Genomic DNA, 71,382 nt, shown 5'->3' with positions numbered 1-71,382 from the left:
TAGGGGGCACATGAGCGTAGAGAGCAGAATCGTGAGAGGAAGGGTGTGGCGGTGAGAGCCCTCGAAAGTTGGGCCTTTTGACGTTTATGCCTCTGGCGGGGATAGGGTGTGGGTGACTGGTGTGGGATTGGACTGGAGGGCATCCCAGGCCCCGCCGGACCTGTGGGTGTGATAGCGGGTAAATCGGCGGAGGTGACCAAAATGGCCCAAAATCCAAAAAATCTGCAAGGGGGTCCCCCATGGATTTTGGGGGGAAATCCGAAGGTCAGTGATTTGGTCCAAAGTTGCGCCAGGCGTAGAGTGTAGGATAGGGTGCACATGAGCGTAGAGAGCAGAATCGTGAGAGGAAGGGTGTGGCGGTGAGAGCCCTCGAAAGTTGGGCCTTTTGACGTTTATGCCTCTGGCGGGGATAGGGTGTGGGTGACTGGTGTGGGATTGGACTGGAGGGCATCCCAGGCCCCGCCGGACCTGTGGGTGTGATAGCGGGTAAATCGGCGGAGGTGACCAAAATGGCCCAAAATCCAAAAAATCTGCAAGGGGGTCCCCCATGGATTTTGGGGGGAAATCCGAAGGTCAGTGATTTGGTCCAAAGTTGCGCCAGGCGTAGAGTGGGTTATAGGGTGCACATGAGCGTAGAGAGCAGAATCGTGAGAGGAAGGGTGTGGCGGTGAGAGCCCTCGAAAGTTGGGCCTTTTGACGTTTATGCCTCTGGCGGGGATAGGGTGTGGGTGACTGGTGTGGGATTGGACTGGAGGGCATCCCAGGCCCCGCCGGACCTGTGGGTGTGATAGCGGGTAAATCGGCGGAGGTGACCAAAATGGCCCAAAATCCAAAAAATCTGCAAGGGGGTCCCCCATGGATTTTGGGGGGAAATCCGAAGGTCAGTGATTTGGTCCAAAGTTGCGCCAGGCGTAGAGTGTGGGATAGGGTGCACATGAGCGTAGAGAGCAGAATCGTGAGAGGAAGGGTGTGGCGGTGAGAGCCCTCGAAAGTTGGGCCTTTTGACGTTTATGCCTCTGGCGGGGATAGGGTGTGGGTGACTGGTGTGGGATTGGACTGGAGGGCATCCCAGGCCCCGCCGGACCTGTGGGTGTGATAGCGGGTAAATCGGCGGAGGTGACCAAAATGGCCCAAAATCCAAAAAATCTGCAAGGGGGTCCCCCATGGATTTTGGGGGGAAATCCGAAGGTCAGTGATTTGGTCCAAAGTTGCGCCAGGCGTAGAGTGTGGGATAGGGTGCACATGAGCGTAGAGAGCAGAATCGTGAGAGGAAGGGTGTGGCGGTGAGAGCCCTCGAAAGTTGGGCCTTTTGACGTTTATGCCTCTGGCGGGGATAGGGTGTGGGTGACTGGTGTGGGATTGGACTGGAGGGCATCCCAGGCCCCGCCGGACCTGTGGGTGTGATAGCGGGTAAATCGGCGGAGGTGACCAAAATGGCCCAAAATCCAAAAAATCTGCAAGGGGGTCCCCCATGGATTTTGGGGGGAAATCCGAAGGTCAGTGATTTGGTCCAAAGTTGCGCCACTCGTATATTCTCCGATAGGGTGCACATGAGCGTAGAGATCAGAATCGTGAGAGGAAGGGTGTGGCGGTGAGAGCCCTCGAAAGTTGGGCCTTTTGACGTTTATGCCTCTGGCGGGGATAGGGTGTGGGTGACTGGTGTGGGATTGGACTGGAGGGCATCCCAGGCCCCGCCGGACCTGTGGGTGTGATAGCGGGTAAATCGGCGGAGGTGACCAAAATGGCCCAAAATCCAAAAAATCTGCAAGGGGGTCCCCCATGGATTTTGGGGGGAAATCCGAAGGTCAGTGATTTGGTCCAAAGTTGCGCCAGGCGGAGAGTGGTGGAGAGGGTGCTCATGAGAGTAGAGAGCCGACTCGCGAGAGGAAGGGTGTGGCGGTGAGAGCCCTCGAAAGTTGGGCCTTTTGACGTTTATGCCTCTGGCGGGGATAGGGTGTGGGTGACTGGTGTGGGATTGGACTGGAGGGCATCCCAGGCCCCGCCGGACCTGTGGGTGTGATAGCGGGTAAATCGGCGGAGGTGACCAAAATGGCCCAAAATCCAAAAAATCTGCAAGGGGGTCCCCCATGGATTTTGGGGGGAAATCCGAAGGTCAGTGATTTGGTCCAAAGTTGCGCCAGGCGTAGAGTGTAGGATAGGGTGCACATGAGCGTAGAGAGCAGAATCGTGAGAGGAAGGGTGTGGCGGTGAGAGCCCTCGAAAGTTGGGCCTTTTGACGTTTATGCCTCTGGCGGGGATAGGGTGTGGGTGACTGGTGTGGGATTGGACTGGAGGGCATCCCAGGCCCCGCCGGACCTGTGGGTGTGATAGCGGGTAAATCGGCGGAGGTGACCAAAATGGCCCAAAATCCAAAAAATCTGCAAGGGGGTCCCCCATGGATTTTGGGGGGAAATCCGAAGGTCAGTGATTTGGTCCAAAGTTGCGCCAGGCGTAGTGTTGTGGATAGGGTGCACATGAGCGTAGAGAGCAGAATCGTGAGAGGAAGGGTGTGGCGGTGAGAGCCCTCGAAAGTTGGGCCTTTTGACGTTTATGCCTCTGGCGGGGATAGGGTGTGGGTGACTGGTGTGGGATTGGACTGGAGGGCATCCCAGGCCCCGCCGGACCTGTGGGTGTGATAGCGGGTAAATCGGCGGAGGTGACCAAAATGGCCCAAAATCCAAAAAATCTGCAAGGGGGTCCCCCATGGATTTTGGGGGGAAATCCGAAGGTCAGTGATTTGGTCCAAAGTTGCGCCAGGCGTAGAGTGTAGGATAGGGTGCACATGAGCGTAGAGAGCAGAATCGTGAGAGGAAGGGTGTGGCGGTGAGAGCCCTCGAAAGTTGGGCCTTTTGACGTTTATGCCTCTGGCGGGGATAGGGTGTGGGTGACTGGTGTGGGATTGGACTGGAGGGCATCCCAGGCCCCGCCGGACCTGTGGGTGTGATAGCGGGTAAATCGGCGGAGGTGACCAAAATGGCCCAAAATCCAAAAAATCTGCAAGGGGGTCCCCCATGGATTTTGGGGGGAAATCCGAAGGTCAGTGATTTGGTCCAAAGTTGCGCCAGGCGTAGAGTGTAGGATAGGGTGCACATGAGCGTAGAGAGCAGAATCGTGAGAGGAAGGGTGTGGCGGTGAGAGCCCTCGAAAGTTGGGCCTTTTGACGTTTATGCCTCTGGCGGGGATAGGGTGTGGGTGACTGGTGTGGGATTGGACTGGAGGGCATCCCAGGCCCCGCCGGACCTGTGGGTGTGATAGCGGGTAAATCGGCGGAGGTGACCAAAATGGCCCAGAATCGAAAAAATCCGCAAGGGGGTCCCCCATGGATTTTGGGGGAAATCCGAAGGTCAGTGATTTGGTCCAAAGTTGCGCCAGGCGTAGAGTGTGGGATAGGGTGCACATGAGCGTAGAGAGCAGAATCGTGAGAGGAAGGGTGTGGCGGTGAGAGCCCTCGAAAGTTGGGCCTTTTGACGTTTATGCCTCTGGCGGGGATAGGGTGTGGGTGACTGGTGTGGGATTGGACTGGAGGGCATCCCAGGCCCCGCCGGACCTGTGGGTGTGATAGCGGGTAAATCGGCGGAGGTGACCAAAATGGCCCAAAATCCAAAAAATCTGCAAGGGGGTCCCCCATGGATTTTGGGGGGAAATCCGAAGGTCAGTGATTTGGTCCAAAGTTGCGCCAGGCGTAGAGTGTAGGATAGGGTGCACATGAGCGTAGAGAGCAGAATCGTGAGAGGAAGGGTGTGGCGGTGAGAGCCCTCGAAAGTTGGGCCTTTTGACGTTTATGCCTCTGGCGGGGATAGGGTGTGGGTGACTGGTGTGGGATTGGACTGGAGGGCATCCCAGGCCCCGCCGGACCTGTGGGTGTGATAGCGGGTAAATCGGCGGAGGTGACCAAAATGGCCCAAAATCCAAAAAATCTGCAAGGGGGTCCCCCATGGATTTTGGGGGGAAATCCGAAGGTCAGTGATTTGGTCCAAAGTTGCGCCAGGCGTAGAGTGTAGGATAGGGTGCACATGAGCGTAGAGAGCAGAATCGTGAGAGGAAGGGTGTGGCGGTGAGAGCCCTCGAAAGTTGGGCCTTTTGACGTTTATGCCTCTGGCGGGGATAGGGTGTGGGTGACTGGTGTGGGATTGGACTGGAGGGCATCCCAGGCCCCGCCGGACCTGTGGGTGTGATAGCGGGTAAATCGGCGGAGGTGACCAAAATGGCCCAAAATCCAAAAAATCTGCAAGGGGGTCCCCCATGGATTTTGGGGGGAAATCCGAAGGTCAGTGATTTGGTCCAAAGTTGCGCCAGGCGTAGCTACTGTCACGGGGTGCTCAAGAGCGTAGAGAGCAGAATCGTGAGAGGAAGGGTGTGGCGGTGAGAGCCCTCGAAAGTTGGGCCTTTTGACGTTTATGCCTCTGGCGGGGATAGGGTGTGGGTGACTGGTGTGGGATTGGACTGGAGGGCATCCCAGGCCCCGCCGGACCTGTGGGTGTGATAGCGGGTAAATCGGCGGAGGTGACCAAAATGGCCCAAAATCCAAAAAATCTGCAAGGGGGTCCCCCATGGATTTTGGGGGGAAATCCGAAGGTCAGTGATTTGGTCCAAAGTTGCGCCAGGCGTAGAGTGTAGGATAGGGTGCACATGAGCGTAGAGAGCAGAATCGTGAGAGGAAGGGTGTGGCGGTGAGAGCCCTCGAAAGTTGGGCCTTTTGACGTTTATGCCTCTGGCGGGGATAGGGTGTGGGTGACTGGTGTGGGATTGGACTGGAGGGCATCCCAGGCCCCGCCGGACCTGTGGGTGTGATAGCGGGTAAATCGGCGGAGGTGACCAAAATGGCCCAAAATCCAAAAAATCTGCAAGGGGGTCCCCCATGGATTTTGGGGGGAAATCCGAAGGTCAGTGATTTGGTCCAAAGTTGCGCCAGGCGTAGAGTGTAGGATAGGGTGCACATGAGCGTAGAGAGCAGAATCGTGAGAGGAAGGGTGTGGCGGTGAGAGCCCTCGAAAGTTGGGCCTTTTGACGTTTATGCCTCTGGCGGGGATAGGGTGTGGGTGACTGGTGTGGGATTGGACTGGAGGGCATCCCAGGCCCCGCCGGACCTGTGGGTGTGATAGCGGGTAAATCGGCGGAGGTGACCAAAATGGCCCAAAATCCAAAAAATCTGCAAGGGGGTCCCCCATGGATTTTGGGGGGAAATCCGAAGGTCAGTGATTTGGTCCAAAGTTGCGCCAGGCGTAGAGAGTGGGATAGGGTGCACATGAGCGTAGAGAGCAGAATCGTGAGAGGAAGGGTGTGGCGGTGAGAGCCCTCGAAAGTTGGGCCTTTTGACGTTTATGCCTCTGGCGGGGATAGGGTGTGGGTGACTGGTGTGGGATTGGACTGGAGGGCATCCCAGGCCCCGCCGGACCTGTGGGTGTGATAGCGGGTAAATCGGCGGAGGTGACCAAAATGGCCCAAAATCCAAAAAATCTGCAAGGGGGTCCCCCATGGATTTTGGGGGGAAATCCGAAGGTCAGTGATTTGGTCCAAAGTTGCGCCAGGCGTAGAGTGTAGGATAGGGTGCACATGAGCGTAGAGAGCAGAATCGTGAGAGGAAGGGTGTGGCGGTGAGAGCCCTCGAAAGTTGGGCCTTTTGACGTTTATGCCTCTGGCGGGGATAGGGTGTGGGTGACTGGTGTGGGATTGGACTGGAGGGCATCCCAGGCCCCGCCGGACCTGTGGGTGTGATAGCGGGTAAATCGGCGGAGGTGACCAAAATGGCCCAAAATCCAAAAAATCTGCAAGGGGGTCCCCCATGGATTTTGGGGGGAAATCCGAAGGTCAGTGATTTGGTCCAAAGTTGCGCCAGGCGTAGAGTGTAGGATAGGGTGCACATGAGCGTAGAGAGCAGAATCGTGAGAGGAAGGGTGTGGCGGTGAGAGCCCTCGAAAGTTGGGCCTTTTGACGTTTATGCCTCTGGCGGGGATAGGGTGTGGGTGACTGGTGTGGGATTGGACTGGAGGGCATCCCAGGCCCCGCCGGACCTGTGGGTGTGATAGCGGGTAAATCGGCGGAGGTGACCAAAATGGCCCAAAATCCAAAAAATCTGCAAGGGGGTCCCCCATGGATTTTGGGGGGAAATCCGAAGGTCAGTGATTTGGTCCAAAGTTGCGCCAGGCGTAGAGTGTAGGATAGGGTGCACATGAGCGTAGAGAGCAGAATCGTGAGAGGAAGGGTGTGGCGGTGAGAGCCCTCGAAAGTTGGGCCTTTTGACGTTTATGCCTCTGGCGGGGATAGGGTGTGGGTGACTGGTGTGGGATTGGACTGGAGGGCATCCCAGGCCCCGCCGGACCTGTGGGTGTGATAGCGGGTAAATCGGCGGAGGTGACCAAAATGGCCCAAAATCCAAAAAATCTGCAAGGGGGTCCCCCATGGATTTTGGGGGGAAATCCGAAGGTCAGTGATTTGGTCCAAAGTTGCGCCAGGCGTAGAGTGTAGGATAGGGTGCACATGAGCGTAGAGAGCAGAATCGTGAGAGGAAGGGTGTGGCGGTGAGAGCCCTCGAAAGTTGGGCCTTTTGACGTTTATGCCTCTGGCGGGGATAGGGTGTGGGTGACTGGTGTGGGATTGGACTGGAGGGCATCCCAGGCCCCGCCGGACCTGTGGGTGTGATAGCGGGTAAATCGGCGGAGGTGACCAAAATGGCCCAAAATCCAAAAAATCTGCAAGGGGGTCCCCCATGGATTTTGGGGGGAAATCCGAAGGTCAGTGATTTGGTCCAAAGTTGCGCCAGGCGTAGAGTGTGGTCTAGGGTGCACATGAGCGTAGAGAGCAGAATCGTGAGAGGAAGGGTGTGGCGGTGAGAGCCCTCGAAAGTTGGGCCTTTTGACGTTTATGCCTCTGGCGGGGATAGGGTGTGGGTGACTGGTGTGGGATTGGACTGGAGGGCATCCCAGGCCCCGCCGGACCTGTGGGTGTGATAGCGGGTAAATCGGCGGAGGTGACCAAAATGGCCCAAAATCCAAAAAATCTGCAAGGGGGTCCCCCATGGATTTTGGGGGGAAATCCGAAGGTCAGTGATTTGGTCCAAAGTTGCGCCAGGCGTAGAGTGTAGGATAGGGTGCACATGAGCGTAGAGAGCAGAATCGTGAGAGGAAGGGTGTGGCGGTGAGAGCCCTCGAAAGTTGGGCCTTTTGACGTTTATGCCTCTGGCGGGGATAGGGTGTGGGTGACTGGTGTGGGATTGGACTGGAGGGCATCCCAGGCCCCGCCGGACCTGTGGGTGTGATAGCGGGTAAATCGGCGGAGGTGACCAAAATGGCCCAAAATCCAAAAAATCTGCAAGGGGGTCCCCCATGGATTTTGGGGGGAAATCCGAAGGTCAGTGATTTGGTCCAAAGTTGCGCCAGGCGTATATACAGGCAAATGGTGCACATGAGCGTAGAGAGCAGAATCGTGAGAGGAAGGGTGTGGCGGTGAGAGCCCTCGAAAGTTGGGCCTTTTGACGTTTATGCCTCTGGCGGGGATAGGGTGTGGGTGACTGGTGTGGGATTGGACTGGAGGGCATCCCAGGCCCCGCCGGACCTGTGGGTGTGATAGCGGGTAAATCGGCGGAGGTGACCAAAATGGCCCAAAATCCAAAAAATCTGCAAGGGGGTCCCCCATGGATTTTGGGGGGAAATCCGAAGGTCAGTGATTTGGTCCAAAGTTGCGCCAGGCGTAGAGTGGAGCAGAAGGTCCACATGAGCGTAGAGATAAGAATCGTGAGAGGAAGGGTGTGGCGGTGAGAGCCCTCGAAAGTTGGGCCTTTTGACGTTTATGCCTCTGGCGGGGATAGGGTGTGGGTGACTGGTGTGGGATTGGACTGGAGGGCATCCCAGGCCCCGCCGGACCTGTGGGTGTGATAGCGGGTAAATCGGCGGAGGTGACCAAAATGGCCCAAAATCCAAAAAATCTGCAAGGGGGTCCCCCATGGATTTTGGGGGGAAATCCGAAGGTCAGTGATTTGGTCCAAAGTTGCGCCAGGCGTAGAGTGGGTGATAGGGTGCACATGAGCGTAGAGAGCAGAATCGTGAGAGGAAGGGTGTGGCGGTGAGAGCCCTCGAAAGTTGGGCCTTTTGACGTTTATGCCTCTGGCGGGGATAGGGTGTGGGTGACTGGTGTGGGATTGGACTGGAGGGCATCCCAGGCCCCGCCGGACCTGTGGGTGTGATAGCGGGTAAATCGGCGGAGGTGACCAAAATGGCCCAAAATCCAAAAAATCTGCAAGGGGGTCCCCCATGGATTTTGGGGGGAAATCCGAAGGTCAGTGATTTGGTCCAAAGTTGCGCCAGGCGTAGAGTGTAGGATAGGGTGCACATGAGCGTAGAGAGCAGAATCGTGAGAGGAAGGGTGTGGCGGTGAGAGCCCTCGAAAGTTGGGCCTTTTGACGTTTATGCCTCTGGCGGGGATAGGGTGTGGGTGACTGGTGTGGGATTGGACTGGAGGGCATCCCAGGCCCCGCCGGACCTGTGGGTGTGATAGCGGGTAAATCGGCGGAGGTGACCAAAATGGCCCAAAATCCAAAAAATCTGCAAGGGGGTCCCCCATGGATTTTGGGGGGAAATCCGAAGGTCAGTGATTTGGTCCAAAGTTGCGCCAGGCGTAGAGTGGAGGATATGGTGCACATGAGCGTAGAGAGCAGAATCGTGAGAGGAAGGGTGTGGCGGTGAGAGCCCTCGAAAGTTGGGCCTTTTGACGTTTATGCCTCTGGCGGGGATAGGGTGTGGGTGACTGGTGTGGGATTGGACTGGAGGGCATCCCAGGCCCCGCCGGACCTGTGGGTGTGATAGCGGGTAAATCGGCGGAGGTGACCAAAATGGCCCAAAATCCAAAAAATCTGCAAGGGGGTCCCCCATGGATTTTGGGGGGAAATCCGAAGGTCAGTGATTTGGTCCAAAGTTGCGCCAGGCGTAGAGTGTAGGATAGGGTGCACATGAGCGTAGAGAGCAGAATCGTGAGAGGAAGGGTGTGGCGGTGAGAGCCCTCGAAAGTTGGGCCTTTTGACGTTTATGCCTCTGGCGGGGATAGGGTGTGGGTGACTGGTGTGGGATTGGACTGGAGGGCATCCCAGGCCCCGCCGGACCTGTGGGTGTGATAGCGGGTAAATCGGCGGAGGTGACCAAAATGGCCCAAAATCCAAAAAATCTGCAAGGGGGTCCCCCATGGATTTTGGGGGGAAATCCGAAGGTCAGTGATTTGGTCCAAAGTTGCGCCAGGCGTAGAGTGTAGGATAGGGTGCACATGAGCGTAGAGAGCAGAATCGTGAGAGGAAGGGTGTGGCGGTGAGAGCCCTCGAAAGTTGGGCCTTTTGACGTTTATGCCTCTGGCGGGGATAGGGTGTGGGTGACTGGTGTGGGATTGGACTGGAGGGCATCCCAGGCCCCGCCGGACCTGTGGGTGTGATAGCGGGTAAATCGGCGGAGGTGACCAAAATGGCCCAAAATCCAAAAAATCTGCAAGGGGGTCCCCCATGGATTTTGGGGGGAAATCCGAAGGTCAGTGATTTGGTCCAAAGTTGCGCCAGGCGTAGAGTGTTGGATAGGGTGCACATGAGCGTAGAGAGCAGAATCGTGAGAGGAAGGGTGTGGCGGTGAGAGCCCTCGAAAGTTGGGCCTTTTGACGTTTATGCCTCTGGCGGGGATAGGGTGTGGGTGACTGGTGTGGGATTGGACTGGAGGGCATCCCAGGCCCCGCCGGACCTGTGGGTGTGATAGCGGGTAAATCGGCGGAGGTGACCAAAATGGCCCAAAATCCAAAAAATCTGCAAGGGGGTCCCCCATGGATTTTGGGGGGAAATCCGAAGGTCAGTGATTTGGTCCAAAGTTGCGCCAGGCGTAGAGTGTAGGATAGGGTGCACATGAGCGTAGAGAGCAGAATCGTGAGAGGAAGGGTGTGGCGGTGAGAGCCCTCGAAAGTTGGGCCTTTTGACGTTTATGCCTCTGGCGGGGATAGGGTGTGGGTGACTGGTGTGGGATTGGACTGGAGGGCATCCCAGGCCCCGCCGGACCTGTGGGTGTGATAGCGGGTAAATCGGCGGAGGTGACCAAAATGGCCCAAAATCCAAAAAATCTGCAAGGGGGTCCCCCATGGATTTTGGGGGGAAATCCGAAGGTCAGTGATTTGGTCCAAAGTTGCGCCAGGCGTAGAGAGCACGAAAGTTGGCACATGAGCGTAGAGAGAAGAATCGTGAGAGGAAGGGTGTGGCGGTGAGAGCCCTCGAAAGTTGGGCCTTTTGACGTTTATGCCTCTGGCGGGGATAGGGTGTGGGTGACTGGTGTGGGATTGGACTGGAGGGCATCCCAGGCCCCGCCGGACCTGTGGGTGTGATAGCGGGTAAATCGGCGGAGGTGACCAAAATGGCCCAAAATCCAAAAAATCTGCAAGGGGGTCCCCCATGGATTTTGGGGGGAAATCCGAAGGTCAGTGATTTGGTCCAAAGTTGCGCCAGGCGTAGAGTGTAGGATAGGGTGCACATGAGCGTAGAGAGCAGAATCGTGAGAGAAGGGGTGTGGCGGTGAGAGCCCTCGAAAGTTGGGCCTTTTGACGTTTATGCCTCTGGCGGGGATAGGGTGTGGGTGACTGGTGTGGGATTGGACTGGAGGGCATCCCAGGCCCCGCCGGACCTGTGGGTGTGATAGCGGGTAAATCGGCGGAGGTGACCAAAATGGCCCAAAATCCAAAAAATCTGCAAGGGGGTCCCCCATGGATTTTGGGGGGAAATCCGAAGGTCAGTGATTTGGTCCAAAGTTGCGCCAGGCGTAGAGTGTAGGATAGGGTGCACATGAGCGTAGAGAGCAGAATCGTGAGAGGAAGGGTGTGGCGGTGAGAGCCCTCGAAAGTTGGGCCTTTTGACGTTTATGCCTCTGGCGGGGATAGGGTGTGGGTGACTGGTGTGGGATTGGACTGGAGGGCATCCCAGGCCCCGCCGGACCTGTGGGTGTGATAGCGGGTAAATCGGCGGAGGTGACCAAAATGGCCCAAAATCCAAAAAATCTGCAAGGGGGTCCCCCATGGATTTTGGGGGGAAATCCGAAGGTCAGTGATTTGGTCCAAAGTTGCGCCAGGCGTAGAGTGTAGGATAGGGTGCACATGAGCGTAGAGAGCAGAATCGTGAGAGGAAGGGTGTGGCGGTGAGAGCCCTCGAAAGTTGGGCCTTTTGACGTTTATGCCTCTGGCGGGGATAGGGTGTGGGTGACTGGTGTGGGATTGGACTGGAGGGCATCCCAGGCCCCGCCGGACCTGTGGGTGTGATAGCGGGTAAATCGGCGGAGGTGACCAAAATGGCCCAAAATCCAAAAAATCTGCAAGGGGGTCCCCCATGGATTTTGGGGGGAAATCCGAAGGTCAGTGATTTGGTCCAAAGTTGCGCCAGGCTGAGAGTTCCGGAAAGGGTGAACATGAGCGTAGAGAGCAGAATCGTGAGAGGAAGGGTGTGGCGGTGAGAGCCCTCGAAAGTTGGGCCTTTTGACGTTTATGCCTCTGGCGGGGATAGGGTGTGGGTGACTGGTGTGGGATTGGACTGGAGGGCATCCCAGGCCCCGCCGGACCTGTGGGTGTGATAGCGGGTAAATCGGCGGAGGTGACCAAAATGGCCCAAAATCCAAAAAATCTGCAAGGGGGTCCCCCATGGATTTTGGGGGGAAATCCGAAGGTCAGTGATTTGGTCCAAAGTTGCGCCAGGCGTAGAGTGTTAGGATAGGGTGCACATGAGCGTAGAGAGCAGAATCGTGAGAGGAAGGGTGTGGCGGTGAGAGCCCTCGAAAGTTGGGCCTTTTGACGTTTATGCCTCTGGCGGGGATAGGGTGTGGGTGACTGGTGTGGGATTGGACTGGAGGGCATCCCAGGCCCCGCCGGACCTGTGGGTGTGATAGCGGGTAAATCGGCGGAGGTGACCAAAATGGCCCAAAATCCAAAAAATCTGCAAGGGGGTCCCCCATGGATTTTGGGGGGAAATCCGAAGGTCAGTGATTTGGTCCAAAGTTGCGCCAGGCGTAGAGTGTAGGATAGGGTGCACATGAGCGTAGAGAGCAGAATCGTGAGAGGAAGGGTGTGGCGGTGAGAGCCCTCGAAAGTTGGGCCTTTTGACGTTTATGCCTCTGGCGGGGATAGGGTGTGGGTGACTGGTGTGGGATTGGACTGGAGGGCATCCCAGGCCCCGCCGGACCTGTGGGTGTGATAGCGGGTAAATCGGCGGAGGTGACCAAAATGGCCCAAAATCCAAAAAATCTGCAAGGGGGTCCCCCATGGATTTTGGGGGGAAATCCGAAGGTCAGTGATTTGGTCCAAAGTTGCGCCAGGCGTAGAGTGTAGGATAGGGTGCACATGAGCGTAGAGAGCAGAATCGTGAGAGGAAGGGTGTGGCGGTGAGAGCCCTCGAAAGTTGGGCCTTTTGACGTTTATGCCTCTGGCGGGGATAGGGTGTGGGTGACTGGTGTGGGATTGGACTGGAGGGCATCCCAGGCCCCGCCGGACCTGTGGGTGTGATAGCGGGTAAATCGGCGGAGGTGACCAAAATGGCCCAAAATCCAAAAAATCTGCAAGGGGGTCCCCCATGGATTTTGGGGGGAAATCCGAAGGTCAGTGATTTGGTCCAAAGTTGCGCCAGGCGTAGAGTGTGGGGTAGGGTGCACATGAGCGTAGAGAGCAGAATCGTGAGAGGAAGGGTGTGGCGGTGAGAGCCCTCGAAAGTTGGGCCTTTTGACGTTTATGCCTCTGGCGGGGATAGGGTGTGGGTGACTGGTGTGGGATTGGACTGGAGGGCATCCCAGGCCCCGCCGGACCTGTGGGTGTGATAGCGGGTAAATCGGCGGAGGTGACCAAAATGGCCCAAAATCCAAAAAATCTGCAAGGGGGTCCCCCATGGATTTTGGGGGGAAATCCGAAGGTCAGTGATTTGGTCCAAAGTTGCGCCAGGCGTAGAGTGTTGGATAGGGTGCACATGAGCGTAGAGAGCAGAATCGTGAGAGGAAGGGTGTGGCGGTGAGAGCCCTCGAAAGTTGGGCCTTTTGACGTTTATGCCTCTGGCGGGGATAGGGTGTGGGTGACTGGTGTGGGATTGGACTGGAGGGCATCCCAGGCCCCGCCGGACCTGTGGGTGTGATAGCGGGTAAATCGGCGGAGGTGACCAAAATGGCCCAAAATCCAAAAAATCTGCAAGGGGGTCCCCCATGGATTTTGGGGGGAAATCCGAAGGTCAGTGATTTGGTCCAAAGTTGCGCCAGGCGTAGAGTGTAGGATAGGGTGCACATGAGCGTAGAGAGCAGAATCGTGAGAGGAAGGGTGTGGCGGTGAGAGCCCTCGAAAGTTGGGCCTTTTGACGTTTATGCCTCTGGCGGGGATAGGGTGTGGGTGACTGGTGTGGGATTGGACTGGAGGGCATCCCAGGCCCCGCCGGACCTGTGGGTGTGATAGCGGGTAAATCGGCGGAGGTGACCAAAATGGCCCAAAATCCAAAAAATCTGCAAGGGGGTCCCCCATGGATTTTGGGGGGAAATCCGAAGGTCAGTGATTTGGTCCAAAGTTGCGCCAGGCGTTGTTTTGGTGATAGGGTGCACATGAGCGTAGAGAGCAGAATCGTGAGAGGAAGGGTGTGGCGGTGAGAGCCCTCGAAAGTTGGGCCTTTTGACGTTTATGCCTCTGGCGGGGATAGGGTGTGGGTGACTGGTGTGGGATTGGACTGGAGGGCATCCCAGGCCCCGCCGGACCTGTGGGTGTGATAGCGGGTAAATCGGCGGAGGTGACCAAAATGGCCCAAAATCCAAAAAATCTGCAAGGGGGTCCCCCATGGATTTTGGGGGGAAATCCGAAGGTCAGTGATTTGGTCCAAAGTTGCGCCAGGCGTAGAGTGTGGGATAGGGTGCACATGAGCGTAGAGAGCAGAATCGTGAGAGCAAGGGTGTGGCGGTGAGAGCCCTCGAAAGTTGGGCCTTTTGACGTTTATGCCTCTGGCGGGGATAGGGTGTGGGTGACTGGTGTGGGATTGGACTGGAGGGCATCCCAGGCCCCGCCGGACCTGTGGGTGTGATAGCGGGTAAATCGGCGGAGGTGACCAAAATGGCCCAAAATCCAAAAAATCTGCAAGGGGGTCCCCCATGGATTTTGGGGGGAAATCCGAAGGTCAGGGATTTGGTCCAAAGTTGCGCCAGGCGTAGAGTGTGGGATAGGGTGCACAAGAGCGTATAGAGCAGAATCGTGAGAGCAAGGGTGTGTGGCGGTGAGAGCCCTCGAAAGTTGGGCCTTTTGACGTTTATGCCTCTGGCGGGGATAGGGTGTGGGTGACTGGTGTGGGATTGGACTGGAGGGCATCCCAGGCCCCGCCGGACCTGTGGGTGTGATAGCGGGTAAATCGGCGGAGGTGACCAAAATGGCCCAAAATCCAAAAAATCTGCAAGGGGGTCCCCCATGGATTTTGGGGGGAAATCCGGAGGTCAGGGATTTGGTCCAAAGTTGCGCCAGGCGTAGAGTGTGGGATAGGGTGCACATGAGCGTAGAGAGCAGAATCGTGAGAGCAAGGGTGTGGCGGTGAGAGCCCTCGAAAGTTGGGCCTTTTGACGTTTATGCCTCTGGCGGGGATAGGGTGTGGGTGACTGGTGTGGGATTGGACTGGAGGGCATCCCAGGCCCCGCCGGACCTGTGGGTGTGATAGCGGGTAAATCGGCGGAGGTGACCAAAATGGCCCAAAATCCAAAAAATCTGCAAGGGGGTCCCCCATGGATTTTGGGGGGAAATCCGAAGGTCAGGGATTTGGTCCAAAGTTGCGCCAGGCGTAGAGTGTGGCGGCAGTTTTCTCAGTGTGAACATGGAAATCAACGGTATTTTTGCCTGGTGTGAAGATGGAAATCGACGGTATTTTTGCCTAGTGTGAAGATGGAAATCGATGGCCTTTTTGTTTAGTGTGATGATGGTAATCGACGGTATTTTTGCCTAGTGTGAAGATGGAAATCGACGGCAGTTTTGCCTGTGCGGAGGAAATCGACTGTATTTTTGTCTAGTGTGAAGAGGGGAATGTCTGTTGAGGAAGGAAGGGAGAGGACGGAAGACAGAGGTGAGTGGAGAATGGTTGTATATGGATGATGTTGTGACTGCATGAGGAGGAATGGGCGGGGTGGGGGTGGGGGGGGTAGTATGTGTGAGGAAATTTTGACGCAGCCCGAAGGGATTTCTCCCCGTCCTCTCCTTATATGCAAAGGGGGACGGAGAGGGGGGGTCGCCGATTAAATGAAGCGGCCTTGCTGTGGATGTACTGTGTCTTGCGACACTGCTTCTGACCCTGGGGGGTGGGCGGGGTGCTGGGATGACCCGTCATCCAGGAGGTGCTCAGATGAGAGGAAGGGTGGGAGGGGTGTGGAGTGTATTTGGGGATGAAATGGGTGGGAGTGTTTTTATGCCTTTCCCTTTTTGGCTACCTCCCTTTAAGGGGGAAAAAGCCTTGGTATATGTATGTGTATGTATGTATGTGAAGATGGAAATCGACGGTGTTTTTTGCCTAGTTTAAGACATGAAAGGTAAAGATATCATGGTATCAGGGAACGAAATTTTTAGGTCAGCATGTGGACTTACGTAACACTGAACGAAACATTCTGAGAAAGCCGTGTAGAGATTTTTTTTTAAGAAGAAAAGACTGAATTTTGACAATTGTGGTCATTAAAACTGAGCGAAACATCACGAGAAAATATTTAAATACATGCAGAGAGAAAAGTTTTAAAAATATAGAAGAGACGATGACTTTTGACAGTTGTGTTGAACGAGACGTTGAGAATTTTTTTAAACACGTGGAAAGAAAGATGTTTTAAAACTTTTGAAAATATATGCGACGTGACGTCATAACGTCGGCATCAGAGCGCGGGAAACTTTTTCGGTCCTTGTGTATGGTCATCGCGAATAAAACAAAAAATAAACATGAAACAAGACCTCGACATAGAAAACCAAAATCGACGGCATTATGCCTAATGTGAAGATGGAAATTGACGGCATTTTTGTCTAGTTTGAAGATAAAAATCGATGGTAATTTTGCCTAGTGTGAAGATGGAAGTCGAAGGCAGTTTTGCTCAGTGTGAACACGGAAATCAACGGTATATTTGCCTAGTGTGAAGATGGAAATCGACGGTATTTTTGTTTAGTGTGAAGATGAAAATCGACGGTAATTTTGCTCAATGTGAACATGGAAATCAACGGTATTTTTGCCTAGTGTGAAGATAAAATCAACGGTATTTTGCCTAGTGTGAAGATAAAAATCAACGGTATTTTTGCCTATTATGATCAAGATCGACGGTAATTTTGCTGTGAAGATGGAAATCAACGGTATTTTTGCTTAGTGTGAAGATGGAAATCGATGGTATTTTTGACTAGTGTGAAGCTAAATATCGACGGCAGTTTTGCTGTGTGAACATGGAAATCAGCGGTATTTTTGCCTAGTGTGAAGATAGAAATCAACGGTAATTTTGCCTAGCGTGAAGATGGAAATCGACGGCAGTTTGGCTTAGTGTGAACATGGAAATCAACGGTATTTTGCCCTGTGTGGAGGAAATCGACGGCATTTTTACCTTGTGTGAAGATCGAAATCGACGGTGGTTTTTGCCTAGTTTAAGACGACATGAAAGGTAAAGATGTCATGGTATCAGGGAACGTAATTTTCAGGTCAGCACGTGGCCTTACGTAACACTGAACGAAACATTCTGAGAAGCCCGTGTAGAGAAAAATGTTTAAGAAAAGACGATGAATTTTGACAAGTTTGTTCTTATTAAAACTGAGCGAAACATACGAGAAAATCTTTAAATTCATGCAGAGAGAAACGTTTTAAAAATATAGAGGAGACGATGAGTTTTGACAATTGTGTTGAACGAGACATTCTGAGAATTTTTTTTAAACACGTGGAAAGATGTTTTAAAAATACAGAAAATATATGAGACGTGACGTCATAAAGTCGGCACCAGAGCGCGGGAAGATTTTTCAGTCCTTGTATATGGTCATCGCGAATAAAACAAAAAATAAAAGTGAAGCAAGACGTCGATATAGAAAATCAAAACCGACGGCATTTTGCCCAATGTGAAAATGGAAATCGACGGCATTTTTGCCTAGTGTTGATAAAAATCGACGGTCATTTTGCCTAGAGTGAAGATGGAAGTCGACGGCAGTTTTGCTCAGTGTGAACAAGGAAATCAACGGTATTTTTGCCTGGTGTGAAGATGGAAATCGACGGTATTTTGCCAAGTGTGAAGATGAAAAGCGGGATTTTTGCTTTGTGTGAAGATAGTAATCGACGGTATTTTCCCTAGTGTGTACATGGAAATCAACGGTATTTCTGCCTAGTGTGTAGATGGAAATCGACGGTATTTTTGCTGTGTGAAGGAGGAAATCGACGGTATAATTGCCTAGTGTGTAGATGGAAATCGACGGTATTTTTGCTGTGTGTGAAGGAGGAATTCGACGGTATTTTAGCCAAGTGTGAAGATGGAAATCGACGGTGTTTTTCCCTTGTTTAAGACGACGTGAAAGGCAAATCAAAGTGTTATGGTATCAGGGAGCGAAATTTTCAGGGCATGACGTGGCCTTCCGTAACACTGAACGAAACATTCTGAGAAAGCCGTGTAGAGAAAAATGTATAAAACTATAAAAAGAATATAGAAAAGACGATGAATTTTGACAATTGTGTTCTGAGCGAAACATTCCGAGAAAATCCTTAAATACATGTGGAGAGAAACGTTTTGAAAATATAGAAAAGACGATAAATTCTGACAATTGTGTTGAACGAAACATTGAGAATTTTTTTAAACACGTGGAAAGATGTTTTAAAAATACAGAAAATATGGTGGATTTTGACGTAACGTGACGTCATAACGTCGGCTTCAGAGCGCGGGAAGATTTTTCGTAGGCAACTTTTCCCTTGACTTTTGGCGATGAAGACACATTTCTGTATTTTGAGGACCAAAAACTCGATGGAGATGATCAGGAAACTTAATATATATATATATATATATATATATATATATATATATATATATATATATATATATATATATATATATACACACACAAAAATAGCGTTTTCTATCGACGTCACGAAAATAATGACGGCAATGGCGCGCGGTGCATTGTGGGATTAATGACGTCTTTCCCAATGTGAGAATCTATTTTTTTTTTTTTTTTGTCATCTATGCACGAGCACAGTTGTATGATTAGGCAGTTGTTACACATAATTATATTTCTGACAACATATTTCCACCAAAATGGAAATATTTCTTGTCCAAACTCACTTTTTGGTGCATTCCGTGTACTGCGAAGTATCTACATTAAATACAATGTCTTCATTTGATTCCTTCTTCCTTAAAGAACCTAATATTACAAATTAATCGACAGAAGTAATTATAAAGATACCAAGTATCAAGATGATATAATATTAATCATCAAAATTCGCAAACACAGTAGCATATGTACTCGTACCTCCAACCTCCATTTGAATAATGACATAATGACTTCCGTTGCAGACATCTCTAGATGGTCCTTTATACGTGAATATCTCCCTTGGACATGTCGATTTGTACACAAACCTTTCACGTCGATACGTTTAGTCAAACACATTTGACAAACGTATTTGAAGTGACAACTGACCGTGTGAATGTCAAATGATTCGACAAACGTGCTTGAAGTGATGTTTAACCGTGGGGATGTTTGACAAACAGTTTGTCGAATGAATTAAAAGTAATGATACAAGATCCATTTTAACATTCTTTTAAGTTTTGACTAATTCATTACATAGTGATGGATATGTATATGTATATGTTAAACTGATTCGTGGGATTTTGATATATGGTTACAAAATATAATTTTTCAAATCTCCAAACAACAAATTATCTTTCCGTCATATGCTGTTGAATATGTCCTTAGAGACGTCTAGATGTCTGCAACGGAAGTCATATTGTCGTTATTCAAATGGAGGTTGGAGGTACTGTAGGCCAGGCAATAGAGGAGTAAAAAAAGGCGAATAAGGAAAAAAATCAGGGAAAGCTGCAATAAGCTTTAATGTGTTTATAATACCTTACTTAATAACATATTAATTTTGCACCCCTCTATCCCCCCGGATTTGGCCGCCATCTTGAAAAAATTGCGATCAAAAACAGTTTTTTTCCAAATATCTCACTAGAAACTAATTTTAACGAAAAATGTATCGAAACAAAATTCATTTTACATAAAATTTTCTACAAAAGTTATTTTATTCAATTTTGTGATATACCTCACTGTTTTTGCGCTAAATGTGCGAAAAGATTGTGTTTATCTTTATTTGATACCTACAGTGCACAAAGATCATATAATAATTTCCTTTGTATGCTATACTGAATAAAATATCTAAGTTCCTAACTTGATTATAGTCTTTCTTTTGTTTCAGAACTATTAAAATAGATAGTTAAAGCTTCAGTGAAACCCCAGGCAGTTGTTGGTGCAAAATGTCTTCATTGGGGAAATGTTTAATATGCGATGGACAGCTTTCTGTGGGTGAGACTAGAGAAGTTAAAGAGAAAGGAATAAAGACACTAATTGATTATAGCATTACGTGGAAAGACGGAAAACATTCTCTGTTAGAAGGACTAAAAAGTGTGAAAGTGCATGAAAAATGTAGAAAAGTGTATACAAAAGAACGGAGAGCTGAAACTTTCCAAGCAAGGCAGAAAACCTCGCAAGTGCCGACAACGTCACTGAGAAGTCAAGAATTACAGTTTGGTTTTCTTCATGATTGTCTCTTTTGTGGAAAAGATGCATCAAGTGACTTTTTGAAAAAAGAAAGCAAAAAATATTTAGGTGATCGTGAATCTGTGCACTGTATAGAGATGCTGCATGTTAAGGATACTATTTTGAAAGCTGGTGAAATGAGAAAAGATTAATGGGGCAAAGAAGTATGTACTCGTATATGTAACGTAGTGGATTTAGTTGCTGCTGAGGCAAGGTACCATTCAGCCTGCATGAAAAAATTCTACCAAACATCTTCTGGTATGAAACGTGGTCGTCCCAAAAGCTCTACGGTTTCTGAGGCAATGAGTCATGCTTTTAACTACTTGGAGGAAAATCGAGAGGAATGCCAGTTTACTTTCAGTGAGATTTTTTCAGAATATGAGGGTGAGCTACCAACTGATAAAACCATAAAATCTGAATTGATAGAGAGATATGGACATGATATTATTGTTTCTGTGAACAAAAATAGAAAACCAGTGATCTGTTTCCGTGACACAGGAAACAAAATTTTGACTGACGCTTGGTACGAAAATCATAGAAGTCATGACGAGAAGGAAGAACGGCTTCGGATTGTAAAGACTGCCGCCAGAATAATTGCTGAAGATATAAGATCGCAGATGTACGAAGCAGATCAGTATCCACCACCAGAAAATTTCCTAGAAGAATTGGATTCACTTATTCCAGAAACTCTCCAGTGCCTTGTTAAGACAATAGTCTTAAAAAACAAGAAAGGAAATCAAAGAAAATGGAATAGGAAATGTACAGCAATTTCACATGCTATCCTTACAGCAGCTAGACCAAATTCTTTCATATCTCCTCTACAAATAGGACTTGCTGTTCACTTAAGTCAGAAGTATGGCTCTAAGCATCTACTGAACGTGCTCTCTGCGTTGGGATTATGTGCGTCCTATGCTGAGGCAGCACTCTTTCAAGTATCTGCTTTGCAACATCCAGCCAAGGAACCTCCGAATGATTCATTTGCACAGTTTGTATTCGACAATGCAGATGTGAACATCTCTACTATTGATGGATTTAACACATTCCACAGTATGGGAGGGATTCAGTGTGTTACTCCTCAGAATAATATTACTTCAGATCAACCAATCACTAGATTAACGAAGATCCCTAGTGCATCGTTTGTTGGGCAGTTTGGTCATAATCCTATCAAAACCTTTGAAAGTAAAAGTGTAAAAGGACTCTTGAATATAAAAGTCAGGGATTTGGCAAGTATCAATCCAGTGTCCACTACTGTATCAATAACAACAACAGAGCTTTTATGGCTACTTGGAAAATGGCAAAAAAATGCAGAGTGCCCAGGTTGGAATGGTTACATGGAGAAATGTACAGCACACTTCCCATATGATGTGTCCCAGATCTCATATCTTCCCTTTACAAATGCTCCACCTACCAATTATGACACCATATACACAGTACTTAACCAAGCTGTAGAGAAATGCAACGAACTGAAGCAACAAAGTTGCTTTGTTACCTTTGATCAACCTTTGTACATCAAGGCCCGAGACATTGTGGAAATATGTGGTCAAGACTCACACCTAAATAATGTTATTGTACGTCTTGGTGGTTTCCACTTATTGATGTCTTTTATGGGTGCAATTGGTTTCATCATGAATGGTAGTGGAATAAAATAACTTTTTAGTACTGTTTATGCAAGTACATCTGTTGAAAAAATGTTAACTGGGCATGCTTATGCAAGAGCACTCAGGGCCCATACACTAGCACATGCTGCACTGTCTATGTTAATTTTTAATGAAATCGATCTTTCCGCTGAAGAACAGTCAACAACAGAAGCAGTTTTACGAGAGACTGATTATTCAGACATTGACAGTGAGGTTATACAAAATGTACTGATTAAGTTCAATGATACCTTGGGTACGATGAAGAGTAAAGGTGCCACTGCAAAACTCTGGGTACAGTACTTTGAAATGGTAACATTGGTGAAACAATTCATTGAAGGAGAACGCTCGGGTAACTGGAAACTGCACCTGGACACGATCCAAAAAATGCTACCTTACTTTCATGCCAGTGGTCATTTTTTATATGCAAAATCAGCACACTTGTATTTACAAGACATGTATAACTTGAAGGGACGCCTGACCCCAAAGGAATTTCAAGATTATGTTCAAAAAGGTTTTTTTTACAATAAGGCGGTCAGAGAAATTTTGGTCAGGGATTTGGTCTGATATGACAATTGAACAAACACTGATGAGGTCAATGAAGAGTTCTGGTGGACTGACACATGGTAGAGGAATGACAGACTCGATGCTAACCAAATGGGTCCTTGGAATGCCTATAAATCTCAGGGTCAGAGAAAATTGAGGAATATTGTGATGTTGCTTACAGTACAGGAGAACAGCATGTGGATGCCAGAAAGGCTCGCATCTTAAGAGACAATCAAGATATTCAGCACTTTGCAGACTGGTTCTTATCCCACTCACCATTTCCAGATATTGATAACATTATGTCGATCAGCACAGGAGTAACGGGAGATGTAGAAACCAATCCACATAATGCATATGATGTTGGAATTAACTCAATGTTTAATATGATCGGTAGCAACTTTGGCGCAGTCAAGTTCCAAAGAAAGAAAAGGGTCATACCCTTGGGAGCTGCCATGACAGGAATGAAAATAAGAGATGATGTATGTGCAGTTGAGCCTGAGATGTTATTCAGGAGGATATCATTCACAAAGAACTCACATGAACTATTCAAGCTTAATTTTGTTTATGAGCTAGCCCCATACCCTGTGTCTCTTTTTGATGAATCAGGAATGCGTAAGACAAAGAAATCCATGATGTATGAAGTATTTGCACCACTCAGTGACACAGGAATTGTTGGAGATACAGAATATGTTATTGACGGAGGATTTCTGATGCATCGAGTTGTTTGGCAAAAGGGGGAGATATTCTCAGAAATTTTAAACAGGTACACTGAGTATGTAAAGAAGCATTACAAGAAAAGTTCCATTATTGTATTTGATGGTTATCCAGAAAACCTAGCGGAAAAAAGTACAAAATGTGCTGAACGTGCTCGACGAATGATTACTTGCACCAGAGAAATCATGTTTGATGAAACAATGTCAGCAATATTAAGCCAAAGTAAGTTTCTTCTAAATGAAAGAAATAAGAGCCGACTTATTGCAATGCTTAGCACTAAATTGACCAACGAGGGGTTTACTGTCAAACAAGCAATTGAAGATGCAGACACACTGATTGTTGCAACTGCTATTGAAGAGTCAACCAAAGCTAAATCTGTAACAATAGTTGGAGAAGATGTAGACCTCTTAATTATCCTTACAGCCCTGGGTGAATCAAACACAAATATCTATATGTTAAAACCAGGTAAAGGAAATATAGAAAGTAAACTCTACACACCATCTTCCATGAAATTTGGTTCAGTTATCAAGGACAACATCCTTTTCTTACATGCATTTAGTGGGGCTGATACTACTTCAGCCTTCTTCAGACAGGGTAAACTGAAGTTCATAAAGCTATTGGAAAAACGGGGACAACTGCAAGATCTTGTTGGTAAATTTAGAGACCCATCTGCTGTACCTGAACAGATTGCTGAAGTAGGCGAGGCTTTCATTATTCAGCTATACGGAGCTAATGAATGCAAATCCCTTTGTGATGCACGATATCAGTGTTTTGTCCAGGCGCTAAACAAAATAAATTTCTCTTTGGCTTCTTTACCTCCAACAGATGCAGCAGCCAGATTTCATTCCTTACGCACTTATCACCAAGTGCAGAAGTGGTTGGGAAATGACTTGCCACCTACGCAGTGGGGATGGAAGGCTACTTCAAAAGGACTGGTACCAGTCACTACAGATAAAGACCCTGCTCCACCAGAACTGATCAATATTGTATCTTGCAAGTGCCACAAAGGTTGTGGGACCACCTCCTGCAGCTGTAGAAAGGCAGGCTTAAAATGTTCCATGATATGTGCTTCTTGCAAGGGCCTGTCATGTTCAAATGTTGACATCATCGTTCATGAAGATGACTGTGATGATCCTCTTGATGCCATGTTAGAAAACTTCCTAATGCCAGAAAGTGAAACAGCTCATTGAATCAGAAAAAATATATATTGTAAGACAACAGTCAATTTCCTTGTTGTTGTAATTCTACAAAATAACAAGCAAAAAAGTACTAGCAAACAAGACAATTGCTATAAAATTGATAACTGATATAGGCTAGCAATAACTATAATTGATAACTTCACATTTTGGGTGGATGGTTGGGTGTAATGGTGGTAACTCCGCCAGTGAGCAATCACTGTCTGTCCTAAGCCAGAATCAAGGAGGAAGGGCACCCTTGGGAGAAGATATTCGAGACTAAACTCGGAAATGGAAAGTATAAAATATTATATGTGAATCTTTCCACAGCTCTAGCGCAAAAACGGTGCAACCTATGGAAAACATGACAGGGACAAATATTATAGGAAATTTTATGTAGATTATTTTTTGTTTCGACTACTTTCTCTGTAAAATGCATTTCAAGCGAGATATTTGGAAAAAAAAACGTTTTTTTTTCGCCATTTTTTCAAAATGGCGGCTAAATCCGGGAAGGTAGAGGGGTGCAAAATTAATACATTATTAAGAACCACATTAGGCAGAAAATAAAGCATATTGCAGCTTTCCTTAATTTTTTTCCTTATTCAACCCCCTATTGACTGGCCTACTAGTACATATGCTACTGTGTTTGCGAATTTTGATGAATATTATATCATCTTGATACTTGGTATCTTTATAATTACTTTTGTCGATTAATTTGTAATATTAGGTTCTTTAAGGAAGAAGGAATCAAATGAAGACATTGTATTTAATGTAGATACTTTGCAGTACACGGAATGCGCCAAAAAGGGTGAGTTTGGACAAGAAATACTTCCATTTTGGTGGAAATATGTTGTTGTCAGAAATATAATCTATGTGTAACAACTGCTTACACTCTAAGAAATGGCTGTAAAATATACGGTACATTACTGAGAAAATATTCAGTATGACTGTATTACTGAGGAAGTTCAGTATATTACTGAGAAAATGCGTTTTAATTTTTCTTTTAATTTTAGCATTATAAAATATAAGGTACATTACTTAGAAAATATTCAGTATGACTGTATTATTGAGGAAGTTCAGTAACTTACCGAGAAAATGCGTTATCTCAATAATGCACTGACAACGTGCGGAGCATTGCATTCTGGGTTACATACAGCGACCATCTTGCAGCCCAACAAAGAGATCGGAACATTGAGGGAAATTTGGTAAAACTTATTTCCTGTATGTATATTTGTTTTTCTTAGCAGCTGGCACATTATTCTCTTTTAGTAATTTCTCATTTGATGCCAATTGATTGTTTATCTCTGTAAATTCGACCTTAACTGCAAATTTTTTAATCTTTCTGGTTGCCACAAATTTTCGAAAGTTTTTCAAAGTAACTACTAACTGACTGGATTTTACAGTGCAGATAAATAGTTTAGGCAAATATTTCACTAAACTGTAGCAATGTACAATTGTAATCAATGTACATACTCTGCATCAAACATGAAGCAATATGTCAGTCACTATAAGTTACTTATAGTGACTGACATATTGCTTCATGTTTGATGCAGAGTATGTATCTCAGAAATACACCAAACTATCGATTTCCGTGTGGAATCTGTAAATGTGTGCAAAGTTTTTCAAGCTATTCTGGTTTCAAGACACACGTGTATCGTGAGCATAAGTACAGGTCTACTTGTAGTTCATTATATGACAAAACTGCATCCAAAAGTGTACTTCTGAAGTGTACTCAACCCCATTGTCAACAGAAATGTAGGAACTTGAGATTTTATTTGCCATTTGAAAAAACATCGGACAATTTATGGACACCTTACCTTACGTTACCTTACGTTGATACTGGACGCAGGTCGCTAGACCTATGTATATGTCCAGATCGGTGACCTTCGATTGGCCAGATGCAGAAATTACATCTTGGTCATCCTCCGGTAGGTCTTCGCCGGGTGTGCCAGTAAATGCAATAGTTTTTTCATAGTCATATTTTATTGCCTGTCTCTCCCAGTGCTTATCAAGTTTCGTTTCAAATTCTCTTATAGTTTTTGCCTTTATGACACTATTGGGGAGGCTGTTCCAAGCATCCACTACCCTCACTTGGAAAGCACCTTGTCGCAGTCTAGTCCGGCTCCTTGGTTTGAAGATCTTTAAGATGTTGCCCCGAGTTGGTCCTTTTCTCAATTGGAAATTTATGTTAACAGCAGGGTCATAGTGCTGATTTAAAATTTTGTAGACCTCCACCATATCTCCACGTAATCTTCGATATACTAAAGTTGGAAGGTCCAGCTTCCTTAGTCTTTCCTCATAATTAAGGTTTTGTAGGTGTGGCACCATCTTGGAGGCTCTACGTTGAACATTTTCTATTGTCCTAATATCTTTTTTCTTATAAGGTGACCAGACGGACTGAGCATATTCCAAGTGAGGTCGAACAATTGCCTTAAAAAGAGTGCAAAATGTTGGTATATCAAGGTATACAAAAGATCGCCTAATCATTCCCATGATCTGGTTGGCTTTGTTCACTTTTTCCTGTATGTGGTCACCAAAGGATAAACTCTCATCAGTAAGCAAGCCTAGGTCTTTCTCCTTGACACTTCTCTGAACCACTGTTTCATTTTCCTCACCACGTAGCATATAATATACTGTGTCTTTTGTTTGCCTACGCCCTCCACTTACTTTCATGTGTTTGCACTTCTGGGGGTGGAATGGCATTAACCATGTTCTTGACCATTCTTGCAGGGAGTCCAAGTTTTCTTGTAATTTATGTCTGTCTTCTTCATTTTTAATTTCTCGGAAAATTTTAGTGTCATCTGCAAATAAGAACAGGTCCGACTGTACACAGCTAGGTAAATCATTGATATATATGACAAAAAGCACTGGTCCAAGTATACTGCCTTGGGGAATGCCACTGTGTACTCTTTGATATTTTGAGAATGTTCCATTGATTTGGACTCTGCCTCCTCTCCAGCAAAAATGAGGTGATCCATCTGAGGACATTACCGCCCACACCATATCCGGCAAGCTTTCTTAGAAGTCTTTGATGAGGGACTTTATCAAATGCTTTTTGAAAATGTAAGAATATTGCATCAGTTTCTCCTCCATCGTCAATGACTCTGGTCCATTTGTCAATAACATGTAGCAGCTGAAGAACAGTTGACCTACCTGTTAGAAATCCAAACTGACTGTCTGAAAACAAATCATTACTTGTCATGTGTTCCATAACGTGGTCCCTTATAATGGATTCAAGAACTTTGCAAGTAATACATGTGAGGCTCACAGGGCGATAGTTGTTGACCTCAGATTTATCTCCTCCTTTGTGTATTGCACTCACATTAGCTGATTTCCAGTCTTCCGGTAGCTTCCCCTCTCTAATAGATGTTTCAAATAACTCTGTCAGTACTGGAGTAATGTTGTCCCTGAGTTCCTTTAGGATCCTGGCATTTATATTATCAGGGCCGGGTGATTTATCCACTTTTAGCTTTCCAAGTTTTTTCCATACATCTTCCTCTTTCACTTGACAGTCATTCAGTGGTTCATCAAAGTTACGAACTGGTATATGTGGCAATTCACCATCTGGTTCCTGGGTAAATACCTTTGAGAAAAAGGCTGATAATACCTCGGCCTTCTCCTCATCCGTTATGGCAATTTTTCCATCCCCGGCTTTTAGGTCTGTAACTCTAGTCACTGTTTTAAGTTTACTTTTGATGAAACTCCAGAATTTCTTGGGTTTCTCTTTAACTTGACCTACTATGTCTTTTTCCTCTTTTTTTCTGAAGTTTTCTGGTCAGACACTGTACAGGTAAACGTCGACTTACGATGGCATTAGGTTTCGAAAGAGCCATCGTAAGACGATCTCATCGTAAGTCGATCCCCACTCTGTTCCGTGGTCACTGTACCTAGCCTACCTGTATATTAACCACCAGAGTACTGAATATAGCCTATTAAACATGTACAGTAGTTTATTTAATTATTTTTATCCTTTTACCATATTCAAACACTATAATATGTATTTACAGTACGGAACTTAAATCTCGCGGGCAGCAATGCCAGCCTACGCGTGACGTAATAATACTCGCATCATAAAATAAGTCACCGCTTATATCGTTCTCTCTTTCACCCGCGAATTTTGAAAACCACAGAGAATGGGATTTACGCACATTTGGAAGAATGTAAAAACACAGGGGCGACTACAATAAATATAATCAAGACGCCGATATGGCAGCGTCGCGAATCCACTTGCTCCTCATGACGCCAATGTGTGCGGCACCGTATAGAACGGGTTAAATTATCATATCGTCATCGTCGTCGTCGTCATCGTAAAGTCGAACAATCGTAAGTCGCGGCCATCGTAAGTCGACGTTTACCTGTACTTTGTTCCTCCATTTCTTATATTCCTGCAACTTGTCACTGTTTTTGGTTTCCATGTACCGAGACCAACTTCTGTTTTTCTTCTTAATGGCCATTTTGGTGCCCTCGTCCAATTTAATAAGTCTGTGTCTATCTCTGGCTAAATTACTATCATAGGTTCTACTAGGAACATATATGCTTTCCACCTCTTTTAATTTGTTCTTCACAGTAGACCATTTGTCCTCAAGTCCATCAATTTTTAGTACCTTCTCTGTCCATTTCTGGGGAAAATCTTTTCTCATTGCTTCATAATCACCTTTATCATAGAAGAAGACCTGTCTTTTTGTTGGAATTCTCCGTATGTAACAATTGTAGTCGAATTTCAGTAAGCTATGGTCACACTTGCCCAGGGGTGATAAGGTTGTAACTGAATTTATCATATCCTCCTCATTAGTCAAGACTAAGTCCAAAAGACTGGGGTTGTCAGTACCTCTTCCTCTTGTTACTTCCTTAACATGCTGGAACATATAAGTATCTCTCAAAGTTTCCAAAAATAGGTATTCTTCACTATTTATACCATTCTGGGTTGTCCATCTTTGCCAGCTAATTTCAGGGAAATTAAAGTCCCCAGTGATGAGTACATGGGATGTGTTCATTTCTATTGCCTCCTTGATAAGTTTTCTTAGATTACTATTATTTTCTTCTTCACTGTTAGGACTTCTGTATATACAACCTACTAGTATTTCATCCTTTCCCTGTAATTGTATTTTAATCCACACAGATTCCTGATAATTGGTTATTAGTTTAATTTCTCGTGCATGCATATTTTTTTTGACATAGATTACTATACCTCTTCCTAATTCATCCATAATGTTAGTAAACATTTTGTATCCATCTATTTGTAATTCACTTGATACCAAGTCATATCGACAGTTTTTTGGTTTTACTTCATTAATAAGTATAATATCAGGTCCATTATGTACATGTAATATTCTAGTTCTTAGTTCAGTCATTTTATTTGCCAAGGTGTCAGCGTTTGTGTACCAGCAGATTAATGATTCCGCTGTATTTTTACCACTTTTCTTTTCCCAAGTGGACCCCTCACCCGGTAATGAACTTTCCCTACTGATCATTTGCTTCCCTTCTCTTTGCTTCCTCAGTCAACTCTTTCTGCTTCTCTCTTTGGGCCTTGGTCATGTCACAATGGATTTTGACATCTCTATATTTCTCACGTCCTCTGAGATTGACTATTCTCTTTAGTACCATATTCTTCAAGCTCTCTGAATCAAAGCCCACCAGTAAGGGTCTTGGTCTTGTGGAATTTTCATTCATAGTGCCCAATCTAAACATTTTATTTATCACAAGAGCATTGCTATCAAGCTCCATGGCTCCAACAAACAACTCTTTAAGAAAATCTGCATCCTCTTTATTTCTCATCCTTCTCTCCTCTGCTGCACTCTCTGGTACCCCTTGTATCACTATATTGTTTTTCCTTGCTTCTTCATCCCTCAATTCTTCAAGTTTTGCAATCTTATTTTCTAGTCTTCCCATGTCACCCAAATGTGCAGTAACTATTCCTTCCTTCCCATTCACACCATTATTCTTAAGTAGCTTGCACTCTTCTTCTATTTCTACTGTCTTTTTCTCTGTTGCTTCTAATCTGTTCTTGACTCCCTCAAATTGTTCTACCATATTTTCATTCAGCACTCTTAAGAGCTTCCAGTTTACTTATTAATTCCTCACCTTTGCTCTGTTCTGAGACCACAATTTGACCAACCTGTTCCATTTTCTCTTCCAGTTTCTCTTGTTTGCTTATTATTGTCTTCATGGTGTTGTAGATCTTAACACAACCATGTTTGCAATGCTGACAGTTCCATAGGATTTGATTTCCCACTTTTTGCATATACTCATAAACTTCATTTGGCATATTCTCACAAGCTCTGTGGAACCATATTTCACAGATATCACAACAAATAGCTTCATCATCGTCTGAAACTTTCAACTCACACTTCCCGCATTTGTAATTTGAAGTGTTATCTTCCATCTTGTGTGCCACGGTTTGTTTACCTTTGACTCCACCTGTATTCTCATAATTTTTTTCTTTCTTTCCTGATTTCGACATTATGCTGATACAATGTATCGATAGCTGAGTTTATGATCAGTATCACTTATCAGATCTTACTATTTACTGTAGAAAAAGGTTGCTTTTGCAGAGCTCACTTGGCACACCCACCTCCGAGATGTTTGCGGAAAACATACAACGGCCAACCATACAACTTGATATCTGGCTCATGTGTTCCTAGTGATAAATGTTGTGATGTGAACGATGGTGTACTTCATTTCCTTCGGAATTGCGTAGTTTTGTATATATTAATTGTTAAAGTAATGCACTTTGGCCTACCTCTCCTCCCAAATGATCTGGGGGGGAAAATGTGGGAAACCGGGGTTTTTGGGTGGGGGGAACATATCCTTTTAAAAACTCAGAAAACATTTGGTGTGACCTCATCTTTTACATCACATCTAACTAGGAAACATAGATATTGGACTCACACATTATTGCAAGATAGCCGTTTCCAAATTAGCACAGAGGAAACTGATTTCTCTGTTAATGAAATCTTAGAAATGGAAATTGATGAAAATTATGTTTCACTGAATAATGATACAGATGATGATGATTCGCTCTCGGATGAGATGAAGGAAGAGCTACTTTTGAGGGAATTAGCATTATTTTACTTGAATTTAGAAGCAAAATTTATTATACCTGCTAAAACAGTACAAAAAATTGTAGATGAAGTCAGATGCATACAACAGATAAGAGAATAAACATATACAAAAAAAATTATGTGAAAAATTGATTGAGGCAGTAGAAAATGACAAAATTCAAGGAATTCTTGAGACAGTGGAGCAGGGATTTTTCAGAGTAGTATGAATGGTCCCTTAAGATCAGAACAAACTAGGAAAACATATTATGAGAACAAATTTCCTTCTTTGCATCTAAGACCAATATATCTTGGACATGATGATGAAAACAGTGCAAGATATGCTCAATACATCCCAATTAAAGAGAGTATAAAATTTATGTATGATAGTTATCCTGCTTTCATAAATTTACATAATGTCCCAGAAGCTCGTACTGCAGAAAATGAGATGCCTGAGATACTCAGAGATGTTAAAGATGGGACAGTATTTAGATCTTTATTTCAGCAGGAATCATTCCAAATTATTTTGTACCAAGATGCCTTTGAAGTGGTGAATCCTCTGGGATCATCCAGGAAGAAGCATTAAGTTGTAGGTGTCTATTTTACCTTGGCTAATATTGATTCACATTTACGGTCATCCATTGACCATATGCAACTGGTTATGCTATTCGCCGAGTCGGATCTGCAGTTTGGGCAAGATAAAGTGTTTTCAAGACTAGTGAAAGATCTGCAGTCACTGGAAACTACAGGCATAGAAGTGAAAACTGTTGAAGGTGAAAAGAATATTCAAGGCACTGTTTGTGCAATTGTTGGAGATAATCTTGGATCTCATGGAATTGGTGGATTTGTGGAGAGTTTTAGACACCAATACATTTGCAGATTTTGCACACTTGACTTGGACTCCTTCAGAGAGACACCTTACAAACTTGGGACTAGGAGATCTGTAGAGAGTTACACCAGGGATATTAAATACATTGATGAACATGCTAACCTTGCTTCTCTCATGGTATTAAATTTGATTCAGTTTTTAACCAGTTGACACATTTTCATGTTGCAAATCCAGGACTGCCACCTTGCTTGGGGCATGATCTCTTTGAAGGTGTAGTGTCATATGACATGCCACTCATCATACATAATCTTGTCAACAAGAAGTGGTTTAGTTATGACAAATTGAATAGCAAGATATTTAACCTGGTCTTATCAGGAACTGATAGCTTGGATAGACCAGGCGGTGTAACTAGGAATAATGACAGACTGGTGGGCCATGCTGTTCAAAATTGGGTTTTTCTCAGGCTGTTTTCTGTGTATATTGGGGATTTAGTTAAAGATACCAATGATGAAGACTGGCAGCTTTATTTAAAATTAAAGTTGATAGTTGAATTGGTTTGTGCTCCAGCTATAGCCCAAGGTCAGATTGTCTTCTTGGCTTCTCTAATTGAAGATTATATTGATTACAGAGCTACCATATTCCCAAACATCAACCTTAGACCAAAACATCATTTTCTCTGTCACTACCCTGAGCTAATTGTCAGATTTGGTCCACTGATCCGATTGTGGACAATGAGATTTGAGAGCAAACACTCATACTTTAAAAAGTGTGCTAGAGGTCTTCATAATTTAAAAAATCTCCCCAAATCACTTGCCAAAAGACATCAGTTGCTACAGGCATTTTACAGTGCTGGTTGTCTCTTCCCTGCTGCCTTTCAAATAAAACATTCTATAGATTTCAAGCTTGACATTCTTGATGGACATATTAAAACAGCAGTATTTAAAGGTACCGAGTACTGAAAAGACCAAGCCTTGCTTCTAGAAAAGAACGAGGATGGTTTTCTGGAAGGAAAAATTATCCTTATTTTGGTGAAAGAAATGACTTTTTGTTGTGCAAACCTATCAGTTCATTTGTGTGCCAACCTCTGGCTTGCTAATATGTCATGGATCCTCACAGTCTGTAAAGAGTACAAAATGTGTAAATTTGAGTCATATTCTGAGTTATGCACCCCATAACATCTACAAGCTTGGACAGGATTGGGGAATTTCATTAAAATACACTGTTCCTACATAAATATATGTACACAAGCAGATTTATGTGCAATCCAAATACAAGCCAGCCTAAAAAAATTTGTTTAGATTAACATGTCTTGAAAAAATTATGTAGGTAGGTAAGAAAAAAAAATTAAGGATGGAATCTAAGCACTTTTGTTGAACTTGCATACCTTTCAGACAAGTGTATAAGTATTGATTAGTGTGTGTGTGAGACCTCTTCCCCCATCTCACTGAAAGTGAAAAAGCGAACTATTCTATTTTTCAAATATAAAAAAGCTGATTTTCTCTTTACATACTTGTCAGAATTTTCTTTATTTAATAAACTTATCATGTGCCAGTTGTGCTAAGCTTATCAAATATACCTCTTCCAAACAGTTTTGAATTGATTTTTTTTTATACATCTCATATCTTGCATTTGGTGGTGTGTAGCTGTTTCTGGACTACATACTGTCATTTTCCAGTGGCTGTATCATTTTTAAACATGGATGAAGTGAAAGACCTAGTCTTGTCTGGGCTGGTGAAACTTAAGCTTGAACACAAGCTAGAAGAAGTGATGAAGTGCCTGGAGGATGTTGGAGTGGATAGAGCTGATGAGTTGAGGCTTATGAAAGACATCGACCTTCATGCAGCACTGAAGCCTATAATGGCCAGAGCCCTCATGGAGACATGGACAGCCCAGGGTAAGTCAAGTGGTATGGTTGTGTCTGTAGGAGATTTAACTTGGGTTGACAAGCCAAAAAAAAAAAAAAAAAAAAAAAGAAAGTCCTTACCCCAAAAATGGGTTAACAGGCAACCATCATTATCTAAACATGAAAACATCAAGACAGAATGAAGCCAGTAAAATATATTTTCTGTAAGTAGCAGTAAACAAAGTGAGTACACTTCCTGGCCTTTTTAAAATAGAAATCTGTACTTAGAATGTGTATTGGAAATTGAAATACCTTAAACAGCATTTTGGGAAAATTGAGAAATCAAATGAATGCTATGAATGGGCAGGCCCGATTTAGAGTTGGCCATGATAAGTGGGTGGGGATGTGGTCCTGATCAGGGCCATCCACATTGGGCAGAACCTGGTCAGTTTAATTAAATTCATTTGTTATATTTTACAGTGGATGATAACCCTCAAGTTGTCAGTGAGGCAAGCAGTCCCCTACGACTGATACCTCACACCCCCTTGAGGTCCATAGTTCCTGACAGCCAGTCACCATCCCCAAGTGCTCACTGTGCAACATGGCCCTCAACTGTTGAGCTGACATTTGAGGACATGGAAGACAGGCCAAAGGGGGTCAGGAAGGCAGTTCATAGTGCTGAAGCATGGTGGAACTGCAGAGCTGTCTCCCAGAGATAGGAGGGCCATTGTCAGACATGTGGTGGCCAAAGTACTGCAGGTGCACCCAAAGCCTTATCGGTGCCACATGGAGGTGATTGCTAAAAAAGTGATTGACATCTTCCCATGCCTCAAAGATGTGCAAGTGGCTGGCACCAGTATTGGCAGAGGATATGATTCTGTTCTCAACCAGCTGGTTGCTAGAGCGGAGACTGAGAGGCGTGGGCAGTACAAAATAAAGATAATTGCTGAAGATTCTGACAGTGAAGAAGCTGCAGTAATAAAAAAAAATCAAGTTATGGACCAACAAATAAATTGCCTGACCCCCCTGAGGAACAATCTGGTCCTGAGTTTGAGTATTACCATCAGAGGGTAATGATTATGAAGGGCTGCAGCACATTCGAGCTGAGGGACAAATGGCCAGCTCTGTTTACAGCAGAAGCTTTGGATGGTCACTTTCAACAACTGATGGGCTTCAGTTGTCAAGGCAGAATGCTGGAGGCTTTTGGGGAGAAGCAGCAACTTATTGTTGACTCTTTTGAAGAAGAAAGCAGAGTAAAATCCAAACTTGCAAAGAAACTGAGGGGCAGACTAAGATGTGCAAAAAAAGCGTGTGAAGAAGTGGGAAATCAGTTGCCCTACCAGGTGGCAACAATCACCCTCATCATGGCATAATTTCAAGAGGCAAAAGAATCCCTTTTTCGAGTTGCAGAGGTAGGATTTATACTGTACTTGTTAAGCAACTACAGAATTAAAAGATATTTCAATAAAAAAAAAAAAAAAAAAGGTTTATAAAAGCTGCAACATAACATAAAAACTTTAAATAATATTAGAATTATTCAGTATCCAGGACATTTTAGGCAATATATTAAGTTGAGAATTTATTGGTGATGTACACATGACTTGGAAAAAAGATTGATGTTGAAATTATATGAATAATTAATTGCTCTATTTCTTTTCTAGAAACCATATGATGTGAACAGACTGACAGAGGAAGCAGACTTCCCAAAAACGCCATGTTTGATTGCAGTTGGTAAGTATATGTGCATTCATAAAATATTCTAATATGGAAATTACTTGCTCCAACACTATTCCATGGCCTCTTTATTTTAATCAGGAAACTTCTGTTTGTCCAACCATGATTTCCTTTTTTGAATTCCTACTTATCCTGAACAAGTAAAGAGCTGTTAATGTTGAGCCCTGGCAAATGAAAGTGTTTAGAAGCCTTGAAATTGTTAATGTGTTTCTATTGCAGTGATATTTGCCTCACACAATAGTCACCTTTCTCTAAGTCTTCAAGTGTCAAGTCATTAAATGTGTTTATATATTTTTTTAAGGAACCCCTTGCCTTTACAATGGATCAAATTTCTACTTGGCGTCAGATGGAGTGATCGTCATGAGGGACATTCCATGCTTCATCCAGGCCTTTGCTCTCATGTTTGAGCTATTTTTCATCATGGATGTAAAATACCCATCAAATGCTGGGTTTACTTTGGAGTTTGTTCAGAGGTACTTGTTCAAGTGGATCAGTAAAGCTAGATTCAATAAAGATAGTTGCTGAAATACATGTATTTCATTTGCAATCCAAAATAGCACTCCATGACTGAAGTAACTTTAAATGTTAAATTGAATTTTCCATGCAGGTTCTTCATGAAGATCGACCCAAATTCTGGGACCAAAATCCACAAAGGACCCCAAAAAAAAGAAGGTGGCTCCTGTTAGCCCAAAGGTCCTGTCTCTGTTTAATCTGTTGAAACATCACCAGCCAGATCAGCCGGAGCATGTGAGAATGTTGTGATTCTCTAACTTTGATGGGAAAAAGTGTTGTTTATATATACATATAGTTTTCTTTGCATAATTATTTATTTGTAAATTGCTTTATAAATCAGTATTTTGATCATTTCAACAGTCAGCAAGGTTATGAATAAATTCTTGTATTGGCTTCAGTAGGATAATGGTAATGGGTCTCAAGCACAATACCTACAATGCTCTTTTTGTGTTATGTAGGTTTATTTTTGTACTGCTCGTAGGTTTATACACCTTGTACATAGTTTTTATTTATCCATTTTAAAACTTTTTTTACACTGTATGTATATATATATATGGGCCATGTGTGCCTGAAATAAAAGTATTATTATTTTGTACTAAAAATTAGAGTACCCGTTAAAAAAAGTATGTTAAATTTTCTTTCGAATAAACATATATTCATTTGTTAGTCATAATACTTCAAGTGCTTAGAGTTCTGTATGTTCCCATTGCCAGACAGCCAGTTTAGTTTCTTTTTCTTTTTTTGTTAATGCTTGTAAGAGATTATATCACTTGAAGACTACCGGTACATTTAATTAGGTAGCATTCTTCACATTGACATATAGGCCTCATATGGGCATATTTTCCAAGAAAATATTATCCTTGTGACAAGTATTCATTGAATCTTGAATAAAACTGGATCTGTAATTTTATTTCACAGTGTTCAGTTTTTTGTCATAAAAAGTACTGTTTGGGTATTATGAAAGGATTTCTTTTAAATTTGTTTATACTTAGTACATTGCATCAATTATTCTCTTAAGGATTTGATCTTAGTAGTTGTTTAGTTCAATGTTGTGATTCTTTAACTTTGATGGGAAAAAAGTGTTATATGTACATATATTTTTCTTTGCACAATTATTTATTCCTAAATTGCTTCATACATCAGTATTTTTGTCATTTTAATAGTCAAGGTTGTGAATAAATTCTTGTATTGGCTTCAGTAGAATAATGGTAATGGGTCTCAAGCACAATACCTACAATGCTCTTTTTGTGTTATGCAAGTTTTTGTACTATAAGCTAGGCTACCAGTTTAAAAAGTATGTTAAATTTTCTTTGGAATGAACATATTTTCATTTGTTAGTGTTAATACTTCAAGTGCAGAGAGTCCTGTATGTTCCCATTGCCAGCTAGCCATTTAATTTTTTTTTTTTTTTTTTTTTTTTTTTTTTTTTTTGTAAGAGATTATATCACCTGAAGGCATTTCATTAGGAAGCATTCCTCACACATATATGCCACATATAGGCATATTCCCCCCCCCACAAAAAAAATATATATATATAATATCCTTGTGGAAAATATGGGATTATACTGTAAAAAAAAATTTCGGTGTGACCGTAATTTTTTACAGTAGAAAGATGGAAGCCCCAGCTGCCAGTATAGTACCGTAAAATTACTGAAAGTTTCTTAGTGTTATACAATTGTGTTCATGCATAGATGACAAAAAGGAAAAGAAAAACAAATGTTTAGATTCTCTCATTGGGAAACGTCATTAATCCCACAATGCACCGCGCTCTATTGCCGTCATTATTTTCGTGACGTCGATAGAAAACGCTATTTTTGTATATATAAAGTTTCCTGGTCATCTCCATCGAGTTTTTGGTCTTCAAAATACAGAATTGCGCTGAATGGCCTACCGGCTCCGGCGCTTGGTCTTCGAGCCAAAAAATTTCATAAATCAAATCAAATCAAAATACAGAAACATTTCTTCGCCAAAAGGTTGCCTACGCGCGATGACCATGCACAAGGACCGAAAAATCTTCCCGCGCTCCGATGCCGACGTTATGACGTCACGTTGCATCAAATTCCATCACATTTTCAATATTTTTATCCATCTTTCCACGTGTTTAAAATTTTCTGTTTCGTTCAACACAATTGTCAAAATTCATTGTCTTTTCTATATTTTCAAAACGTTTCTCTACGTGTATTTAAGGGTTTTCTCAATGTTTCGCCCAGAACACAATTGTCAAAATTCATCGTCTATATATTCTTTTTTACACAATTTTCTCTGCACGGCTTTCTCAGAAAATTTCGTTCCCTGATACCATAACGCCTTGATTTCCCTTTCACGTCTTAAACTAGGCAATAACACCGTCGATTTCCATCTTCACACTAGGCAAAAATACCGTCGATTTCCTCCTACACACAAGGCAAAAATACCGTCGATTTCCATCTATAGGCAAAAATACCGTCGATTTCCTTCACTGCAAAACTTTCGTAGATTTCCATCTACACACTAGGCAAAAATACCGTTGATTTCCATGTACACACTAGGCACAACTGCCGTCGATTTTCATCACTAGACAAAATACCGTCGATTACTATCTTCACACTAAGCAAAAATGCCATCGATTTACATCTTCGCACTAGGCCAAATATCGTCGATTACTATCTTCACACTGCAAAAATTCCGCCGATTTTAATCTTCACACTAGGCAAACTACCGTCGATTTCCATATCCACACCAGTCAAATATACCGTTGATTTTTGTTCACACGGCAAAACTGCCGTCGATTTCCATCTTCACATTAGGCAAAATGCCGTCGATTTCCATCTTCACATTAGGCAAAATGCCGTCGATTTCCATCTTCAAATGCAAACTACCGTCGATTTCCATATCCACACTAGTCAAACACCGTTGATTTCCATGATCACAGTAAAATTGCCGTCGATTTCCATCTGCACACTAGGCAAAATTACCGTCGATTTTTATCTTCACACTAGGCAAAAATGCCGTCGATTTTTATCTTCACACTAGGCAAAAATGCCGTCGATTTTGGTTTTCTATGTCGACGTCTTGCTTCACATTTATTTTTTGTTTTATTCGCCATGACCATACACAAGGACCGAAAAATCTTCCTGCGCTCTGATGCCGACGTTATGACGTCACGGATATATTTTCTATATTTTTAAAACATCTTTCCACGTGTTTAAACAATTTCTCAGAATGTCTCGTTCAACACAGTTGTCAAACTTCATCGTCTCTTCTATCTTTTTAAAATGCTTCTTTCTACATGTATTTAAAGATTTTCTCGGAATGTTTCGCTCAGTTTAATAACGCAATTGTCAAAATTCATCGTCTTCTCAATTTTTTTTTTCTCCACGGGTTTCTCAGAATGTTTCGTGTAAAGATGGAAATGACGGCAGTTTTGCTCAGTGTGAACATGGAAATCAACGGTATTTTTGCCTAGTGTGAAGATGGAAATCGACGGCAGTTTTGCTCAGTGTGAACATGGAAATCAACGGTATTTTTGCCTGGTGTGAAGATGGAAATCTACGGTATTTTTGCCTAGTGTGAAAATGGAAATCGATGGCCTTTTTGGTTAGTGTGATGGTAATCGACGGCAGTTTTGCCCTGTGCGGAGGAAATCGACGGTATTTTTGTCTAGTGTGAAGATGGAAATCAACGGTGTTTTTTGCCTAGTTTAAGACATGAAAGGTAAAGATGTCATGGTATCAGGGAACGAAATTTTTAGGTCAGCATTGTGGACTTGTGTAACACTGAACGAAACATTCTGAGAAAGCCGTGTAGAGATTTTTTTTTTAAGAAGACGATGAATTTTGACAATTGTGGTCATTAAAACTGAGCGAAACATCACAAGAAAATATTTAAATACATGCAGAGAGAAACGTTTTAAAGATATAGAAGAGACGATGAGTTTTGACAATTGTGTTGAACGAGACATTGAGAATTTTTTTAAACGGAAAGATGTTCTAAATATTTTGAAAATATATGCGACGTGACGTCATAACGTCGGCATCAGAGCGCGGGAAGATTTTTCGGTCCTTGTGTATGGTCATCGTGAATAAAACAAAAAATAAACATAAAACAAGACGTCGACATAGAAAACCAAAATCGACGGCATTATGCCTAGTGTGAAAGAAATTAACGGCATTTTTGTCTAGTGTGAAGATAAAAATCGAGGGTAATTTTGCCTAGTATGAAAATCTGTGAAGATAAAAATCGACGTTTTGCTCAGTGTGAACATGGAAATCAACGGTATTTTTGCCTGGTGTGAAGATGGAAATCGACGGTATTTTTGTCTAGTGTGAAGATGAAAATCGACGGTAATTTTGCTCAATGTGAACATGAAAATCGACGGTATTTTTGCCCAGTATGAAGATCAAAATCTACGGTAATTTTGCTCAGTGTGAACATGGAAATCGACGGTATTTTTGCCTAGTGTGAAGATGGAAATCGATGGTATATCTTGACTAGTGTGAAGATAAATATCGACGGCAGTTTTGCTCAGTGTGAAGTGTAAATCGACGGAAGTTTTGCTCAGTGTCAACATGGAAAACAACGTTTTTTTTGCCAAATGTGAAGATGTAAATCGACATTTTTGCCTCGTGTGAATATAAAAAATCGACGGTAATTTTGCCTAGTGTGAAGATGGAAATCGACGGCAGTTTTGCTCTGTGAAGATGGAAATCAACGGTATTTTTGCCTAGTGTGAAGATGAAAATCGATGGTATTTTTGCCTAAGATAAAAATCGAGGGTAATTTTGCCTAGTATGAAAATCTGTGAAGATAAAAATCGACGTTTTGCTCAGTGTGAACATGGAAATCAACGGTATTTTTGCCTGGTGTGAAGATGGAAATCGACGGTATTTTTGCCTAGTGTGAGGATGGAAATCGATGGCCTTTTTGCTTAGTGTGATGATGGTAATCGACGGCAGTTTTGCCCTGTACGGAGGAAATCGACGGTATTTTTGTCTTGTGTGAAGATGGAAATCAACGGTGTTTTTTGCCTAGTTTAAGACATGAAAGGTAAAGATGTCATGGTATCAGGGAACGAAATTTTTAGGTCAGCATGTGGACTTTCATAACACTGAACGAAACAGTCTGAGAGAGCCGTGTAGAGATTTTTTTTTTTTTTTTAAGAAGAAAAGACGATGAGTTTTGACAATTGTAGTCATTAAAACTGAGCGAAACATCACGAGAAACTATTTAAATACATGCAGAGAGAAAAGTTTTAAAAATATAGAAGAGACGACGAGTTTTGACAATTGTGTTGAACGAAACATTGAGAATTTTTTTAAACGTGGAAAGAAAGATGTTTTAAAAAATTTGAAAATATATGCGACGTGACGTCATAACGTCGGCATCAGAGCGCGGGAAGATTTTTCGGTCCTTGTGTATGGTCATCGCGAATAAAACAAAAAATAAATGTGAAACAAGACGTCCACATAGAAAACCAAAGTCGACGGCATTATGCCTAGTGTGAAGAAGAAAACTGACGACATTTTTGTCTAGTGTAAAGATAAAAATAGATGGTCATTTTGCCTAGTGTGAAGATGGAAGTCGAAGGCAGTTTTGCTCAGTGTGAACACGGAAATCAACGGTATATTTGCCTAGTGTGAAGATGGAAATCGACGGTATTTTTGTCTAGTGTGAAGATGAAAATCGACGGTAATTTTGCTCAGTGTGAACATGGAAATCGACGGTATTTTTGCCTAGTGTGAAGATGGAAATCGACGGCAGTTTTGCTCAGTGTGAACATGGAAATCGACGGTATTTTTGCCTAGTGTGAAGATGGAAATCGACGGCAGTTTTGCTCAGTGTGAACATGGAAATCAACGGTATTTTTGCCTAGTGTGAAGATGAAAATCGACGGTAATTTTGCCCAGTATGAAGATCAAAATCGACGGTAATTTTGCTCAGTGTGAACATGGAAATCAACGGTATTTTTGCCTGGTGTGAAGATGAAAATCGACGGTATTTTTGCCTAGTGTGATGATGGTAATCGACGGCAGTTTTGCCCTGTACGGAGGAAATCGACGGTATTTTTGTCTAGTGTGAAGATAGAAATCGACGGTGTTTTTTGCCTAAGACATGAAAGTCATGTCATGGTATCAGGGAACGAAATTTTTAGGTCAGCATGTGTACTTACGTAACACTGAACGAAACATTGTGAGAAAGCCGTGTAGAGATTTTTTTTTAAGAAGAAAAGACGATGAATTTTGACAATTGTGGTCATTAAAACTGAGCGAAACATCACGAGAAACGATTTAAATACATGCAGAGAGAAAAGTTTTAAAAATATAAAAGAGACGACGAGTTTTGACAATTGTGTTGAACGAAACATTGAGAATTTTTTTAAACACGTGGAAAGAAAGATGTTTTAAAAAAATTGAAAATATATGCGACGTGACGTCATAACGTCGGCATCAGAGCGCGGGAAGATTTTTCGGTCCTTGTGTATGGTCATCGTGAATAAAACAAAAAATAAATATGAAACAAGACGTCCACATAGAAAACCAAAGTCGACGGCATTATGCCTAGTGTGAAGAAGGAAATTGACGGCATTTTTGTCTAGTGTGAAGATCAAAATCGACGGTAATTTTGCTCAGTGTGAACATGGAAATCAACGGTATTTTTCAAAATCGACGGTAATTTTGCTCAGTGTGAAAATGGAAATCAACGGTATTTTTGCCTGGTGTGAAGATGGAAATCGATGATCTTTTTGCTTAGTGTGATAATGGTAATCGACGGTATTTTTTGCCTAGTGTGAAGATGGAAATTGACGGGTTTTTTTCCTAGTGTGAAGATGGAAATCGACGGTGTTTTTGCCTAGTGTGAAGATAAAAATTAACGGTAATTTTGCCTCGTATATCAAAATCGACGGTAATTTTGCTGTGTGAAGATGGAAATCAACGGTATTTTTGCCTAGTGTGAAGATGGAAATCGATGGTAGTTTTTGACTAGTGTGAAGATGGAAATCAACGGTATTTTTGCCTGTTGTGAAGAAATCGACGGCACTTTTGACGGCTTTTTGCCCTGTGTGGAGGAAATCGACGGCATTTTTACCTTGTGTGAAGATCGAAATCGACGGTGGTTTTTGCCTAGTTTAAGACGACATGAAAGGTAAAGAGGTCATGGTATCAGGGAACGTGATTTTCAGGTCAGCACGTGGCCTTACGTAACACTGAACGAAACATTCTGAGAAGCCCGTGTAGAGAAAAATGTTTAAGAAGAAAAGACGATGAATTTTGACAAGTTTGTTCTTATTAAAAACTGAGCGAAACATACGAGAAAATCTTTAAATTCATGCAGAGGAAAGTTTTAAAAATATAGAGGAGACGATGAGTTTTGACAATTTGTTGAACGAGACATTGAGAATTTTTTTTAAACACGTGGAAAGATGTTTTAAAAATACAGAAAATATATGCGACGTGACGTCATAAAGTCGGCACCAGAGCGCGGGAAGATTTTTCAGTCCTTGTATATGGTCATAGCGAATAAAACAAAAAATAAATGTGAAGCAAGACGTCGATATAGAAAACCAAAACCGACGGCATTTTGCCCAATGTGAAAATGGAAATCTACGGCATTTTTGCCTAGTGTTGATAAAAATCGACGGTAATTTTGCCTAGAGTGAAGATGGAAGTCGACGGCAGTTTTGCTCAGTATGAACATGGAAATCAATGGTAGTGTGAAGATAGTAATCGACGGTATTTTCCCTAGTGTGTACATGGAAATCAACGGTATTTCTGCCTAATGTGTAGATGGAAATCGACGGTATTTTTGCTGTGTGGAGGAAATCGACAGTATAATTGCCGTGTGTAGATAGAAATCGACGGTATTTTTGCTGTGTGTGAAGGAGGAATTCGACGGTATTTTAGCCAAGTGTGAAGATGGAAATCGACAATGTTTTTCCCTAGTTTAAGACGACGTGAAAGGCAAATCAATGCGTTATGGTATCAGGGAGCGAATTTTTCAGGGCAGGACGTGGCCTTCCGTAACACTGAACGAAACATTCTGAGAAAGCCGTGTAGAGAAAAATGTATAAAACTGTATAAAAAAGAATATAGAAAAGACGATGAATTTTGACAATTGTGTTCTGAGCGAAACATTCTGAGAAAATCCTTAAAATACATGTGGAGAAAAGTTTTGAAAATATAGAAAAGACGATAAATTTTGACAATTGTGTTGAACGAAACATTGAGAATTTTTTTAAACACGTGGAAAGATATTTTAAAAATACAAAAAATATGGTGGATTTTGACAACGTGACGTCATAACGTCGGCTTCAGAACGCGGGAAGCACATTTCTGTATTTTGAGGACCAAAACCTCGATGGAGATGATCAGGAAACTTAAAATATATATATATACACACACACAAAAATAGCGTTTTCTATCGACGTCACGAAAATAATGACGGCAATGGCGCGCGGTGCATTGTGGGATTAATGACGTCTTTCCCAATGTGAGAATCTATTTTTTTTCTTTTTGTCATCTATGCACGAGCACAGTTGTATGATTAGGCAGTTGTTACACATAATTATATTTCTGACAACATATTTCCCCCAAAATGAAAATATTTCTTGTCCAAACTCACACTTTTTGGTGCATTCCGTGTACTGCGAAGTATCTACATTAAATACAATGTCTTCATTTGATTCCTTCTTCCTTAAAGAACCTAATATTACAAATTAATCGACAGAAGTAATTATAAAGATACCAAGTATCAAGATGATATAATATTAATCATCAAAATTCGCAAACACAGTAGCATATGTACTCGTACCTCCAACCTCCATTTGAATAACGACATAATGACTTCCGTTGCAGACATCTCTAGATGGTCCTTTATACGTGAATATCTCCCTTGGACATGTCGATTTGTACACAAACCTTTCACGTCGATACGTTTAGTCAAACACATTTGACAAACGTATTTGAAGTGACAACTGACCGTGTGAATGTCAAATGATTCGACAAACGTGCTTGAAGTGATGTTTAACCGTGGGGATGTTTGACAAACAGTTTGTCGAATGAATGAAAAGTAATGATACAAGATCCATTTTAACATTCTTTTAAGTTTTGACCAATTCATTACATAGTGTATATTTATATGTTTATGTTAAATATAATTCTTCTTTCCAGGCATTCTACCCATCATAACTGATCGTTTTGGAGTTCTATGGTCCTCCATACATGCCACATGCCCAGCCCATCTCAGTTTTGTTCTGTTTATAAATGTTAAAAATAATAATAAAGAAAATCAAACTAAAGGCTGCATGTAAAGGTGACACACCCCTCCCCCCAACACATGCTGTTCCACAACTGCAGGCTCACATATTCTTATCTTTTGCATACTCGTAGATGTAAGTTCCACATTTTGTGTCGAAAATAATTTCTTTTAAATGATTTTTGTTTGTTCAGGGGGTCTTGACAATTATTTTGGCACCTTCCAGTGGTTATTACGTTTTTTGTTCATTGCTTTGAAATTACTCTCATAAATTCCACATTGATGGGCATCATGTGTACATTGTAATGAGATTAGTGATGAAAAAAAAAAATAATAATAGCAAGTTTTATTTATTAAATATATGATTTTTTCAAACGTCCAAATTTGTTCAATATCAAGTATATGAAAACAGGTGTAAGTACTTGATTCATCCCTCCATATATGCATATCTACCCTACCCAAAGAGGCATCAGATACAGTATAAAAATAAACAAGTAATTGACCTTTTTAGTCAGGACTCAGATGCTGCAACAAGTGTAGATAGATACTGCATGCATATGGGGGGCCAATATGCTACCTTACAAAATTTACTCTTAGTATAATCTTCAAAGGTTAAACACTCCAAATTTCCTTGTCATGAATGGTTAAACATACTGTACACATAAAATAGGATATACAATAAGGTATGCACAAATTAACCATGGTGTATGGGCCTGGAAAACGCTAGAAGAGTGTGCAAGGAAGGAAGGATAGGAGCAAATGGAGCCTTCGATCTGTCATGGCCATCCCCTGGAGGGGGGGGGGGGAAGTTCCTAGGAACAGGCATCAGACTCGGACATTGTAGTTATTGGGCTCTGAACTTCTGACTCCATCAATCCAAGTCCTGCGGTTCCTACTGTTCCTCTTCAGGCTCCTCTGTAATATCAGATGGGGAAATCTGGGGCCGGCCGGCTGCCGGGGCTGGGAGGTTCATCAATTGAGCCCTCAGCATATTCCGTTTCTGAATCATGCGACTCAAGCTGGAAAGTAGGGATGTTGCTTGAAGCAGTAGAATCCCTGCTGGTTGATGGCTGTGGTTGCAGTAGTGGTGGATAAGTGGCAGGAGCTGCATTTAAAAAAAAAAAAAAAATTGTGTCAAGATTTTTTCTATAAAAACATGTTTTTTTTAAATAAATTAAGTTTTTTTCTTTTGTTTAGTTGCATCTATACATGAGACCAATCAGTCCATTGGCCCTGGTCGCTCTTGCAGAAGACCCATGGTCATGAGGCATCCAGTAACAGCCTCCATCCAATATGGACAAACAAGTTTTGCAAATGTTACATTTATGGGGGTACATGATGAATTGTCACCCCAGTATGTCAAATATCAACAGTGGAATAAAAATTTCGTTATGTTAGGTTAGGTTGAATGAGGGTTATGCTTATTGTTATCAACTTTATAACTGAAGAATCGTAAACCCAGGATGGCGGTGAGAGCCCTCCAAAGTTGGGCCTTTTGACGTTTATGCCTCTGGCGGGGATACCGTGTGCCTGACTGGTGTGGGATTGGACTGGAGGGCATCCCAGGCCCCGCCGGACCTGTGGGTGTGATAGCGGGTAAATCGGTGGAGGTGACCAAAATGGCCCAAAATCCAAAAAATCTCCATGGATTTTGGGGGGAAATCCGAAGGTCAGCGATTTGGTCCAAACTTGCGCCACAAGTAGAGTGTGGGATAGGGTGCACATGAGCGTAGACAGCAGAATCGTGAGACCAAGGGTGTGGCGGTGAGAGCCCTCCAAAGTTGGGCCTTTTGACGTTTATGCCTCTGGCGGGGATAGGGTGTGGGTGACTGGTGTGGGATTGGACTGGAGGGCATCCCAGGTCCTGCCGGACCTGTGGGTGTGATAGCGGGTAAATCGGTGGAGGTGACCAAAATGGCCCAAAATCCGAAGGTCAGCGATTTGGTCCAAACTTGCTCCAGAAGTAGAGTGTGAGATAGGGTGCACATGAGCGTAGACAGCAGAATCGTGAGACCAAGGGTGTGGCGGTGAGAGCCCTCCAAAGTTGGGCCTTTTGACGTTTATGCCTCTGGCGGGGATACCGTGTGCCTGACTGGTGTGCCATTGGACTGGAGGGCATCCCAGGCCCTGCCGGACCTGTGGGTGTGATAGCGGGTAAATCGGTGGAGGTGACCTAAATGCCCCAAAATCAAAAAAATCTCTTAGAAGCATGATAAGTCCTCATAGTATAACTTGGGACACTTGGATTCCTTGTGTTAAGCGTATTTTGAATAATCAAATCAATGTAGCAACAGGTGATACACCTCATTTTTTAATTTTTTCGGGAAGACAAAACTCTTCCATATAAAATATTGACTGCTGACCAGAAACCTGTGTATAATATAGATGATTGTATACTGAATAGAATAAATACTTTTCAAAATATTCACCAAAGAATTAGGAAACATATGCAGGAATATTCACAAGAGATGAAGAAACAACACAAAATAGCACATAAACTAGAATTGAAACTAGGAGATTTAGTCATGGTCAATCTACATTCACCCAATAATAAACTTTCACTAAGGTACACTGGTCCATATATGGGTAGTTGATTCTGCAGGTGGTAATAAATTTGCACTTAAACACTTAGACACAATGGAAGAAGTGATATGCCATTTAGACGACATATAGAAAGTGAAATTGCAGATCAGTGACTTAATTGAAAATGACAGTTGCGATACCCTGTGTATCAATGTTGGGAAACCTGAAGAGTATAGGGAATATTATAATGTTATTCTTTGTGGGTTGAATATTAAACTTGATGTATTTTACAGATAGTATTGTTTGCCATTTGTATGTACTTGGAATGGGAGACCTAAACAACTGGAACTTGGTGTCAAGCAGATACATGGAGACCTTGGATCCACTGTGGTCTGACTTGGAACCTTAAGGACCTCTCACATAAGTATTCAGATGATTTATGAAGCATTCAGACTGTCTTTGAAAATGAATTAAGTATGTTGAAAAATAATAATAATGAATATTGAAATGCAAGAAGAGACAGCAACAACTTTTAACTCTAAAGTAGTGAGTCTTACAAATATGTTTGCAAATTATCTGCTTAATTACATGTATTATGTATTATTCACTATCATTTACATGAATTATTGGATACTGCTATCATCTTTGAAAAGATGATGAAACCATTGAAAACTGTGTTCTTAAGGAACCTTGCAATTTATTTTGATCTATGCCTTATAAAGTTTACATGCATGTTATTTGCATTTAATCTGCTTGAATTATTTGGTGCATTTTTGAGGGTTGCTTATTTCTTTAAAATATAGTAGGTTAGCTTATTAGAATGAATTTCAAGTATATATTAGCAAGCCCTGTAAGAGGGAAATAAGAAATTGGTCGGGACGACCAACGGTAGCTGCCGAGCCCTGTAAGAGGCCGGTAGATAGAGGTAGACATTAAAGGTAGATCAGAGTAGATCGAGAGGTAGATGGAGAACGAATGCTAATCCAGGGTCAGTTATGAAAACTTGTGAGGCAACGGCCGACGGCTGACAGGCGCCAAGGATATCTGAGTCAGACTCGCGCCTTGCATATATTTAAAAGTGCTGAGGTAATTAAATGCGGAGTGTCGCCTGGTGGTTGCGACATTGTTGTCTTTTAATTGTTTGTAAGCGGACGAGCCATTTTTTGTTACGACATAATGCTTACATTGTGACATAGTTTAGAAGAGTATAACAGCCTCTCCAATTGGAGAAAAAAGGTGGAGGAGAAAAATCATTGCTGCAGAAAGGAAAGTCACGTCCTTCAGGTGTGTCACTTGTTTGAGAAGTAAAAGACTATTGGATGAATGAAAGAGTGATGTCAGAACGAAAGTGGCTTGACGTGATGTAGAAAATTCCGGCTGGGATTCTCGGGCTGATTTAGACCAACAAGCTTCAGAGAAAAACTACACCCTATTTTATTCACCACCAAGAAGACCAAGGCATGGGGCCTTAGGACAAATTTTAGAGAGAATAGAAACGCTCTGAGAGGAGACGACGGACGCGGGGGTGACAGGGGGTCTTTGGCAGAGGATCAACGCAATCTATGACAATTCTGCCAAAAAGTTCCTCAATGACAGGGATAGGTTGTAGAGGGAACGGTTTAACACTGGGGTGCGGTTTCCCTGCTACCTGACAACGGTGACATGTACTAATGTAGGAACTAATATCTTTCTTCATTTTAGGCCAATAGAAATGAGCTAGAATTTTTGCACTAGTCTTCCTAACTCCCAAATGTCCTCCTACCCCATCATGAGCAATACCCAGGATCTCCTTCCGTAATGGATTTGAGACCATTGTTTGGTGACGGACAGACCAAGGGTAATTTGCAGGGGAATCAGTAGGACGGAACTTCTGCATCAATATGTCTGAGCTAAGGTAATAGCAGTTACATTCAGACTTAGCTTCCTCTTCACTAATAGCTCTACGGAAACAACTGGCTAGTTCAGGGTCCTCTTTTTGGAGATGAACGAGCTTACTCCTAGTGACTGGGGAGGAACCAAAACTATCCAGGGTGGTAACATTGTCTCCCTCTGAGTCGTTTTCGCTATCAAACCTATTCTGCAGGTCACCTGGTGGTGAAGTTTTAAAAAAAATTCACCAAGATTTAAATCAGCAAGGTCACTAGGTTGGGGGGTAATTACACCAACATGAGCATCCTCTTTATGCATGCTAATCTCTGCCTCCACCCTGCGGCTCATGCTACGAGTAACAGCACATGCAGAGAATATGCCCGGAATGTCTGCCTCTAATTGGGAAGTATTATTTTCGGTAGAGGGACACAAGGAGACTATGGCATTAGGTAACATCGTGCCCCTGGCGAGGTCATTTCCTATAAGGAGTGAAACTCCTTCTACAGGTAACTTGTCGACTACTCCTACCTGGGCATAACCTGTCCTAACATCTGGCCGCAAGTATACTAGGCATATAGGGATATGTGACCCGCCTGTTAAACCGCTCACAAGGACCTAATTGCCAGTATAATATGCATCTATCAAAGCAGCCACATCTTTTGTAATTAGTGATAAGGCTGAGCCTGTGTCTCTCAGAAGCTTGATAATTGTGGATGGGCTATCTTGATAAAGGCCCACTGAACCAGAAGAACAGAATGGTTCAAATGTTGATAACATAGGTGGGGAAGAATTATCTGGGACAACTGATGGGCTAACAGCAGTGAGACAGGGCTCCAAAAAACTTTCCGATTGCTCGGAGAGGAGCCTATTTTTGTTGTAGTTTGAAACAGTCATCAACATGATGTCCTGGCCTTTTGCAATACTTGCAATAGCTCCTGCCTCCAGTAAGGGGTAGATCCCCTGGTCTCACTATCAATGGGCTTACCTGAGGTAGATGAAACAGATGATGAGTGGGCCGTCGGTCGAGGAGGCTGTGGAGGTCCGATTGGCTTGGAGTCCCTAGTGGGGGTGAAGCTTTGGGGCAAGGCAGGGTGAGACCTGGAATGCATTCTAGGATTAGTTAAATGGTAACAGTCGGGCGCTGGGCCAGCCTCTACCAAGGTACGAATACCTCGCTGATCCAAGTTGGCTCGCACATCTGGAGGGATATTATTTCTAATATCCTCCATCAATACTTACTCTTGGAGTTTCTCCAGGTCTACGTGAGCCTTCTCGCTCTCCACCCACCGGGTGAACGAGCGGAGCTTTCGTCGGAAGTACTCCACGTGGGTCTCGTGCTTGGATTTCCTACATTTCCTGAATTGTTGCCGGTAGGCTTCAGGAACAAGCTGGTATGCTTGTAGAATATTGTATTTAAGTACATAATAATCACTACTCTGACTTTCGGAAAGTGCAATAAATGTGTCGAGAGCTTTTCCTGAGAGGGCACCATACACTATCTGCATCCACTGGCTGAAAGGCCATTGGTACATACGTGCTAACTTCTCGAAAATAGAGAAGAAATTATCTGGTTCATCCCCGTTAAATTTCGGGAAATTAAGTACTCAAGAATTTTGTCTTTCAAGGGGTTCTTATTTAAGCCGGAGCACTCGCTTATTTGATAGTGATGTGCTATCATCACTATGCTTTGTTAAGCTTCCTTACCTCTTCGGCTGAAGGCGCCTTTACAAAGTTCTCCCTCTCCCTCCCTCCCTCCCCTTACCTCCCTCTCCCTCTCCCTCCCTCCCTCCCCTTACCTCCCTCTCCCTCTCCCTCCCTCCTTCTCCCTCCCCCCCTCTCCCACCCTCCCTCCCTACCTACTTCCTTCCCCCTCCCTCCATCTCCCTCTTTCCCACGCGCACACACACACACGCGCACACACACGCACACACAGACACGCGCGCGCGCGCACACACACACACACGCGCGCGCACACGCACACACGCACGCACATGCACACACGCACACGCGCACACACACACGTACGCGCGCACGACCACACACGCACGACCACACACGCACACACGCACACACACACGCGCGCACACACACACATATACACACACACATACACACGCGCGCACACGCACAAAAAAGCACACACGCGCGCGTACACGCACACACACGCGCACACACACACACGCACGCACGCGCACACACACACGCACACACACACACGTACACACACACACACACATACACACGCGCGCACACGCACACAAATGCACACACGCGCGCGGACACGCACGCAAACGTGCACACACACACACACGCACACACACACACACACACACACACACACACACACACACACACACACACACACACACACACACACACACACACGCGCGCGCGAACGCACACGCACACACGCACGCACACACACACACACGCGCGCGGTCACACACACACACACGCGCGCGAACGCACACGCACACACGCACGCACACACACACACGCGCGCAGGCACGCACGCACACTCACACGCGTACACACACACACACACACACACACACACATGCACACCACAAAAATAGGCTCGTGCCAATGAAAGTGCCAAGGACTGAACGCTACAAAAACAATGCCATCCCATCCATTGTGCACATAATCAACTCTATGTGAACTTTTACAGTGTTTACACTCTAAGTCCTATATTTTTAATCAGCTTTTGCAATGTATAATTGTCAGTGTACTACTGCAATTGAAATAAACCTTCTATTATTATTATTATTATTATTACACACACACACACACACACACACACACACACACACACACACAGAGACTGCAGCAGATCCGAGGTGAATACACACATGTGCGCTCGTGCGCACGGACGTACGCACGCACGCACACAAGCGCACCCTCTCACTCCCCCTCCCCCTCCCTCCCTCTCCCCCTCCCTCTCCCCTCACCCTTCCCCTCCCTCCCTCTCCCCCTCCCCCTCCCTCCCTCTCCCCCTCCCCCTCCCCCGCACACGCACGTACACACACACACACACACGCACGCACCCCTCCGTCCATCTCCCTCCCCCTTCCCCTCCCTCCCTCTCCCCCTTCCCCTCCCCCTTCCCCTCCCTCCCTCAAACGGTTACAGTCTCCTGTAAATATTCGCCTCTGTAGCGCTTGTTCTCATTTTTCAAATTGTTGATTTATAGACAAGTTGCTTTTTTTTTTTTTTAAATGCACACCTCCGCGATATAGCAATAGAAAATAATAAATCAACGTAATATACTTTTTTCTTGGCGGAAATCAATAACAAAAATCGTTGCTAAAAGCAAATACACTACCGAACGGAGCTGCGACGATAGGCCCAGTTTGTTCAGTCCCGTCAATGTCAGATGGACGATGGCGTTCACGTTGTGTACTGTGTGTTTCCCCACTCTAAGTGACGTCACCACGCTAAATGTTTTCAAAACAGTGCTACGGAACTGAGCTTCATGCTATTCTTCAAACAATGAAACTCCTTTGCAACCCCGCAGTCCTATCGGATGCCAAAACCGGCCGTCAACATTCTTGCAAAGAATTACAAATGATTACAAAGGCGGAGCATGCCGACAGGAGACCTTTTGGTCCATATCTAGGTCGGATGCGAAAAAAAATCATATTAATGATAAAATAAAAAATAAAAAATATAATAATGTAAATAACAAATAAAATACATAAATAAATGCATAGGTATAGTTGAATAATAAACAAACAGGTGAATAGCAAATAATAATAAATTGACATATAACTAATAATAAATGAAAATCGACAAATGATAACAAAACAAAAACAAATAATATAAGATAAATTATAATCATTACAGCATCTTGCTTAGGTGTTTATCTAAATGATTCTTAAAGCTTCGAACTGAACTACATTGCACTACCTGTGCAGGAAGTTTATTCCATTCATTAACTACACGGTTGGCAAAGTTGTTTCTACCTACTTCCAAATTGAATCTATTTCCGGATAGTTTGAGACCATTGTTTCTTGTCTGATTCTCATTCAATGTGAAAATTTTGTCACTTTTGATGTTGTCAATTCCCTTTAAAATCTTAAAGACCTGTATCAAGTCACCTCTGAGTCTACGCTTTTTTAGGGAAAACAGATTCATATGTTTTAGTCGATTTTTGTATGATTTATTTTTGATATTTGGAATCAGTTTTGTGGCTCGCCGTTGTACTTTTTCCAGTCTGTCAATGTCTTTAATGAGATTCGCTGACCATACGGAAACAGCATATTCAAATGTGGGCGAACTAACGATTTATATAGCTTGTTAATGAGTGATGGACTTTTGAAATCAAAAGATTGCGCAATCAGTCCTAGAATCTTATTTGCTTTCTCAGAGGCTGAAATACACTGCTTGGATGATTTGAGGTCGTTACTGATCATTACGCCGAGATCTTTTTCACTATCCACTTTTGTTAACGAATTTCCAAATAACTTGTAATCGTACTTACTGTTATTTTTACCTATGTACATTACCTTGCATTTACTTGTGTTAAATTTCATTAGCCACTTTTCAGACCATTGCTGTAATTTATCTATATCTTCTTGAATATTTAATTGGTTTGAGTGATCATTTGCCACTCCGCACAGTTTTGTATCATCAGCAAATTTGGAAACAGTAGATTTTAGTCCATGGTCTATATCATTTATATATACTATGAATAGAAGTGGCCCAAGAACGGAACCCTGAGGAACTCCACTTGTAACATTTTTCCATTTAAAACAACTCTGTTTTCGATCATTCAACCAATTACTAGTCCAACCTAATAGGCTACCACTTATTCCGTATAAAGCTAATTTAGTAAGTAGTCTTTCGTGTGGGACGGTATCAAAAGCTTTTGCAAAGTCTAGATATATTAAATCTATATTGTTTCTTTTGTCATAATTCGAGATAACTGTGTTGTAGAATTCGAGTTAGTCACGCAAGAACGTTTCCGTCTGAAACCATGCTGGCTATCATTTATCAAACGGTTACTTTCTAAATGATGTTCGATTGCATCTCTGATGATACTTTCCATTATTTTTCCTACGATTGAAGTCAAACTTATAGGCCTATAGTTATTTAGCTTCTTTTTGTCACCTTTTTTGAATATGGGAGTAACGTTAGCTAGCTTCCATTCTCTTGGGACATCTCCGGATATGATGGATTTCTTGAAAATAGTTTCTACTGGAACAACAATCTCATTTTTCATTTCCTTTAAGATTCTTGGATGCCAACCGTCAGGCCCTGGTGTTTTATTAACTTTGAGTTTATCTATACACCTTTTCATTTTTTTCTTTTGTTATATTTACCGTAGTGATTAAGTTTACCCTAGGCTTTTCACAGGTTTCAGTTTAGAGTTCACTTTGAGGTCATTTACGAATACCGAGCTAAGATAATTGTTTAAGATATTACACATTCCTTCATTTGAATTTTCAAGTTGACCGTCAGCAGATAATAGTGGACCAATGTGATTCCTAACAACCTTTTTATCTCTAATGTAACCATTAAATTCTCTTGACGACGACGACAACTCTGGTGACCCCTAGAATTACAGATTCCAAATTACTAAACGAAGGTTAGGTTAGACGAATTTATCATATTTAAATTTCTTCGAGTTTTGCATCTATAAAAAAAGATGGCATCTCAAGCAGTCGTCATAGCTTTGTTCGTTAATGTATCGCTTTTAACAATTTTTTCTGTTATTGATTTCCACAAAAAAAAAGTATACTACGTTGAGGTATCAGAATACAAAAAATGAACATTTAATTTTCTACTGCTATAACGCGTAGATGTGCACTTCTAAAATTTTACCTTCTATTGCTATATCGCGTGGGTGTGCAATTCTAAAAATTTACCAGAAGTTGAACTTATTTGATGAATTTGACATCAAGCACACACACGCACGTAAAGAAAGAATAACATATGGGTGAGCTAGGTTGGAGATTGGGGTTGTTGAGTGACTGATTACACCATTGACTGGGCTACGTGACCTAGCCCAAGCTTTCAGTGAGCTCCTTTACCTAAACTATCTGCCAGACCCAAGCAGATATCGCAGACCTTGCCGTTCATTACATCGTAACCCTATATCAATCTAACTTCACTGTGGGCAGTTCACCCGACAAGAAACCTGGGAAGCACATAATTAGAACTTACCTTAGGTCAAGAGTGAAGGCTCTTGTCCAGCAGTCTGGCGAGCGCAGGTCAATCTTCTCGTCCTTCAGAATAACACCAGTGATGGAAATAGATTTTGGAGAAAAAGGTGGCATACGCATGAATGAAGCACCCGTCAGTTTTACTCGAAGAAGTATAATAAATATTGTTCCCACTAATGCAGATTGAACATAAGAAAAAGATTGAATTTGAGATATGCCGCCATGTACTCTCAAGCCATTTCCATCCCTGGCTGCATCTTGCAGATATCACATTTAAAAAATATATATATTCTTTTGGAAGGACACCGTGGTCCTTTCCAAAGCACTCGGAACGCCATTTTTTACAAAATAAGAAAGAAAAAAAAAACACAAATCTTTAGACAAATCGTCCACACTCGTCACAAAGCAATTCAAAACTAAGATGGCGCCTGTCCGATTTCGTTTTCGCTATGAAGGAAAGCCCTGTGATTGGCTGAAATCGGTCACGGGACTCAAAACTATTAGGCTATTGGCTGAACCCATAATGTGTTACATAAAGTCTCCGCTATTGGCTGAACCCATAATGTGTTACATAAAGTCTCCGTAAGATGTCTCACCTGAATGCCCGCGAAAACATCGTCAACAAAAGACATCCGTATTACAAAATTCAATTTTTTAATCAAGTAAGAAACATCTGACAGAAGATTTTTTTAAATTTATTAGACATTGGATAGAGGAAAAAAGATAAGTGTCGAAGATAAGCAGACAACAGAGCAAATGAAAAAAGTGACGTTACAAAAAAAAATGGCGTTAGGCAGAATAAAATCTACAAGGTTGTTACTACATCGAAGGGTTTTTCCCTCAGTCAAATAAAACCTCCCTGGAGAAGCAAAAATAAAATAAATGAATAGATAAATAAGATAAAATAAGAAACCATTTAACATGAGCGTCAAAAGGTTCCATAATTGAAATTGACTTAATCCACTGACCTCTCGAGAAGCTACCCTTTGATGGGATGTGAGGGCTTGTGTATATATTTACCTCATGGACGCCAATGGGATTGAGTAAATATTCTACATTTATTTTTATCTTTGATATTGATAGATAACCCCAGGAACAAAGCACGGAAGGCAGGAGAATAAATTATCACAAAGGAGACACAAATAATATAAATAAACTTTTGGAAGAAGTGTGATGGGAAGTGTTGCTTGAACTACAAGCAACGGAAGGTAAACGAAAAATATTTTAGAGCAGTATAATAGAGTAGTCAATCTTTATGTTTCCACTAAAATAGCAGCTAAAGGAAGGACATGGTCTAAGTGGATAAATTCAAAACTTCATAGGGTGATTCTTAAGAAAGAAGAGATATGGGCAAGATATAGAGAAAGACGAAAACCACTGTGTAGACAGAAATATACAGAGGCAAGAAATAGAGCACCCAAGGAGATAACACAAGCAAAGTTCAGATTTAAAAGAGAAGTAGCGATGAATACACTGGAGAATTATCAACATTTCTGGTGATATGTCAGGTCCAAGACATGTATTAAGGAGGTCACTAGGCTAATTAACAGGGAGGAGAACCTGACGGAAGATGATACAGAAACAACCGAAGTAATGAATTCAACTTTCAATAGTATTCGTCATAGAAGAGGACAGGGAAAAATGCCTATAGTAGAAGGTGGATATCCAAGAGGAAGAAATAAATGGCATAGATACGAGCATCGGGCTTCACCAAATTCCACTATGCGGGGTCTCGGCCTTTCGGGCGAGCTCGCCTCGCTCGCAGGTGCTTTCGGCATCCAGCCCTACGGGCTGCTTGCATTTCATGTGAGAATGATAGGATATAAAATCCTCGTTAGCGCTAAACCACCCACTCTTGGATATAAACGATCTGTATGCAGCCCAGTAGTGAGAAACAAATCGCTTCTCTTCTTCAGGGTCTATATCTCCGTCGTAATCTGCAAGATCCTCAAGACTCAGCTGTTGAGCTGGATTGTTTTTAAACTCCTCCTCCTCTGGGCGCTTAATTTTTCTAAAGAACAACAAAATACTCTTCTTGATTTCTGACGCCTCATTAGCTTTCTTCTTGCCGAAAAGAGACAAAGAGGACATGAACTTCTCAGGGAATTCACTTCTATGAATGTTAACTAACTCCTGTTTTAACCTTTTATTCTTCTTCACATAATTTAGTAAACATTTCCCTTTCTTATCCAACTCCAAAAATGGCGTTGCTTGTGTTTGTCTTGCGCGGCATTGGCCATGGTGTTCGACAATCTTGCAGAGACACACCGGGCCGGAGGGGACGTGTTCCCTTGTGGGATTTCCGGTTTCCGGTCCGATTACAGGAATTCTTTTATTAGTACCAAGGGATTCCCTGAAGGCTTCCAAGGGGTCCCACAGAGGCTCCCCAGGAGTTTCCAGAGTGCACCCCAGGGGCTCCCCAAGTGCCCCCCTTGAAGTTCCAGGGGGTTCTTAATGGGCTCCTCAGTAGTTCCTAGAGGGTTCAACAGGGAATCCCCACAGGGATTCTCAGAGGTTCCCTAGTGACTATCCAAGGGCTCCCAAAGGGCTCCCCAGGTGTTTCTAAAGGCTTTCCCGTGGGTTTGCGGGCGTCTCGCTCTCAGTCAATCAGTCGTCTCTGTTGCCGTGACGTCATCGCTCTTAGTCAATCAGTCGTCTCCTTTTCCATGACGTCACCACTCTCTTAGCCAACCAGAGGTACAATTTTCCATCTGACAATGGTTTCCAATACCTTAACAGCCACGCTTGTGAGTGACATAGTTCAGTTGATTTGTTTTTCTACTTTTCTTGTATATTGGAGTGATAGTTGCATTCCTCCAATGCTCTAGGACTTCACCTGTCTCTTGTGATGATTTGAATATTACTGTCAGGGAAAGCTAAGTACTCCTGCACAGGCTTGCAGTATTACTGGGAACACACCGTCTGGTATTCGTGTTTCATCAGTTTATAAAACCTTTAGCCTGGCTACACTTCTTCCTGGCTTATCTATGTACTAAAAAAAGAATTTGTTGTCGAAATGGTCGGAACGGCAGTTCCGCCGAAAAGAGGACTTGGCCGGGTATAGTTGGCCAAATAACATGGTAACGTCTTCTAAGGATAAACGCAGGCCTCTGGCCGCCCTGGACCTGTGGGTGTGATAGTGGGTAAATCGGTGGTGACCATAATGACCCAAAATGCAAAAAATCACACCATTGGTCTCAGGATTCTCATGTCTAGCTTTATGTGCACTGTATCCGACTCTCTCCTTGTGAGACAAGTTTCGACCAAATCGCTCACCTTCGGATTTTCGCTCATATTCATGGGGTACCCCCTTTTTTTTTTTTTTTTTTTTTTTGTCATTTTGGTCACCTCCACCGATTTACCCGCTATCACACCCACAGGTCCAGGGCAGCCAGGGCTGCCGTGGAGTCCAATTGCACATCAGTCAGGCCAACGGTATGGGTGCCACCGGCCTAAACGTCATTACTGGGTGAAAAGGCCCAAATTTGGAGGGCTGTCACCGCCACACCCTTGGTCTCAGGCTTCTCATGTCTACCTTCATGTGCACTGTATCCGACTCTCTCCTTGTGGGACAAGTTTCGACCAAATCGGTCACCTTCGGATTTTCGCTCAAATTCATGGGGCCCTTGAGATTTTTTGGATTTTGGGTCATTATGGTCACTTCCACCGATTTACCCGCTATCACACCCACAGGTCCAGGGCGCCCACGGCTGCCGTGGAGTCCAATTGCACATCAGTCAGGCCAACGGTATGGCTGCCACAGGCCTAAAGGTCATTACTGGGTGAAAAGGCCCAACTTTGGAGGGCTGTCACCGCCACACCGATTTGGTCCAAACTTGCTACACAGGGAGAGAGTCGGTCAAAGCGCTCAGCAAGGTAAACATGAGCAGCCTCAGTCCAAAGGCGTGGCAGTGGCACCCCTCCAAATTTGGGCCTTTTCACCCAGTAATCACCTCTGGGCCTCTGGCACCCATACCGTTGGCCTGAGTGGTGTCAGATTGAACTCCACGGCAGCCCTAGCCGCCCTCGACCTGTGGCTGAGATGGCGGATAAATCGGAGCAAGTAACCATAATGACAAAAAAAAAAAAAAAAAAAAAAAAAAAAAAAAAAAAATTCAAAGTCACCGATTTGGTCCAAACTTGCCCCACAGGGAGAGAGTCGGTCAAAGTGCTTAGCAAGGTAAACATGAGCAGCCTCAGTCCAAAGGCGTGGCAATGGCACCCCTCCAAATTCGGGCCTTTTCACCCAGTAATCACCTCTGGGCCTCTGGCACCCATACCGTTGGCCTGAGTGGTGTCAGACTGGACTCCACGGCATCCCTAGCCGCCCTCGACCTGTGGCTGAGATAGCGGGTAAATCGGAGCAAGTGACAATAATGACAAAAAATCAAAAAAATCTCAAAGGATTAACCCCATGAATTTACCCGAAAATTCGAAGGTCACCGATTTGATCCAAACTTGCCCCACAGGGAGAGAGTCGGTCAAAGTGCTCACCAAGGTAAACATGAGCAGCCTCAGTCCAAAGACGTGGCAGTGGCACCCCTCCAAATTTGGGCCTTTTCACCCAGTAATCACCTCTGTGCCTCTGGCACCCATACCGTTGGCCTGAGTGGTGTCAGATTGAACTCCACGGCAGCCCTAGCCGCCCTCGACCTGTGGCTGAGATGGCGGGTAAATCGGAGCAAATGACCATAATGACAAAAAATCAAAAAAATCTCAAAGGATTAACCCCATGAATTTACCGGTAAATTCAAAGGTCACCGATTTGGTCCAAACTTGCCCCACAGGGAGAGTCGGTCAAAGTGCTCAGCAAGGTAAACATGAGGAGCCTCAGTCCAAAGGCGTGGCAGTGGCACCCCTCCAAATTTGAGCCTTTTCACCCAGTAATCACCTCTGTGCCTCTGGCACCCATACCGTTGGCCTAAGTGGTGTCAGATTGGACTACACGGCAGCCTTAGCCGCCCTCGACCTGTGGCTGAGATGGTGGGTAGATCGGAGCAAATGACCAAAATGACCCAAAATCCAAACAAATCTCAAAGGATTTTTTGGATTTTGTGTCATTTTGGTCACTTGCTCCGATTTACCCTCCATGTCAGCCAAATGTCGAGGGCGGCTAGGGTTGCCGTGGAGTCCAATTTTACACGACTCAGTCCAACAGTATGGGTGCCAGAGGCCCAAAGGTGATTACTGGGTGAAAAGGCCCAAATTTAGACGGGTGTCGCTGCCACGTCCTTGGACTCAGGCTGCTCATGTCTAACTTGCTGTGCAGTGTGTCTGACTCTCTCCCTATGGGGCAAGTTTGGACCAAATCGGTCACTTACGGATTTTCGGCTAAATTCATGGGGTTAATTTTTTGAGATTTGTTGGATTTTGGGTTATCTTGGTCACCTGCACCCATTTACCTGCCATCTCGCCCTTAGACCGACATCACTTAGCCCATTCGCGGGGTACTACACCACGGTCAGCAGCAGGCTTGGGTATGTCGGCTGGAAGTTGCGGGCTAACCTCGCCCATCATGGACCAGCAGTCGTCCGACATCATTTAGTCCATCCGCGGTGTCCTCCATTGGGTTGGGTGGGGGGCAACCGGTCTCTCGGCCAGGGATATCCACCCCATATACATTATACGCGAGATGTTGCGGGTGTCGCATTTGGCCAAAAAACCGTCATGTCTCCGATTTGGCCCAAACTTACTCCAGAGGGAGAGAGTCGTCCACAGGGCACAGCGAGGTAGACGTGGGCAACCTGGACCCAAGGGCGAGGTTGTGGCGACCAGCTAAATTTGTTTGTCTTTGTGTAATTTTCCCCTCTCATTTCCGGCTGTTGGCGTCCGTACTTTTAGCCTGAGCAGTATCTAAGTGCGATCCGCAAGAGTCCTGGTGGCCCTCGACCTGTTGCTCAGGTGGTGACCCAATCGGGACAAGTGGCTAAAAACCGTCATGTCTCCGATTTGGCCCAAACTTACTCTTTGGGGCATGTTTGGAACAAATCGTTTACCTTCGAATATTTGGCTAGATTGACGGGGTTAATCCTTTGAGACTTTTTGGATTTTGGGTCATTTTGGTTACCTGCTCCGATTTACATGCCATTGCACCCACAGGTCGAGGGCGGCTAGGGCTGCCGTGGAGTCCAATTTGACACTACTCAGGCCAACGGTATGGGTGCCAGAGGCCCAAAGGTGATAACTGGGTGAAAAGGCCCAAATTTTGAAGAGTGCCACCGCTACGCCCTTGGATTCAGGCTGCTCATGTTTACCTTGCTGTGCACTTTGACCGACTCTCTCCCTGTGGGGCATGTTTGGAACAAATCGGTTACATTCGAATTTTCGGGTAAATTCAAATTCCTTTGAGGTTTTTTGGATTTTTTGTCATTATGGTCACTTGCTTCGATTTACCCGTCATCTCACCCACAGGTGGAGGGCGGCTAGGGCTGCCGTGGAGTCCAATTTTACTCCACTCAGGCCAACAGTATGGGTGCCAGAGGCCCAAAGGTGATTACTGGGTGAAAAGGCCCAAATTTGGAGGGGTGTCACTTCCAAGCCCCTGGTTTTAGGCTGCTCATGTTTACCTTGCTGTACACTTTGACCGACTCTCTCCCTGTGGGGCAAAATTGGAACAAATCAGTCACCTTCGAAATTTTTAATTTTTTGGATTTTGGGTAATTTTGGTCACTTGCTCCGATTTACCTGCCATCTCACCCACAGGTCGAGGGCAGCTAGGGCTGCCGTGGAGTCCAAATTAACACCACTCAGGCCAACGGTATGGGTGCCAAAGGCCCAAAGGTGATTACTAGGTGAAAAGGTCTAAATTTGGAGGGGTGCCACTGCCACGCCCTTGGACACAGGCTGCCCATGTTTACCTTGCTGTGCACTTTGACCGACTCTCTCCCTGTGGGGCAAGTGTGGACCAAATCAGTTACCTTCGAATTTTCGGCTAAATTCATGGGGTTCCTTTGAGATTTTTTGGACATTGGGTCATATTGGTCATTGCTCCGATTTACCCATCTCACTCATAGGTCGAGGGTGGCTAGGGCTGCCGTGGAGTCCAATTTGACACCACTCAGGCCAACGGTATGGGTGCCAGAGGCTTAAAGGTGATTACTGGGTTTAAAGGCCCAAATTTTGAGGGGTGCCACTGCCACGCCCTTGAACCTAAGCTGCTCAAGTTTTACCTTGCTGTGCACTTTGACCGACTCTCCCTGTTGGGCAAGTTTGGACCAAATTGGTCACCTTTTACATTACGGCTCTTTCCCACATAGCTGAAATGTTATGTTGTAACCGGGAGAGGTTGAAGATATCGGTAAAGGTATTCATTGTATTCAGCAAGCAGAGTCTTTATATACCTAAGTGTTGCCCCCAGGGCATATACCCCCCCACCTTTTCCATGCAGGTGATGAGTAAAGATTCTCCGTGACAGACTATGACAGGCTGAAGAAATGGGGTTTCCTTTTTGTGTCATTGTGCGAGAAGAAAATAGGTGAAGGGGACCTGCTCAAGGTAGTCAGTGACCTCGAGAACGGAAAGGCCAACTACAGGGTTAACTCTCACCTGGTTGGCCAGCATACTGCTCAAAGGAGATAAGTTTTGGGTACACTGGGATAGCCCACATCTTGCTGGCACGCCAGCCCTTGTTCAATATATATCAGAATAGAAAAGTACAGGGTAAAGGGCTGAGTTGTGTGCCATGTGCACAGAAAGTAGACAGCTAGGAAGGAATATCTGAATAATGATTAATCAACATATTCAAAGAGTGTTTGGCCCAGACAGGGAGTTCCAGAGGTCAATACATCTGACACTAAAAAATCTGCGTCTACACTCTAGAGATGTATGGGGTTTGGCTAGTGTGTGTTGTTGGAGATAAGGAAAAAAGATCTTGGGGTGAAAGAGAAGACTGCTCGTGGAAAATTTTCCAACATTTTATGAGATCTGCCCTGATTAATCTGCCACGGACTGAATAAAGATCTAAAGTTAGCAGACGGTCTGCATAGCTAAGCTCTGCCATTCCAATTATTTGTTTAGTCCACCTGCGTTGCGTAGATTCCAGGAGCGTAAGGTCACCTAGGTATCCAGTGTTCCATACAGTGGATCCAAACTCCAACAGTGGTCTGATGTGGGATTTAAACAGGGTGATCATGAAGTCTTTGTCACGACAGTGTTGATCTTAGTAAATTTTTTGCTAGACCTGCTGCCTTCTTTACAGTTTTTGAAATACGAGTATGAAATTTCAAGTTACAATCGACTGTGATACCCAAGTCTTTATGTGCAGTCTCAATAGAGAGAGCGGTGGTGTCCATTATATAATGATGCTGGGGGCCTAGGTTGATGTCTGTTGAGCCTCTTTGGCAACGTAGTACAGCACACTTGTCCAGGTTGAAGCGCAGGCCCCAGGAGTCAGCAACTCTGTATACTGTATCTATGTTCCTCTGGCAGATTCCTATGTCTTCGGCTGAAGGGGAACTGGAATCTCTTCGTAGCATTTTGAGTGGATATATGTTGCATTTTGAGTGGATATATGTTGGCAGGGAGTTAATGTACACACTAGGAATAAGAGGGGGCCCAAGACTGATCCCTGGGGGACCCCACTGAGGACATTTCTGGAGGAGCTGGTAAACCCTGAAACTGAGACTTGCATTGTGCGACCAAATAAAAAATCTATGATCCATGACAGCAATGGGCCGTGTACGCCCAATAGTCTCAGTTTGTCTATGACTATAGAGTGGTTGACTACGTCGAAGGGAGTTTTGCCATTCTTTGTTGTAGTCTAGAGAGGGTGCCAGTGATTTGGCACTATTCCGGCACAGTAGCTTACGTGAGGGCCTTGTCAGCGAGATATCATTACACAAAACCCTGGAATACCAGGAGTTCATTTTGAACTCTCATAACTCCTTTTCTGTGAACTTTCTTAAACTATGGGACTTTCATCATTGCAAAATCCTTTTCTGGGTGGAACAAGGAAATTATGTGCATGGATAAAAAATATACGACAGAATTTTCCATAGCGAGACAAAAGGTTATATAGAAATCACATTTTGGATGTAAAATATATATTTGATATACAAAATTGAATAGTGGAAAATGTAAATCATGACCGTATTTATAAAAATACATTTGTGTTACCTCTTTTGAAAGCTTTTGTTATACTAAATATTTGAATCCCTAAGGTTATAACAGAACTGCTTAGTTTGAATATAAAGACTAATTGATATTTTGAGATAAAAGAATTAACAGTTTAGTGCTTAATAATCTCGTCTATCTATATACCAAGGGCTTTCCCCCTATCAAGAGAGGTAGCCAAGCCAAAGGCCAATTAAAATGACTGAACGAGTGGTATTGTTTATAAGCAAATACTGAAAATGAATTGTTATTAAGTATTTAGATACTTAATAGTAATTCACATTTTCAGTATTTACTTACAAACAATACCAGTCATTTGCTCATTTTAATTTTGGTATAACAGTTACATCTGAGTGGAGTCGAAGGTATATCAGTATGATAAATTCTTGGCATTACTCGAAAGTTTCCTAAGCTTCAGGCTTGTAACTGCAGTTGTTACACTTGGGCTCCTGACAACAACAGCAGAGTGCAATGATGCCCGGCAAAATACCAAATGGAATCAGGAGGATACACGTGATGTAGGAGCACTTTGTGGGAGAGTTCTTGATCTTCCCTTTCTGAAAAGTTGCAGAAGTACGTTAGTATTTCATCATGTAAAAACCAGTTTGTTACTCTTTAAATCCATACATATGGACAGTTGCCATCTTACATACATATGTAAGATGGCAACTGTCCATTAGTATTTCATCATGTAAAATCAGTTTGTTGTTCTTTAAACCCATACATATGGACATTTGCCATCTTAACTTTGAAAATTATATTCGACATTCACATGCAAAGAGTTGAACCATGATGGAACCAACTGATCAGTCCATTCTCCCTAATCTCTCTTGCAGAAAGCCTATCTTCATGTAACCAGTAACAAACAGGTCCACAAGTCACTCAAGGTAGATATATCGTGTCTACGGACTGTTAGTGTGGGGTATTGTAATTTAAGATGCTCTGTGCATCTTTGTGGCGATTGCATCTGGGTTAGTTTGAATCTGTGGCCAAGCCTATTTTGTGTCCGATTAACTAGCTCCGCCCTGCATCCTTTGCCCTAGCACTCTGAATGAGAGAGTTCATAATGTTAAACACATGCACACACTGCAAGCCGGCACTCCAACTCTGGTGGGCAAGGAGTTGCGTGCGTGCGTGCGTGTGTAAGGTCACAATATTACCCATAGATCAAACCATGAACTGTACAGTAGGTTCTCATCCAGGAGGGTAACAGTTGTTGACCACGAGTCCAACACGCGATCCAAGGCAGTAAAGAATCACACACACACACAATATGGCAATATGGGTCTACAATAAAAAAAAATTAAGTTTGAAATAAGTACTTGGTGCTTGGAAGAAATAAGAATTTTTTTTAATCTTTCTCTGTGCAAAATGAGTTCTCCCTGTCTCAATCTCTCTCAATCAATTTCAATTTCTCATTGTGTATTTCAATCTCTAATTGTGTATTTCAATATCTAATTGTGTATTTCAATCTCTGCCTCTTAATATCTCAATCTCTCAATCAATCTCAACCTCACTTTCAATCAAATATTCTCAATCTCTCCTCTGTCTCTCTCCTTCTCTCAGTCAGTCAGTCTCTCTCAGTCAGTCAGTCTCTCTCAGTCAGTCAGTCTCAGTCAGTCAGTCTCAGTCAGTCAGTCTCAGTCAGTCTCAGTCAGTCAGTCTCAGTCAGTCTCAGTCAGTCAGTCTCAGTCAGTCTCAGTCAGTCAGTCTCAGTCAGTCAGTCAGTCAGTCAGTCAGTCAGTCAGTCAGTCAGTCTCAGTCAGTCAGTCAGTCAGTCAGTCTCAGTCAGTCTCAGTCAGTCTCAGTCAGTCTCAGTCAGTCTCAGTCAGTCTCAGTCAGTCTCTCTCAGTCAGTCTCTCTCAGTCAGTCTCTCTCAGTCAGTCTCTCTCAGTCAGTCTCTCTCAGTCAGTCTCTCTCAGTCAGTCTCTCTCAGTCAGTCTCTCTCAGTCAGTCTCTCTCTCAGTCAGTCATCTCTCAGTCAGTCAGTCTCAGTCAGTCTCTCTCAGTCAGTCTCTCTCAGTCAGTCTCTCTCAGTCAGTCTCTCTCAGTCAGTCTCTCTCAGTCAGTCTCTCTCAGTCAGTCTCTCTCAGTCAGTCTCTCTCAGTCAGTCTCTCTCAGTCAGTCTCTCTCAGTCAGTCTCTCTCAGTCAGTCTCTCTCAGTCAGTCTCTCTCAGTCAGTCTCTCTCAGTCAGTCTCTCTCAGTCAGTCTCTCTCAGTCAGTCTCTCTCAGTCAGTCTCTCTCAGTCAGTCTCTCTCAGTCAGTCTCTCTCAGTCAGTCTCTCTCAGTCAGTCTCTCTCAGTCAGTCTCTCTCAGTCAGTCTCTCTCAGTCAGTCTCTCTCAGTCAGTCTCTCTCAGTCAGTCTCTCTCAGTCAGTCTCTCTCAGTCAGTCTCTCTCAGTCAGTCTCTCTCAGTCAGTCTCTCTCAGTCAGTCTCTCTCAGTCAGTCTCTCTCAGTCAGTCTCTCTCAGTCAGTCTCTCTCAGTCAGTCTCTCTCAGTCAGTCTCTCTCAGTCAGTCTCTCTCAGCCAGTCTCTCTCAGTCAGCCAGTCTCTCTCAGTCAGCCAGTCTCTCTCAGTCAGCCAGTCTCTCTCAGTCAGCCAGTCTCTCTCAGTCAGCCAGTCTCTCTCAGTCAGCCAGTCTCTCTCAGTCAGCCAGTCTCTCTCAGTCAGTCTCTCTCAGTCAGTCTCTCTCAATCTCAGTCTCTCTCAATCTCAGTCAGTCTCTCTCAATCTCAGTCTCTCTCAGTCTCAGTCTCTCTCAGTCTCAGTCTCTCTCAATCTCAGTCTCTCTCAATCTCAGTCTCTCTCAATCTCAGTCTCTCTCAATCTCAGTCTCTCTCAATCTCAGTCTCTCTCAATCTCAGTCTCTCTCAATCTCAGTCTCTCTCAATCTCAGTCAGTCTCTCTCAATCTCAGTCAGTCTCTCTCAATCTCAGTCAGTCTCTCTCAATCTCAGTCAGTCTCTCTCAATCTCAGTCAGTCTCTCTCAATCTCAGTCAGTCTCTCTCAATCTCAGTCAGTCTCTCTCAATCTCAGTCAGTCTCTCTCAATCTCAGTCTCTCTCAGTCTCAGTCAGTCTCTCTGTCTCTCTCAGTCTGTCTGTCTCAGTCTGTCTCAGTCTGTCTGTCTCAGTCAGTCTCTCTCAGTCTCTCTGTCTCAGTCAGTCTCTCTCAGTCTCAGTCAGTCTCTCTCAGTCAGTCTCTCAGTCTCAGTCAGTCTCTCTCAGTCTCAGTCAGTCTCTCTCAGTCTCAGTCGGTCTCTCTCAGTCTCAGTCGGTCTCTCTCAGTCTCAGTCGGTCTCTCTCAGTCTCAGTCGGTCTCTCTCAGTCTCAGTCAGTCAGTCTCGGTCTCTCTCAGTCTCAGTCAGTCAGTCTCGGTCTCTCTCAGTCTGTCAATCTCTCAGTCTCAGTCAGTCAATCTCTCCCTCTCAGTCAGTCAATCTCTCCCTCTCAGTCAGTCAATCTCTCCCTCTCAGTCAGTCAATCTCTCCCTCTCAGTCAGTCAATCTCTCCCTCTCAGTCAGTCAATCTCTCCCTCTCAGTCAGTCAATCTCTCCCTCTCAGTCAGTCAATCTCTCCCTCTCAGTCAGTCAATCTCTCCCTCTCAGTCAGTCAATCTCTCCCTCTCAGTCAGTCAATCTCTCCCTCTCAGTCAGTCAATCTCCCTCTCAGTCAGTCCAGTCAATCTCTCCCTCTCAGTCAGTCAATCTCTCACTCAGTCAGTCAATCTCTCCCTCTCAGTCAGTCAATCTCTCCCTCTCAGTCAGTCAATCTCTCCCTCTCAGTCAGTCAATCTCTCCCTCTCAGTCAGTCAATCTCTCCCTCTCAGTCAGTCAATCTCTCCCTCTCTCTCAGTCAATCTCTCCCTCTCAGTCAGTCAATCTCTCCCTCTCAGTCAGTCAATCTCTCCCTCTCAGTCAGTCAATCTCTCCCTCTCAGTCAGTCAATCTCTCCCTCTCAGTCAGTCAATCTCTCCCTCTCAGTCAGTCAATCTCTCCCTCTCAGTCAGTCAATCTCTCCCTCTCAGTCAGTCAATCTCTCCCTCTCAGTCAGTCAATCTCTCCCTCTCAGTCAGTCAATCTCTCCCTCTCAGTCAGTCAATCTCTCCCTCTCAGTCAGTCAATCTCTCCCTCTCAGTCAGTCAATCTCCCTCTCAGTCAGTCAATCTCTCCCTCTCAGTCAGTCAATCTCTCCCTCTCAGTCAGTCAATCTCTCCCTCTCAGTCAGTCAATCTCTCCCTCTCAGTCAGTCAATCTCTCCCTCTCAGTCAGTCAATCTCTCCCTCTCAGTCAGTCAATCTCTCCCTCTCAGTCAGTCAATCTCTCCCTCTCAGTCAGTCAATCTCTCCCTCTCAGTCAGTCAATCTCTCCCTCTCAGTCAGTCAATCTCTCCCTCTCAGTCAGTCAATCTCTCCCTCTCAGTCAGTCAATCTCTCCCTCTCAGTCAGTCAATCTCTCCCTCTCAGTCAGTCAATCTCTCCCTCTCAGTCAGTCAATCTCTCCCTCTCAGTCAGTCAATCTCTCCCTCTCAGTCAGTCAATCTCTCCCTCTCAGTCAGTCAATCTCTCCCTCTCAGTCAGTCAATCTCTCCCTCTCAGTCAGTCAATCTCTCCCTCTCAGTCAGTCAATCTCTCCCTCTCAGTCAGTCAATCTCTCCCTCTCAGTCAGTCAATCTCTCCCTCTCAGTCAGTCAATCTCTCCCTCTCAGTCAGTCAATCTCTCCCTCTCAGTCAGTCAATCTCTCCCTCTCAGTCAGTCAATCTCTCCCTCTCAGTCAGTCAATCTCTCCCTCTCAGTCAGTCAATCTCTCCCTCTCAGTCAGTCAATCTCTCCCTCTCAGTCAGTCAATCTCTCCCTCTCAGTCAGTCAATCTCTCCCTCTCAGTCAGTCAATCTCTCCCTCTCAGTCAGTCAATCTCTCCCTCTCAGTCAGTCAATCTCTCCCTCTCAGTCAGTCAATCTCTCCCTCTCAGTCAGTCAATCTCTCCCTCTCAGTCAGTCAATCTCTCCCTCTCAGTCAGTCAATCTCTCCCTCTCAGTCAGTCAATCTCTCCCTCTCAGTCAGTCAATCTCTCCCTCTCAGTGATTCACTGTCTCGGTGTTCTTCAGTCTTTATTTCCCTCTCAGTCAGTCAATCTCTCCCTCTCAGTCAGTCAATCTCTCCCTCTCAGTCAGTCAATCTCTCCCTCTCAGTCAGTCAATCTCTCCCTCTCAGTCAATCAATCTCTCCCTCTCAGTCAATCAATCTCTCCCTCTCAGTCAATCAATCTCTCCCTCTCAGTCAATCAATCTCTCCCTCTCAGTCAATCAATCTCTCCCTCTCAGTCAATCAATCTCTCCCTCTCAGTCAATCAATCTCTCCCTCTCAGTCAATCAATCTCTCCCTCTCAGTCAATCAATCTCTCCCTCTCAGTCAATCAATCTCTCCCTCTCAGTCAATCAATCTCTCCCTCTCAGTCAATCAATCTCTCCCTCTCAGTCAATCAATCTCTCCCTCTCAGTCAATCAATCTCTCAGTCTTTCTCAATCTGTCGGTCAATCTTTCTCAATCAATCTGTCAGTCAATCTTTCTGTCTCGTTCGTGTAGTGAAGAGCATCATAACCTACCAACGTTGGGGGTACCGAGTTCGCGTTTCTTTCGTGCTGACAGGGCGCGAAAACTTCCATTACGTAACAGCACGTCGTTACTGTTCCCCTTGTGCAAAGATATATATGTGTGTGTGTGTGTGTGTGTGTGTGTGTGTGTGTGTGTGTGTGTGTGTGTGTGTGTGTGTGTGTGTGTGTGTGTGTGTGTGAGAGAGAGAGAGAGAGAGAGTCAATAAAACCCCTAGATCTAGGTACACGAACTCTGAAGCTCTCATCCTGTCGATCACGAGACCAGCATGTGATCTAAGATGATTGTGAATCACAAGCACGCATGTTTACACGTGACCAAAATAGGAACGGGCTGACAGAAGCCAGAATTCGAACTCTCACTTCCTCCACTTCCTTCCTCCACTCCCTCCTCCCACTCCCTGGCAGGTGTTGGAGGTGGGCGAAAACAAAATTCCATTCAGATACTTAATCCTTAATCGACAAAAACATTTGGAGCAAATTGTGTAGGTCTACTCACTCCGCAAGCAGTGCACGTCTCAGACATCTTTCCTGAAATTAGAAATTTGTGGCTGAATTAATCATTTTAATCAATTCGTCGGGGGAAAAGAAACGCACTTGGAAAAGGCGGAAGGGTTGGGAAATCTACACAAATTCAGCCCAATTTTTTTTTACATTTTTCTTAGCCTAATAATGATAAAGGAGAAGAATAATAATAAGTCTATTTGGCAATGAATCAATATACTACATGAAATGCAGATAATGAAAAGAACACATATTTCGAATAATTACAATTGCTGAGGATAACATAAAAGCATAAGACTTAGTAATAAAGAAAACATTAGTTAACACTGGTGATATATAATGATGAAAAAAGTGTTAGAAGCGTTTCATAAAAGTCTAGTGTAATATTGTATAATTACATATACAAGAAAGCCTTCTTCCTCCTCATAAAGATGGTCATACAAAGCATATATTCACCCTTCACCCATCCCATCCAACCAACATGCATTCGTTTTCCCTCATTTCCTTTATTGATAAAGTACTATCACTGACTTCCACTCCCCACACACTCCCAGTGTGAGTGAGTGAGTGAGTGAGTGAGTGAGTGAGTGTGTGTGTGTGTGTGTGTATTC

At 44.0% G+C, this 71,382-nt stretch overlaps 3 protein-coding genes across 6 annotated transcripts in view; all 3 read right to left on the bottom strand.

Moving 5' to 3' along the window:
- Window positions 1–27,027: 27,027 nt before the first annotated feature.
- Window positions 27,028–28,491, bottom strand: LOC143020603 (uncharacterized). The gene is made up of 2 exons (XM_076177041.1): window positions 28,156–28,491; window positions 27,028–27,582 (listed from the first exon to the last, which is right to left on the bottom strand). Exons 1-2 carry the CDS (start codon window positions 28,438–28,440, stop codon window positions 27,526–27,528), a joined length of 342 nt encoding a protein of 113 aa, XP_076033156.1. The 5' UTR covers window positions 28,441–28,491; the 3' UTR covers window positions 27,028–27,525.
- Window positions 28,492–45,564: 17,073 nt separating this feature from the next.
- On the bottom strand, window positions 45,565–51,070 carry LOC143020602 (uncharacterized). Of its 2 annotated transcripts, none has more exons than XM_076177040.1 (3): window positions 50,667–51,070; window positions 50,365–50,477; window positions 45,565–46,092 (listed from the first exon to the last, which is right to left on the bottom strand). In XM_076177040.1, exons 1-3 carry the CDS (start codon window positions 50,869–50,871, stop codon window positions 45,880–45,882), a joined length of 531 nt encoding a protein of 176 aa, XP_076033155.1. In that variant the 5' UTR covers window positions 50,872–51,070; the 3' UTR covers window positions 45,565–45,879. The 2 variants fall into 2 exon arrangements, with proteins under 2 accessions (XP_076033155.1, XP_076033154.1); XM_076177039.1 differs by lacking the exon at window positions 45,565–46,092 and adding an exon at window positions 46,129–47,123.
- Window positions 51,071–60,738: 9,668 nt separating this feature from the next.
- Window positions 60,739–71,382, bottom strand: part of LOC143020805 (uncharacterized) — a 35,742-nt gene continuing 25,098 nt past the window's right edge. For 2 of the 3 annotated variants that reach the window (XM_076177579.1, XM_076177580.1), the window contains exons 2-3: window positions 70,767–70,798; window positions 60,739–65,214 (exon numbers count right to left, since the gene is read on the bottom strand). In XM_076177579.1, coding sequence (XP_076033694.1) covers window positions 63,688–64,410 — 723 coding nt within the window. In that variant the 5' untranslated portion in view covers window positions 64,411–65,214; window positions 70,767–70,798 and the 3' untranslated portion in view covers window positions 60,739–63,687. The remainder of the gene's footprint in view (window positions 65,215–70,766; window positions 70,799–71,382) is intronic. The other variant, XM_076177581.1, reaches the window with a different exon arrangement.

This window comes from Oratosquilla oratoria, chromosome 40 (assembly GCF_046742065.1).
Source record: "Oratosquilla oratoria isolate Oo_2021 chromosome 40, ASM4674206v1, whole genome shotgun sequence".
In the NCBI taxonomy this organism is placed as follows: Eukaryota; Metazoa; Arthropoda; class Malacostraca; order Stomatopoda; family Squillidae; genus Oratosquilla; species Oratosquilla oratoria.
Note: the sequence above shows the minus strand (reverse complement) of the source record. Positions and strands in the feature narration are given on the sequence as shown.

Excerpts from the sequence above, each read along its gene's own strand:
- LOC143020603 (XM_076177041.1), bottom strand. The coding sequence starts at position 28,440 with ATGAGAAAAGATTTTCCCCAGAAATGGACAGAGAAGGTACTAAAAATT. Across the intron at positions 27,583-28,155 it reads AATGGAGGAACAAAGTACAG|TGTCTGACCAGAAAACTTCA; the intron begins GTAAACGTCGAC and ends TTACCTGTACAG.
- LOC143020602 (XM_076177039.1), bottom strand. The coding sequence starts at position 50,871 with ATGGTGCCCTCTCAGGAAAAGCTCTCGACACATTTATTGCACTTTCCG. Across the intron at positions 50,478-50,666 it reads AAGCTCCGCTCGTTCACCCG|GTCTCACCCTGCCTTGCCCC; the intron begins GTGGGTGGAGAG and ends AATGCATTCCAG. Across the intron at positions 47,124-50,364 it reads ATCTGTTTCATCTACCTCAG|GTCCGGCAGGGCCTGGGATG; the intron begins GTAAGCCCATTG and ends TCACACCCACAG.